Source organism: Cinclus cinclus, chromosome 11 (genome assembly GCF_963662255.1).
Source record: "Cinclus cinclus chromosome 11, bCinCin1.1, whole genome shotgun sequence".
NCBI lineage: Eukaryota > Metazoa > Chordata > Aves > Passeriformes > Cinclidae > Cinclus > Cinclus cinclus.
In genome coordinates, this window is record NC_085056.1 from 14410187 (window position 1) to 14482275 (window position 72089).

Below are 72089 nucleotides of genomic sequence, written 5' to 3' on the forward strand. Positions count from 1 at the left end.
TTTGCATGTCATTTAAATAAATACCATAAATTATTGCAAACTTTTTGTTTTTATTTACATAAAACAAAATACTCATTTCCATTACTGTTTGGATTACCTGACAAGAGTGAAATGCAGGGGTCTGAGAGGAAACCTGTTACTCTCCAAAGTATTACAGATTTCTCATGCGTGAGAGAACCAGGAAGCAGGACCCCATGTTCAGCTTTGCCTTATGTAGACAAGGAATGCTCTGTACATGAAACAGAGATATGGGATCAGATCTTCCAGCTGAGCCAAGCTGCAGCTCATATTGCTTTCACTTTCTTTCAGTGTCATCCACACATCACCTATTTGATTTCACCTCTGATAAATATTTGCCTTCCTTCTTGACTACTTAATTGCACTGCTTTGTCAGATTCCTTCTCAAACCTGCTTTCTCCTCTTACCCCATCATGGGTCAACAGCAGCCAATTCAGAACCCTTGACTGTCTGTGTGTTTAGACAAATCAGAAGAAAATAAATGACTGAAATATGGAAATCCAGGAAAAACTGAGTGGACGATAGCCTAAAATGTTAGGAAAGTGCACACAATTCTGCAGGATCATATGCAGCCTGATGGCTACTCAAAACTAAACACAGGTACCTGAAAAACCAAGTGACCTAACATCCTGCAAAAGGAGGAATTGAATGCATAGCATGAATTTTAATGTTCTGGCCAGATGAGAGTAAATGACCATTCGTGCTTCTGACCTATGAAATCTGCCTGCAGGTTTCCTCCACAATGCTTTTATTTATACCTAGTTGCTCTCTCCAGTCTAAATGGAAACCCAAGAGATATTTCTCACTCTTCTCACATAACCCTGGGCTGCTTTTCCTCATGTTGTTGAACATGTCAAACATCATAGATTGCAAGCCAGATGAACTCATTATACAGATGTTCTTTTCACAGAGGACTAGCCTGCAGTCTCAGTTTCTGAGGCTGTTTTTCACTTTATAAACCCACTTCCTATCTTGGATACAAAGGCATTTAGGCATTTACTTTCCTGGACTTTGCTTATTGGAGTCCTAAAATGTGCTTCACCACAAAGGAAATAAAATTGACTGGATGTAACTTCATGATTTCCAGATATCACTAGGGTGTGCTGTAGATCATGAAATTTCAGTAAAGCACCATTAACAGGGAAAAATCTAGCTGCTATAATAAATACTTTAAATTAATTACAAACACAGAAGCAGCTCTCCACTGACTTGAATTCCTCTTAAAACAACATACACACTCAAGAGAGGGAATGTAACATCTAAACAGTTTAAAACATTTTTGTACACAGGCTTGGTCAGCAGTCTAGCAGAAAACTAGAGTCAGGCAGATAATCACACACCTAAACTGCACATAGGTAACTAAAATTCAAGCATGCAGTCTGGTGGGAATTGAAAAATCAGGACTGAAACCAACGTCAATAACAAACCAGGTAACAAGTAATAACACTGTGGAAAGCTTTCTCTTAAAAAAAAAAAAACAAGAAAAAAAAAAAACAAGAGAAAAAGAGTCTATAAAAAGTCACCAAAACTCACAAAGGTAGTGCAGAGTGAGGGGATGAATTGTAGCTATTTATATAAATTAATTAATATACACAATGGTGCTGAAGTTTCCAGTGAGCGTAACAGTAGGGCTGAACCAAATTCATCACAGGAGACTGCCCCTCGGGTGTCAGCTCTTAATAAAAGAGGAGGAGGCTGCAGCTTCGAGAGGAAGGAAAGCATCAGCTCCCAGCTCTGGGCTTCCACCCACTTCCAGCCCCTGCAGGAGCTGGGAACTCTTGTTACAAACTACTCCCAGCAGCTGCTCAGCACCTGGGATGAAGCACCTTCTTACCTTCAGCCTAGGAAAGAAACACTCTAGCACCCCATCCTTCAGCACCCAGCAGCTCCCAGCACAGTCATGGAGTGGTGGGATAATGAACCCAGCACAGTGAGCCTGCTGAATCAGAAGAGTTTTTGAGCACACCTAACTTCAGTCATATATTTACACCAAAATCCCACAGACTCAAATGCAAATTTACAAAGAAGCACCTACTGAGACACAAACAAAAACTTAACTGGTTTACTGCTGATACCCCAACTGTCAAGGCATATCCAGAATGCCCTAGTCAGTGGTAACAGCAAACAGAATTACCAAATGATGATTCCAAGCTCCATGAACTTAGTTTGGTAGTCTTACACCATGAACCACATATTCATTGTTATAATAAATTGTATTACTATTTGCAGCATCTAGGGAACCCCAATCAGGGCTCTATTGTGCTATAGACTGTACAAGCACAGAAAAATAGGATGGCTTTTATAATGAGTACATCACAAGCTCCACTACCATAATTAACATTGATTAGCATTGATGCAAACAGCATGGGAAGACAAAGACTGAGCCAGTTTGGAAGCTGAGGTACTCTCTCACCCTTTAAGGTGGCTCCTTTGGTTCCCAGCTGCAGAACAGAGGGGAGGCTCTTTCACTGGGCAAGGCTGCAGTCCCCAGTGCTCTCAGGAGCACGTTCTAGGACATGGGATTCAAAGAGGCATCTTTGTCACTTACTAATTCACTTTCTATCACTGGCAAAAACAAATGGCAGCACCACCATCAATTCTGATAAAAAAGGATGGTTGGCAACATCTCATCTACCCCACATACTAGAAAAGACCCCAAAAGCCAAATTCACTTAAAAAAAATCTCGAAAGAGTGACCTTAATGGACATGGGATGTGTAGCTATAGTAATAAACTTCCTGCAAAAAAAGCCCCTGCTAGATCTGTAACTATAATATACATCTCCTCAGACCAGGTCCATGGCATTTTCCCAGACTTGCTTTGGAAACTAATACAATTTTTCTTTTTTAACTGTAGGAAGGAGTTGACACTTCTGTAATGCCAGCAAAAAATGGATAGTGTGAAATCAAAGGGTTGAAAATGTTGATTGTGTTAATGAAATTATCTTCATTAACCAAACAAGATTCCAGACCCAAAACCTTCCTATGAACTCTCTTCTCCCCCAAAATGTTCCTGCACTTCTTTTACTGAATAATCTAACAAAATTCAGACACCTGGAATTTTACTTCCACATTCAGCATCATGGAAAATATATTCACAGAAAATACATTTACATTAGAAATTTTGTTCAGCTCCCCACGCCATAACGTGACCTGCAGTCTGCTGTCTCTTCAGACTGACTGCTTTTTTCAAGAATTCTCATATGCATTAAAGTGAACATGTACATAAATATTTGCAAGACTAAACTGTAGCCACAATTTCAAATGCAATCAGGATATGTTGTGCTCAACTGTAGTTAGGGTCCAGTGTTTTGCTATTTTTTGCCGTTCTAGTGAAGTTTCTTAATTTGTTTTTCTTCTAAGCTACTTCCTATAATTTCAGTCATAGGGAAGTGAAACATAATTCTATAAAGCCTAAAAATAAACTCAGATCTGCTAAAAAATTCATCATTTCACTCTCAGGCTTCCACCAGCTGGGCTTGTCTGCTTTAGGTTTGATACCCCCAAGAGCTAAAAGCATGACTTACAAAGATGAGCAAGTTTACATGAGCATGATGAAAAGATACATTTTTTTAATCTTTACTTTGCCAAAATACTATCCAGGGCATTTATTACTTGAAGACATTTATTTTTGGCAATTTCTCACTCCCTTTTAGTATCGTACTTCTGTTATTTGCAAATTTGGAGAGGTAATACCCAGATCCATATTCTGCTTTACGTGTACTTCTTTCAAGCTTGCTCATTACATTCATTAAACTACTTAATTCTCAAGGATCTACTAGAGATACAGTGAAGACCCCCTGAACACCAGTTAAGAATAAACCTGTAATGAGAATAAATTACACACGCATATCAATTGCTGCAAGTCCTGTAAGGAGTGAGACCTTTCTACATAAACATCTGCTGCAAAATTAAATCTGATACATTAATAAAAGCCCTCCCCACCCAAACCAAACAATGGATGTGTAACAGTTACTCGATCAGTTAGAAGAATAAACCTTTTAAATAAATAAATTTGCGCTTCACCAATTTATGTCACTGTGGTACTTAAGGCAAAACCTTTTAAAGGAATAGATTTACTGTGCACACAGATCTCCACTGGGTATGTGTAATTATGCAAAGGAAAGGCATTACTTTTAAAGTGGATGAATGGCTGATACTTTTTGATTTACTGCTAGAAACAGAAAAATGGTAATGGCATGAAATAAGCATTTGCAAAACCGTTTTGGCAGACGGAAAATGTTTGATTTACCTAGGGCATCTATCAGGTTCTGTATTTTAGATCAAAGTAGATAAATGGAAAGGCAAATGGATATCTGGAAAAAAATCTACTGCTTTTCTGTCAGCCCTGCAAGTAAGTTAAATGTTTGAATGAGGAAAAAGCCCAAGGCTCTTTGGATGGAAGGAAATCATGATTCATCACTGCTCTGGCAACTACAGCTTTCTGTATTTACCTAAAAAGGTGACATGGAAGTCATTGTCACTTTCTCATTCTTGGCTTGACTCTGAGAGGTGATTTTAAAGGCAGCTGGCAGAACTCAGCATTTCCACCTGACACGCGGAGTAGACAATGCATACCCTGGGTCGTATTTTCATCTCAACTCCACATTGCTCACTCTCCTTTCTGGTTTGAATTCCCATTGGTGAAGAAATTACGTTCTAGTTAAGACACACAGATGCAAAATCAAAAGCCACTGCCTTCTCAGATCCTTCTGAAATCTGTGCCATAGAAAAGCACCCTGAAGGCAGGGTAAGGCTGACTGCACAATTACCTGGAACAAGTCAGGAGGCTGAAGAACCTGAAAGATCAACTTCTTCCTACGGCAGAATTCTTCCTAGAGGTTCCCAGCAAAAAGCATGACTTCTGATTGTGCCATGATCCTGTTCTGAACTCTTCCTACACTGAAATGCATCCCCAGGAGCTATGTGGTAGAAGCACTGTGTCCAACCCTCAAAGCACCATCAGCCCAGTGGTACATGTGCTGCACAGATGGCTTGAACATACAGAGTTAATCCAAAATGTTTGGGTCACATCCAATTTGTTGTGCTGTGGAAATCCACAGGAGGGCACACGCACAGGACCCCCAGCCACATCAGATGCAGTGTGAGTGTGCACACCACGTGCAGGGGCACTCCCAGGGAGTGTCAGCTTTGCTCTACAGGCACGGTAGGATTTGCTCATGTGCTGAGAAAAAACTGGGATTACTTGACATCTGGAAATCCTGACAAACACATAATCCTTGCACATAACAAAATGTCTGGTGTGGGAAGGACATGTCTGGAGAAATTCAGCATGTGTCCCTCTGCCTGCTCCATCAGGAAATGACAGAGAGTAGGGCATGCCCTCTCCAGCTCTCTCCACAGCATTATGAACACGAGCAGCAAATCCATCAGCTACTTCTGCACGCATTTATTCTGTGAATGGGCTGACCAGCTCTTGAAAGGCCAAAGAGCAATCAAAACTCCTATCTTTTGCCTAGACAGGTAAAAAAGCCAGCAGGGCTTATAATTATACAGGGAGTTGGCTGCTCCTTGGATGCAAAATAAGCAGATATCTGGTGCTGCTGACTTATATGGCCTGTATTTTTAACTGAGTAACTTACTCTTGACCACTGAAATACTGGAGCAGGTTACCCTGAGAGGTTGTGGTAACACCATCCTTGCATTCAAAACGTGTCTGGACAAGATCCTAAGCAACCTGTTCTCACTGAATGTGCTTTGAGCAGGTGGGTCAGACTAGATGCTCCTTCCAATGTCCACTGTCCTGTAATTCTGTGGTGAAGAACTTTCCCTTCAGTTTTGTAGATGCACTTCCCTTCTAAAAAGCAGCTGATTGATCCTACCTCTGCCTTAAGCCTTGGTTATCACTGTGGACAGAGTTCAATGATGCTGTGTCTGTGGAGCAGGCCAAATCCTCTGCAGTGATCAACCAAAAAATATTAAGTTTCACCAACAGGAGACCAAGATGCATGATGCTGGCTCTCTGTTTCATTCCAATACCTGTGACTGCTAAACAACCCCTATACAAAGGGTTTTACGTGCACAACTCCACAGATGAGCAGAAAGCCAACACATCTTCACACCAGCCTCAGTAACCAGCACCCAGACCTTTTGTGCCCACATGCCCTTCAATGTCCTCCCCTTTCTCCCCAAGCTTATCTTTAGTTATGTCTGTCTGAAGTAAGTTCATCTTTAGTTATGTCTGTCTGAAGTAAGAATCCCCCTATACAGACTTTCACATACATAAACTCCTAAAATCAAGACTTGTGACTGTAAGGCCACCAAAGGCAGGATGCTTGTACACCCATAAGTCAATGTACCTCTGCGAGCTGAGGATTTGTGCACATCCAGGGCTAGCTGGAAATTTTACACTTTGTCCATAGAAAAAGCTTCCATGCAAGGAATAAAATAAGTGTAAAAATATTGAGCCAGAAGTAAGGCCAGACCATATTTCTCCTCCTGTAATGAATCAGCACTATATGTATATATTAAATCCAATCCCTTGATGTGTCCAGTTTCAGTAATAAAAACTTAGTGAGCAGGGCAAAAGTTATTGGGTAGAGATCAATATTCTTGCTTGTTGTCCTTGATTGGCAATAATGTGACACTTTCTCCTTGACTGTAAGAGGTGCTTTTGTGATTTGGGAGCATAAAGAAATTCTGTACTTGACAGATTTATACAGTAGGAATACGCTAATGTCCTTTGACCCGCTTAAGAATAAATATGACCTACCAAATTGTCATTTTTATGGGTATTTACAACTGAGGCACTTTGTAAACCTTAGAACTAATATTTCCCAAAGGAAATCTGTGTTCTCGAATCTTGATAAATTACTGAAAAATACAAGCTACTAGCAGCCCTACAAATTTTCTCTTATTTCTCCTATATTTGGTTACATAGGAGTTGTCAAAGCAGACTGGACCAGTGATCTATTTCACTAGGTATGCTGCTGCAGCCATGGTTAGTAATTTAGAGGAATCCTCTAGAATTTTTGGCTATTTGATAAAGGTAGTGGAAAAAAAATTTCCTAGAACTTGAAGGTTTTCAGTGCATGACTGAAATATTAGTTATAGAATTCTTTAAACTCTCCAATTACTGTTAGAAGAATATTAGAAACTATAATTTTCATAGCACAAATGCCACCAGCTGCATTTGCTCTCATAAATGCTTCAGCTGATAAGCAAATAACACAAGGAGTAGAATAAACCAGTCCAATTCACCCAGATGCCAATGCTCACAGCCTTGTGGGTGCAGTGCAGATATTCCTTAAATTTAATAATTGTTGCTAACCAACATCCCTAGTTCCTTAACTCTGCAGGCCAAGTGACCAGAAGCCTTCACTTTATTTCTGTATCTCAGCTCCACTTCATCTCACTTCCCCACCCAACTTGTCACACGAATTTTTTCCACCACATTTATATTGTCCCTGCCCTCAAAGATTTCAGAAAAGACAAACTAATTTCCCACGGTGATGGGAACTAGTGAGCTGAGGACCTCTTCAGAATTCTGGAAGAATTCTGCCCTTCAGAATCTTCCTCCTCTGAAGAAGATGACAGCACATGACTGTCTCTACAGCTTGGTCTTAAGGAAAGAAAAGTTTCTGACACAAAACTGATTATTAATTGTGTAATCCATACCAGAGTTATGAAAGCTATTTCCTTTTCTCCTTATTTGCCATCTGAAAATTGGTAGAGGACTGCTCAGGGCAGTATCTAAGACACGAGACTTACAGAAGCTTCTTGTTTCACTTCTTGGTTACATCCCTGCATAACAATACAGAAGCTCTCAAAGGCTTTCAGCACACCAGATTTTGAGTAAAGCATCATGACGTGGCACTCAGCTCTACTTTTACTCCATTTCTAAGGGCAGCTGCTTTTCTGTTTTTCTTTGCGCATCTGTGGACAACAAAATCTTTTCTCTCACCCAAGAATGTCTTCATTAAGTCAGTTTCTGCCTTCAGCTTATTCTTGTGCATACTATAATTCTGTGTATATGCACAAGATAGGCTTGAGAAGCAGACTGAAAAAACAGGAAGCTGGAATAAACAATGAGGCAGGAACTGTGGGAAACTTAAGCATCTTCTCTTGCCCTTATTGTGCTGCCTTCCTTTTCATCTTTGTTTACTGCTGAATTTGGGATTCCTCCTACATTTGTATGAAACACAATTTCAATGTTCTGTTTTGTGATCTCTTTCTGAAGCAATATGACACAGCATATCTAACACAGTGACCAGGCAAAAAGTCAAACAATTTTGAGTATAACTACTACCCTGAACACTTGGTTTCACATCAGAATTGTCAAATTTAGATGTATATTCTTTTTACATTTAGCTTACATTTTTCCACTTAATGTTGTTCACTGAGTAATAAAAAGGTCCTGTATACCCACCAATTCAGCAGCTCCTACTCCCTACACCGACTATTCCATCTCCCTTTGCACACATGCTAGGACAGAGGGAGAAATTGCATTTTAATAGACAAAACACCCAGCAGCCCAGTAATACATGCACCAAACAGCATCTCTGTCCCATTTATGAATGTCTCATTCATTCATCATTCATTTTTAAAGAAGAGACATCCTTTTAAAAAAGAAATTATGAAACACTAACATTTGCTGGCTGACACTGAATTTACTTTATGAAACAATGAAAATTTGAGTGACAGGAAAGAGAGGAGTTAAATATAAATAGAAAGTAGTAGTTTCAGACCAAATCAGCAAAATCCCTTTTTAGCATCTTGAAAAAATACCTATTTAGGATGATCAATTTTTTTAATCAAGGTAATTACCCTCACACATATTTTCCTATCCTTAAGTGTTTAACAAGAAACATCTTAGGTTCTCCTTAGCTCTACTACTTCTAAAGCTTCTAACAGTAAGCAAAGTAACAGATTATGTTGTGAATTGCAATCCTTTTACCTCATGTGGAAGGCTTTCCTGTTTGCATTGCAGAAAGACTTTTTTCTACCTTTAATTATCTCTGTTTTTAAAGATTAGGGTGAAAAAGCATCTACTACTCTCAAGATTTCACTAGAGACCACCTGGCATTTTAGTTTGGCTGCACCAGGAGAGGTTTAGGTTGGATATGAGGAAAAACATCTTCACTGCAGGGGTGGTCAATTCTACTACACACCATGGCATTTCAGCCCACAAAAACAGTATCTCAGCCCAGTTCTCCACCCTTTCTAAAAAATACTTAAGGTCACAGAGATAAGCACTGTAAATGCACAAGAAAAAAGCCACAGTCAATTCTATTCCTGAACTCAACTTCCTCAGCACAGCAAACACTGCCTGGATTTCAGGGCAAAGTAAGTGAAGGTTTAATTTAAGGCACCTTTAAAGGTTTCTTTGAAGATGCATGCATCTAAATCTGCTCTTGAACCAAAGGGCTGTGAACTCCAAGCCTGGATTTCTCCACTGGCAGCACTTTCCATATTGCCATAAGTACCTTGCAAAGCCAGCTTTCACTAAGGAAGAAATGTCTCCCTAAGCACAAATACAGCTAAGACAATCTTGGAAACACAACCTAGGTGCAAATTCACAAAGTCTTAACTGAAGAGGCTGCAAACAACCTGAAAGCAGATCAAACACTCCCCCTCATTTCTGCCAGGAGAGCCATGCAATGCAGCAACTTGTCAAGGACTTCAAGATTCTACTAAAGCCAAATATTATGGTTTCATTTGCCCTTCCTGCTCTGCCAGGGCCTGTCTGCAAGTTCTCACATTGCTCAGTATCCCCCTGGTTAGAAGTGTGCTGGAATAGGTGTTGAAAACAACAACGGGACTCCAACTTGTGATCAGGGAGTTGGTGGAGTCAAAATAATGGATGAAACACCAGACCAGCAGCTGGATCAGCTGCTAAAAATGACACAAAGGAAAATCTTACATGTTTATAAATTCTCAGCATCAAAATAGAAAGATGGGTGTTCACTTAAGTCCACCTAAAAATACCTGCTTTATGGATGTTTGAATGAGAGTTTATGAAGATTGACACATTGATTTAGACCACTATTATTAGCACTGCTAATATTTTATTTATCTATAATTTCATGAAAGAGACTCCATTTCACTATGTGTCTTTCCTGGTCTAAAGGCGATACTGAATCTTCATATAAAATAATTTTCCTACACAAATGGACACTTACATTCTCTGCTGGTTCATAGGTTAACAGCAGGAACCACCTGTGAAGTTTGCATGAGCAATTACCATTATATTTTCACAACCTATTGTTATTTTTCTTTCTGCTCAGCACAGAACAGACACAAGTAAGAACAGTACCTATGCAAGAGCAAAACCTGAGAAAAAGAAGAGAACCAACAAGAAATGGAGGCCACTATCTGACATTTTAAAAGGGCAAATCGAAAGCAATCAACACCCAACAAAATGCTCAGTGTAAGATGAGGTGATAGCTTAGGATATACTTAGGGTGGTGTAATGAGGCTAACAAGTGCTGTGTGTTTTAATGTAAATTAACACAAGATAATCTCTTCACATATTTAAGTGATGCACTTCAAGTTAATTAATACATATTTAATAGAAGACTTCTTGAACAGCTGTTATTTACTTCTGGAGTTTCTACACATTAGCACTGGCTGCTTTGTTCTGCTCTGAAGTTGTTCATGCTCCAAAGTACTTTAACAACTTGGGCTGTATAAAAATTGAACAGTCTTCCCAAAAGAGTCAGCCTTTCTGATAACTTAATATTTTCACTTTAAATAATCAAACACTTGCTGAACAAAAGGTCAAATTCTACTTACAGCATCTGTGTGAAAAAGGCAAGCAGATGCTTAATGCTGCTAGACAAATATTTTTGGTACAAAGAATGATACAGAGTTGGTGATCAGTCACATTTTCAGGCTTGAAAATCAGCTTTCCTTTACTTCTGTTTCCTAAATTCTACACTTACCTTTCATATGTAACAATACAGACCCAAATTATGACCTGTTCCTTCCACAAGTGCTGGTGTTGCTTTCACAGTGGTATGCTACATGATATCCTGGCAGTGAAAGTGCTGTCTACAGTATTCACAGCATTGCTTTGAGTATTACACCAACTCATTGAGGCTTCACATAATGCTACGTGTATAACATTACTGCCTTTAGACCTTGCATACAGCACTGAGGAAGCTCTCACTTACCCCCTCCTTTTGTTCAGTTGAAAACCCATTTGAGTTTCAGGCACTTCTGAGTTTTCAGGATGTGATTAAGTAGAAACCAATACAAGAAATACATTGGCAAACACAAAATTCTCATACTTACAGTGGTGAATGTGACTTCTGACAACAGGCATCAGTTTTTTGAAAACTATCACCACTGAATGATCCTTATCAGTTTATCTTGTAGTTTTCAGATGACTAAAGATTTTTACTCTTTTGGCACTAGAGCACCAGTGCTCATTGCTTGCAGGTCAGCGTTCCAAGCTCACAAGCTCAAGTTTACTGAAAATAACTTCCAAAGCTGGTAACAATTGTATTAGTGCATACCTGCTGGGACAACCTTTACTAAATCTTCTGTGCAATGCTGCATGGAAACACACACAAAACAGTCCTAAATGCACAAAGATCAAACAAACATATGTATGTACTGATTTAAGCAGACTGGTATTACTAGTATCTAAGTGGATTAACCTTTATTTTAATTCATAAATACATAGGACATAAAATAAGATTCATTACTCAGGCTAAGAATTGTAAGACTAAACCACATCACTGCCTTACCTGGCAAAAGGGCTGTAGCTGTGTGGAACCCAAATTCATTAAACATCTTCATGATCCTTAAATAATTCTGCACTGCCTCTACCAATGGCTTGGAGTGAGAGCTGCAGATGCAAGGCCTGAGGAAGATGACTTCAATTCTCCCTTCCCCACCCCATGAGCATGGCTGCTACCAACTGGGTTAGGATCCGACTAGAATCAGTTTCCTGACCCCTGTAGGGCCACAGGGGTGCTCCTGCTGGCACAGGCATGGGGCTGGGACATAGCTGTTGGTTCTAAGGGAAGCAGCACCACACACAGATTTAAAGTGCTTATGTAAATGTGAACTTTGACAAAGCAGTGCCAGCCACCACAACCAGGCACCTGAAAGGATTCGTATGCATTGAAGCCGTGTCAGTGCATTTAGGATTAAAAAGGAGAAAAGCCATGGTTGCCACAGGGCCTAAAGAACCTCTTTACTAGCAGGTCAACCCACCAAAGATTTCATTGCTTTTGATGGGAGTCATGTAGGAAACAGACCAGACCAGAGAAAAGAAACCTGAGAAGACAATCTCATACTGTGACATTCTGGAATCAACTATACTGTGACGTTCTGGAATCACCATTACGTTAACAAAACTAAGTATCTTGAAAATCTTTTTGTCTTTGGGAGGAGGATGGATCTTCTTCAGAGAAGCATGGGTGCTCTGCCAGCTGTGATAAACTCCATGTTTGCTCTGATACCCACAATTTAACTTTCATTGCCATCAGCAGAAGCCTGATGCGTACATGCCAAGGAAAAAGAGATCCCAGAGGACAAACAGAGCTCCCAGTCCCAAGGAATGAAAACATTACACCCACATTTGGTGCAGCCATGACATAACAGGTATTCCTTGGGTTCTTTTAAGATTCCTCAGAGCTAAAGGACCAAATTCCAGGGGAATCTCTTACAACACACACAGTAAGACTGTAATATTTTTCCTCTACGTTTTACATGAAGAATAAAAATCTCTGTTTACCTGTGGCTTTGGTAGAAAGGTTTCTATTGTAATTATATCTTTCGTATTCCAAGAAAGTTTTTTACATCACTACTTACTAGTCTAGAGAGGTACAAAGATGCAGGCGCTTGCTGAAAAATAATAAATCTTTATTAAAATTTCCAGTTTTTGCAAAAGCATTTTGACTACATTCCAAATCTACTTAAAATGTAATTAAATATTTACATTTATTCTCTACTAAGTATTGTAAGTAAATCAATACCCCAATTATCTTAAATTTTTGTGGGTATTACAGAAATATAGCAATTGTATAAATACACAATTTTAATGAAAAAAATAATGATCTTGAACTTTAAAGGAGCCCTTCATTTGGAGAGATGAAACTGCTGTACATTCTTTCATTCATTATGTCTTACAGCCCCTGTGTGATGTAGGTGCTATTATCATCATTTTACAGATGGGAAACTGAAAGGCTAATTAACTTGTCCAATTTACAACACTTTTAGCTGTAAACTTACAGCAACATAGTGTACTTAAAGGCAAAACAGAATTCAGCTCATCTGTGGTGAACATTTTCTAAAAATTCTTAAACTCCCTAAGTGTTTAACTTACAGGAGAGAATATTTCACACAAGATTTCAGAGTTGGCTTTGCACTGATGGTAGCTTTGAGCACCACAGAAATGTGCTGCCCAGAAGCAAACATCAGAGCACCTGATTACTGTGAAGCATGTCACCAAGCTTCCCAGCTAGTTATGGAAATGATGTGCATTTTTATTTGGTGTTATTTGCCATTCAGTCATGCATTTGTGCTTTAATTCTGTAGGATGTACCACACTGCATTTCTACAAACACACACACACAAACAGTGTTTTCTGACAAACTCATTCCCTCAGTTTACTTATGTGTTCCATGAATTTCTTGACTCGGTCAGGATCAACAGCATTTGCCCAATATCCTTCTTTCTTGAAATACGAACCAATTATTAGAGCATCTGCATCCAAGTAATTCCTCACATTCTCCAGAGTCACTCCAGACCCAACCAGCACAGGAATCTTCACAGCCTGCTTAACCTCTGAAGAGAAGAAAACCAAAATCACAGTTAATTCCTGTCTTTGAAACTCTTTCCATAAAGACTCTAATTTGCTTAGTTTTTCAACACAAAAATAAAGGTATCATGAAATTGGTGATTGTGGTATTTATTACTTCTACTACAAAATGGAACAGGTTCTCTAGAAAAAACACCTTTAGCTCTAAATAGAAAAAAAAAATCTTACTTTTTATATTGTGTTGTCTGGAATGCTTCCTATATTTGCTTGTATGAGAAAGAGAGCAGGGATCATACAGGAACCACTGACAGCTCAGCTAGCTTTTCCAGAAAGCAAAAGCCAGAAAGAGAAGTGGTCTTTTATCAGTATGGGGAATGACAATGGAATAAAAAAGCTTCTTGTTTTTCCTATATACAGTGTTACTTAATCATCAGACCTTTTACCTTGTTCCAAGAGGAGAAAAAGACAAAAACAAGGCTCAAAATACAGTACTAGCTTTGGGAGGAGGAGGAAAAAAAGCCCAGCTCAAGAATTAAGCATCCTTCTCATCATTTTATGTCAAACTGACCATCCAAAGAGTGACTCATATGACTGGATGCTTCATCCCTTTGAGGAATGTTGTGAGCCATTATTTCTGACCTTTAAAAACATATAAATTGGCTTAATTAGTGATAGGCTGATGGCAAGGTAGTTATAGCTTGAGGTAACTAGGGAAAGCATACATGCAACAAATAAAAGTCTGCTTCAAAACACTGTTTAAATGAAGTTTCATCAGAAGCCTAACTTATTAATTATGCTTCAGGGAAGACTAATTATTTACCACCTTCCTACTTCACTGAAGAAAGGGGATCAATTAAAATGCTCTTGAATCTCTTTTTAGGTCACGTGCTCTACTATTTTTCCCATCTAGGAACAATAACTCCTTCTTAAAAAGATTTTAACACAAAAATACAACCATTCAACACAGCCCTTCCTGAAATTGTAAAACAAATCAGATGGATCATGCATATATGATTAAAACTTTAGCTATTTCTATGCTTATTTGATATTCTTAGTCATTCTGCTTACAGCAACAAAATAATTAATTTCTAGTTACTTATAGCATTATTACTGATACCCTGTTCAAAAAACCCCAGAATTTTATTTATATAATATCTACATACTCTTAGGAATACTCTAGCTGCTTTACATCAATACCAGGCCACGATTAAGGTGCATCTGACCACAGATTTGTGACAGTACTTGACTGAATCCCCAGAGCAACCAGGTTCCAAGTCAATATTTGTTCTTACAAGTGCATAAAGCACATTAGCAGGGAGTTGTTTCATAATTATTTCACATCAGCAGGAAAAATTAAGAGCCAAATAATTAAACAGAGCATCTTCATATGGGTCTGAGACAACAGCTCAGCCCTGCTGGGCAAATGGAAAAACCCAGTGAAACCTGAGACTGATCTGAAACTCCTGAACAACCCAAAGCCTTCCTAAGTGGGAAGTGCTGCTGCGATCTACACGTGACACACAGAATGCACACACATCTCCTGGGCTGGAGATTTATTCAGAATGGCAACGTGAAGAATAGCAAAGGAGTGCTCAGTGTGCAGTGAGATGTGTTACCTCATTAAGTATGCTACAGATGCTACTTTTAAGTCCTTTCCAAGCACATCAGGGCCTAAAGTTGATTAGTAGAAGGTGATTTGTCTATTGGCTGCGCTAATACAAATTCTAACCTGTAAAAGAAAATAAAGCAACAGCAGTGAGATGTGTTTTTGTGTGGCAATCTTCAGTCACTGTCAAAATATCTCTAAACACAGAGCTCTGCTTCAAATCTCTCAGTTTTCCTGGCATTCTTTTTCTGACTTTTCTTTTCTCACAGTGAGAAAAAGGAGACAATTTTGTGATGTTACAGTAAAAAGGTGCTGAAGTTGACAGAGATTTCTCTGTTCCAGTGGACTGTAACTAGAGGGCACTGTGCTCTTTCTTGTGGCAGCTGCACACAGGTCCTTAATAAAACCCAATGAAATCGTGCTTGGTTGTAAAGCACAATGAAAGCATTTGAACTATGCTATGCACAAGTTTCATGAAATAAAGGCCAAATGCTCCTAGCTTGAAAACAATGGCAAAGAGTGGTGTAAAAATAAGCACCACTGTGCCAATAACTTGCTCGACTACTCTTCTTTAACAGCTTTCTCATTGCAGTGATCACTGTACCATACACAACACTGTGTTTATGGTAATGCTCCACTCTTAACACATTTTAGGTCTTTAATTCAAAGGACTTTTTCTCTGTCATTAAATTTAGGGCTTAAACAGAGATAGTACTGCTCACTCACATCTCCTGTCTCCGAGGGTATCATACAGGTAGCAGTCCCTATTTTGGCCATCAAAAGATAAGAGGGTGAGTCATTCTTGAGGCCCCTTTTATGAACAGTAATTAAGGAGGTGACAGTCGCAGCCAGCTGTTGAATTTCATTATGTACCTGTTTTCCGCAGGTTACTCAACTGAGACACTTTGTTTTGTTCAAAGAGGTAACTGAGCAGTCATTATGCAAAGCTTTGGTCACTCAAAATACAAACTGAATGCAAAGCAGGTATTTCAGCAGTTATAGCCAAAGCAAAAACCTGATGGGTTCACACATCCAATCAAAGAACAGTCTACAAGGCAGCAAACTAGAACTTCTGTAACCTCTTAGATGAAAAGATGGTTTATTAATGAGCTGCAATTCAAAATGCTCAGTCATACAACATGAAGCCTGATTTTTCACACCTCGTACCCCATCGACCTCTGATGCCCTGGAGAGCCCAGGCAGCCCTGGAGCAGAGCCTGCCAGCCTAGAGAAGGCAGCGACACAAACTGCAAACAAAACCTGACTGAACACAGATCTCTGCCTTGACAGGGAAACACTTCCCATAGCCCATCACAAATCAATCAATTCTACACAAAGACACAAAGGCAAAACCACTTCTGTATTACTGCACAACAAAGCTGAAAAAGAGACATGACAAAAATCTCATCTGTCTCTCAGCTTTGCTTTCAAGAGCTGCTTTGCAGTGTGATGAAAGGTGCCCAATTGTATCACCGTAATACGGCACTGCCAGGGCTGCATGAATTCCTGAAATGCAAAATATCACTCACATCAACACCAACTTTGTAGACTGTAGATCCGATCCCTTTTAAGAATCTCCTGACAGAGATAGGCCTAATTTGTCATTTTTTTATACTGTGGAATATTGATTTTTAAGTTCTTCTCTTAACTGTTTTAAGACATCTTTCTCATGAGAGGGCCTGCTAACATCCAAAATGCTGTGATCTAAGTACAATAAACCCATGATCAGCACACTCTTGCTTTCATAACACAAATCCAAACACAGAACTAATGTGTACTTCATTACAGCTGCCAACTCTGATTCATTTTGTTCTTTGGACCCAGAAAGAGAAAGAGACAGACTGACAAGTTTGTTCACATGAAAGAAAAGTAGAAGCTATGGTTCTGTCTGATTTGGGTCCTGTGACAAAAAAGCCTCTGAGCCTACAGGTTGCATGTGCATACATGAAAGCAGAATTTAACCTAGGATTCTGCCTTAAGACATATCAAATATTTTTAAAAGGTTATTTAATCGGCTTTAATAACAGTGAAGACATTAAGTACAAACAGGGATGGATCTCTAGATTAACAAAATTTTGCAATCTCTAAAGCAGGCATAGCTTCCAGTATCACCTGTTCCATGTATAATTTCTAATTTACTGTACCAAAAGACCCAGCTAATTCAAGAGGCTCTGTGTTCACACAATTTTGTTTTTAACATTGGTGACTAAGGTATAGCAACTTGTAATCTGCATTTTAGCAAAAAATTTAATATTTATGAAATAACCATTTTGACAAATGCAACATTCATATTAAATGCTCTTAAGCATGGGTGATATACATAAGCCCTGAAAACTCTGAATGATGTAATGTTGTTTCAAAAGATACAAAAATACAACACAAAAGATACAAATACAGCTTGTTGAGGTCCAGGTTATCTCTGGCAGGCAAAGTATGTTTTTCATGCTGATCTGCTAACTTAAGTTGAATACAATACAGTGCACTGGAACTTCAAAACATGCCAAGTTACAGTGTGTGGGAATATAAAACCTAAAAAAGCACACATTCTATTTTATGTAGTGAGACATTCACGTTCAAGCCATTGATCTAAATTAAAATTAGTGATGAAAATTAAATGTCCCCATGATAGAACTTTAATTCCAGCATGGGAGCAATACTGTTTCATGAACACAGCCCAAACTTATGCCAATATAAAAATATCAAGAATCATAGCACTTTTGCAAAGGTCAGAACTCATAGGTCAAATGAGTCTCCCTTGACAAAAAGTCCACACTATTTTAAAATTATTTTGATGTTAATATTTCCTGTCTACCAATGAATTTGTATTATTTTGAAAGTCTTCCAAGCAGTACTTTCCCTGGCATTAATGATTGGAATGTTGCCTTATCAAAATGCCCCTTTTCTTGCAGGAATTCCATTTTAATTGTGGAAGACAGAAACACCAAACTCTTCAACGGAAAGATTTATGGTTAGCAAGTTAGCTGAATATGGCTAGTTTTAGTACGGGTAGTTTTCTAGGGTTATAAAGTGGACTTTTCTTATATTAGGGCTTTTTACAAATGAAACAGTATTTTCTTTCACCCTCAGCATCATTCTATAAAAGCTTGGAACAACCGTCATTTTAGAACAACTGTCATGTACAGAAACATACCACAGCCCATCTAAGCACCACCCCAAACACGTCCGTTGGGATCACACCCAACCCCACGGCGGGAGCTCCCCGTCTCTCCCGGTCTCTCCCGTGCCCTCCCTGCTGGCTCTCACCTCGCAGCTGCCGGGGGTCAGCAGGGTGGCCGGTGGCCGTGCCGGTCAGCACCACGCCATCGGCCAGGAACAGCTGGGCAGCGCCCGCGGTCTGGGCCACGCTGACATCGGCCGTCAGGGCGTGAGCGCTGCAGGGACACGCACAGCTCGTCACACGCACGGCCCGTCACACGCAGGGCCCGTCACACGCAGGGCCCGTCACACGCAGGGCCCGTCACACCCACGGCCTTGTCACACGCAGGGCCCGTCACACGCAGGGCCCGTCACACCCACGGCCTTGTCACACGCAGGGCCAGTCACACGCAGGGTCCGTCACACACAGGGCCCGTCACACGCAGGGCCCGTCACACCCACGGCCTTGTCACACACAGGGCCCTTCATGCGCAGGGCCCATCACACGCAGGGCCCGTCACGCGCAGGGCCTGTCACACCCACGGCCTTGTCACACGCAGGGCCCGTCACGCACAGGGCCCGTCACGCGCAGGGCCCTGCACGCGCAGGGTCCGTCACGCGCAGGGTCCGTCACACACAGGGCCCGTCACACACAGGGCCCTTCATGCGCAGGGCCCATCACACGCAGGGTCCGTCACACGCAGGGCCCGTCACACCCACGGCCTTGTCACACGCAGGGCCCGTCACACACAGGGCCTGTCACACGCACGCTCACATCCTGCTTCCCCATCCTCCCCCTGGCAGAGCCCCTGGGCTGCTTTACCAGCCTGGCGTTGGCAGGTGACACCGCTGTCCCAGCACGAGTGAAAAGCCAACCTTTTCCTTCGGGGCGCTCAACCCATCGGTTATTGCTCCAGAGAGTGAGTGCCAAGTGTGAACCACCAAGTGTCAATTGAGACAGCTGCTTACATGTCAAGCACCTGCATTTCAGAAATGCTGAGAGCACACAGGGCTCTCTGACTTCAAGTGGGAGTTGTGGATGTGTCCTCATTCATAAATCAGATGCTGTTGTCTATGACACAATCAACAACCTCCACAAGTCCAACTAACAGAAAGTATAGTTAATACCTATGATACAACCACAGGAATCATCTCACACAGCAGTTACAAACATCAATGACACCTGCATCCCAGCTGTTCAACAGCAGGCCTTGATGTATGGGTGACACACTTTGTCTGAAACCTATCACAATAGCAGCTACTGATTTATGTGGTCCCAGTCTTGGAAAGAATTCCAGCCATTGCTGGTTGAACATCCCACACTCTTGTTTCTGTATTTGAATAGAAAACAGCCATGGCAAACATGTTGCACTGCTGAGTGGCGATGGCACAAGCATGGTTTCTCCTCATTTAAAGAACAGGACCATAGCAGCTCTCAGTGGCAGCTATATTTTTATACATTAAAAAGCTCAACCAACAAGTCCTTCAGCATTTCCTTCTGAGCTTACCTTTCTGCCTGAAACAAAAACTTCTTTGCCTTTCTTAAAGGCCAACTCTTTGAAAAATGGGAAGTATAATCCAAATACCAATTCATAATTGTCAAGACTAAGAATAAAAATTGCATTATGCAATTTAATTTGCAGAAAGTCTAATGCAATGCATTTGCATTTATATACATACATATACATATTTATATAAATATACACATAAAAAAATCATCAGAAAGAAACTGCTCTGAAAGGACCTGAAAAGCTTCATCTGACCACCACTGCATTGTTTCCTTTCTCTTTTGAAATTACCTGCTTATTACATATTTAAGATCTTCCAAACTTGATTATTCTCATGATTGCTCACATACTACACACAAACATTTTAATTAGGTTATTTAGCATGTATAATACATAGCACTTGAGCAGTTTTTTCTGGAGGGAAAAAAAAACAAATCCAAAGAGTGACATCTAAATAGCTGAAAGTACCATGTGACAGGTAAGATAAAGTATAAGCAGAAAAGAAACTGGATTTATCTGTCAAAAGTTCCTTCTGTTTGATAATCATAGAACACAACCCTTACATAGACAGCACTGATTTAAGTAGCAGGAATCAGGATTATTGGCAGGAAGGAGAAGAAAGAGAAAATCTTTTTAAAATGCCAAAATATTATCACTTGGATGCTTTTTTATGGCAACTGCCTTCATAACTAAAAAATAACCTTGGATACCTAACTTTCAGAAACAAAACTTCTTTAAACATAATAGACATCCACATGCATACAAAGTCTCAATACCACATGCAAGGCTTTTATAGCTGGCATACTGAAAACCTGAAGATTAAACATCTACAAACTTCACAGATAAATCAACTTGCAACTTACAGCCGCAAATTTATTTTTAAATGTATCTCCTTATAGCACTGCAAGTTTGTGCTTAAATAATAAACTTCTGCCTACGTGATTAACTTTCCTGGAAGAAAATGGACATTTAAAAAATCAGAAAATGAAGAAAAATATAAGATCATTATTTCATCCATATTTTCATAAAATTTTGCTTGTATTTACCTATGTTTCTTTTTAATATCGGCAAAGATCTGAACGTTGTCTGCTCCGATCTGTTTTCTGTATCGTAGAAGGTCACCTGCACAGGCATTTATAATCCCTTCATCAGCCACGTGAGAAAACACAAATCCTTCAGCCCGGATAAAATCGAGGCCTGAAAACAGCCAAAAGCAACATTTTAGCTAAAACTGAGAGCTGGAAAAGAAAAAAACACTAAAACCAAATGAAAATCCACCTTAGTGCCCTTCCTACTTGATCCCAACACAAACTCTTTCATGTACTCTAGCACTAACCATCACTTTCCCACACATTTTCTGTTCTTTATCTTCGCCCCATTCTCTCTGGCTTCTTCCCATCTCACTGCTTTCAGCTCCCATCTCTCCCACTGACCCCACCAGTTTTCCCCCAGCCCCTGGTCCACTTCTCTCCCTCAGCCCCTTGGTTTGTTCCTGTGTGGCTCAGAGCAGGCAGCTGCACACCCTGCCCTGTCTCCTGCCATGATGTGCCAGACAGAGAATTAGGTGGCTCAAAACACAGCTCCATTATTCTAATGATGTGTTTGCTCTCCAAAAAGGGTCATTAACTTGCATCTCTTCCCTCTTTCCAGAACCTTTTATTGTATTACTGCTTTTCTGGTCAAAAGCATCAAGGCTATGGACACAGAGGAATAGCTCTATCATCTTTCTTTAGGAAATTAGGCAAGAAAACACAGCCTGGAACATGCTTTATGCAACCCAAGTGACTCCATCTGAACGTAGAGTGCGTTTCCTACACAGCACCACATCAACAAACTACTTTTAGAGCTGTGCCAAAGGTTTAAGTAGAGTCAAACATTTGCCACTCTACTCCAGCCATCAATTCTGCCATGCCTAGTAACATGGGTCCCACCATATTCATTCCGTTTTGTCACTAGGAAGGTTTTGTGGGATGGATAGTGAAGAGGAAGATTATGAATTGCAATTACTTCACATGGGCCAATCATTGACATTCAGCCTTGAAATATCTCTGTTGTAAGAATGAAGCCTTGGACCACAGAGCAATAAGCCCACAGCTGTGAGGTACAAGATTTAATACTGACCCACTTATTGCACTCCCCACTTTTCTCCTGTCATTCATAGCCTTGAACCTGTCACTTAAAACCTGCCTCTTTTACACATCTGTGTAAAAGCTCTGCACTCATCTTGTGCAGTTTTGCTGTTCTTCCAGTTTGCTTTGGAGGTGTCTTCCAAGCCCTTCTGAAGCTCTGCCACTGCTTCAGTTTTGGAGTCAGATGCACATTTAATTAGAGCTGACACCATACAAAGGAAAGCAATGCATGTAGAAATAGTCATCAGGAATGTCTACCCACCAGAGAACTGATCAGAAAACAGAGGCATTACCTTAGTACATTCCAACTATAAACATAGATGATCTTGAAAATTTATTTACCAAATGACAAGGTGTCTGTTTATTTTAAAATTCCGGTTTCATTCCAAAAGCCCTGAAGTTGCAGAAACAGAAGCTTACGCCTGATAGAGAAGAGCCTGTATTGCTTAGCAACACAGACTCCAGCTAACAAGAAACATCACAGATGGATGCCAAATGAAATGCAAGATGTCCTGTGCCTTGAGATTAGCGAGTGTAAAGCATGGAGTATTATCAGGATCCAAAGACAAGAGTGTGCCACAAGTACCACTGCAGGTGCTTGTAGACACTGGGTGACAAACAGTGCAAATAGCTAAACTGAGATTTCTACATCTGGGAGCAAATGCTGTAGTTTATCATGACATCACCCAAGCTTACAATACAATTCTGAGTTACATAAGAACAAATATTTCTCTAATCATAGGACTGTGGGTGAGCCTAGAAACATGTGACACTTTCACAGCAATCAAGGTTTAACTCGGGACAGGGCCCTCCATTGAGTAATTGCATTTATTAAAGTCACTGCTTGCACATTGTTTGTTGATGCTTGGTATGTGTTTCCTTGGTGCAGAAATATAAGACTTCCTGCTAAACATTGAATTTTACTTAGTTTAACAAGGCTGCACTCTCAATCTGGATTTTTGGAGGCCATGAAAGTACAATTTTTAACCAAGTGTAATAGGTGCAGGCACCATATCATTACCCTTCTGTTTTATGAAGCTATAATCAGATTCTGCTAATGAATTCATTTTTATGCTCATAAAATTGTGAGAATGATACTACTGCTTACTTTCACATTTGGCAAGTTGAAAAGTAATACCCATTGGAAAGTTAATAGGCAGTCCCATTTCTGACTTATATGGGAACTACACGTTTTGTAGTTTCACTGGAAAAAGAATAGGGAACATCCAATGAAAACTAATAAACAGAACTCTTAGAGAAGCATTGATTTTGTCTGCTGCTGACACTGGAGGCACGGTGTGTCTGTGCTGCAAAAATACTTCTCAGGACACTGTCTTGCAGCAGCCTCTCCTGTGCTCAGCATGGGTTGCAGGCACAGGAGGAAGGTCTCCAGCAGCACTCTCAGCAGGATTCACAGCACTCCCTGCCTTTCACAGCACCTCTGGGTGCCCCCTGCTGCAGTTCTCAGCTGAGCTGCCTCCCCTCACCACTGCATTAATATGGTGGCAGTTAAAAAGGACAGCAAAAACCATAGCATATAACTCTGCCTAGTTCTGTCGTACCCTAAACAGTATCATGGATGATAGCAGGTGAATTCCCACTCTGCTGGTGCAGGAGGGAAAGGAATGGGCTCAGACAGCAAAGCTGTGTGTACAAAAGACATGGAGAGATCTGGGATATCTCCTGACATGAAGGCTCATTTCAGCTATCAACTGTGTCATCATCATTGATGAAGACTGCTTCAGAACTGGAATTTCAGTAACTTGATTCTTAAAGGAAAAAGGGCAGCTTCAAGAAGAGATGCAGTTGGACTAGATGCAGTTGGACTAGATGACTGTTTAAAGACCCTTCCAACTGAACCACTTTTTTCTAAATTTATGAGCTAAGATGAACTTAAAAATTGAGCCCTGATTCATGATGAGTGACCCAGGCTCACGACCCTGCAGTCCTTGCTCCAGCTAGTTGATCTCCTAATTACACAGCAGACCTGTGGATTTCCCCCACCCTTTACAAAATAAAATCATTACCTTCTCCTAGAGACCAGTTATAAATTCCCTGTGTGGTTCTCTTAAGAACAGCTATTCCTAACAAAGACAGGGATCTCCACAGGGAAAATGAAATGACTGTACAGTAGGCAGAGGATACTATGGTTTTTATCTAGAACACCTTCAGCAAGCTATTTTTGTACTGAAAGCATACAGGACTTGCTTTGTTAATAGCTGCCTGTTAAAATTGTATTGACATTAAAGTCACTACTAAGATGCTATAGAAAAACTATTCAAAGATTTGCTACCTACAAAATAGAACCCACTTTACTATGGTTTTGCTTAAAGGAATTTTCTTTTAGCTTTCCTGTTCAGTGAACTTGAGACAATTATTTTTAGAGAAGTGCAATGAAATGCATTAAATACAGGCCCTTCCTGGCTGGTGTTCTCCAGTTACAGAGGAAATAGTGCAGAACAGTAGTAGAGCTGAGCAAAACTCCAAGGCCTCCAGGAATTCTACCCTTCATTAATAATTGCAAAGAAAAAATATACATTGCTCCCAGACCATATCCTTTATTTAGTGGTGATTTTTGCTCTTCAAAGGATTGTTTTTAAAAATAGGGTATATGCTATTTTTCTAAATACCTATGTACCTCAAGTGGTCCATATGCATCAAGCTCTAAAAATTAAAGCTGGATTCTGTTATCATTTTTATTTGAGGTTTTCACATAGGTTCCAATGCAGCAAAAAACACAAGGTTTTCTCAATTTGCCAAGTGGCTAGATACTTTGAAAATGGCAACATCTGATTTTAAAGACCACAAGACAAATCTCAGTTGCAAATACATCTATTAACAAGAATTTAAAGCTTTTAGAACATATTCAGCATAATAAAAACTTCCACTGCAGACAGGTTAACCTACATGATTTTACCTGAGGTATGGCTTCCAGTTAACACCAGCATCTTCTTCCTGGTTCTATAAAATTTGCACATGCCAAAATGTGCAGCTTTACCACAATGACAGTCAATCTGGGCAAAAACATGCATTAACCCTCAATTTACAAATTTGGGAAGTTCAGGCTTTCCATATTAAGCCAGCCTTCATCTTTACATCATGGAGGGTTACATATGAAAAACTAAAACTGCTTCAGCAAATAGTAGGAGTAGGAAGCTTAGGATTCATGCAATAAATATAGACTAATTTATATTTAATTTCCCTGAATGCAATTTAATTTTAAGTACTTTGGCTATCTGTACACTCCATTTTTGTCATTATATAAAAAGCTTCATTCTACTCATTCATTAAAAAAGGACAAAACTTAGTTTTAATGGATAACAGTAGCAGCAACAACATATAATTAGATGCTGAAACAGGATGTTTAACCACCATGGGTTAAATCGATCCTGACATATAATATAACTGAAGTAAATAAGAGTTACACCAAAGGTGGCTTTTAGACAGGAGCAGATTTAAACTAATCATTACATTTAGACAGGTTTCACCTAGAAATCTGTGGTGGCAGTATTTAGCAGCCTCCAACTGAAGCAGTGCACAAGTACCTTCCATTCTGATCAAGCAGTCTCCTTCCTCAGAAGCTAACTGCTGCTTTTGCAGGGTACAGCGAGCTTCCCATGGTATCTCTGTCAGCACAAGGTGCAGTTTGTGGGGAGTGAACACTACAGCAGCAGCAGGATTACCTGAGGAGCCCTTTCCTTTACCTGCAGCCAGAGCAATGGCTATTGCCTGCTGGTTGGCAGCACACAGCACCTGGACACCCAGGGGGATGTGGGGACAGCTCTGTCTCACAGCAGCACCCAGCACTGCCATGGCAGCTGTGACCTCTGGGCCTGGGCACACCGTGTATGGCACGTCGTGCATGTTCTCCACCATCAGGCCATCCTGGGGAAAGGATTACAAAAAAATATCATTGCACTGCACAAACATGGCTAGCTTGCCATTTCACGTTATGCATTAAGACACACAAGTGTAAAGGCTTTCCTTCAAAGGAAGGATTATCTGCAGCAAGTTGTGTTGATGCACACAACCACTTATAAAAGTGCTTTCATCAACAGTATGGTATTTGCAGTGAAATCATGAAGAGAAATAAATGTGATTTTAATTATACATTCATCAATTTGGGTTCCTTTGATCCATCCTAAAATGTGAACTATAGACAAATGAGTTAAATCTTATACCTCATTAAAAATAATGTAAAGTCAAACTTCAATTATCCAAGGGGAATACAGGATATTGAATGTGTTTGGATACCAGAGGACTCTGTGATAATCAGGGCAATTTTCAATTCAATTAATGTCAGAAAATAAGCGTTACTTTGGATAAATAAAGGAATTTTTTGTTGGACAGTTATTGTGCCAAATGCCATAATATGAACTATTGCTATTTCTCCCATTCTGTATTCAGAATTACTGGAAGGAAGATATGCCTGTTTATTGTCTATTATACCTCTCCATCCACATGGACATACTCTTAGCAAACAATGGAGTGATGATAAAATACTCTGCTGATACAATTTGTACATTACCTGATGCCACTCACTTTTCCAATCATTGCACAGGCTATAACAAAAAGTTTGCAACAACTGCAGACAATATATAATTTTGTCAAGGATTAATAAGAGTAAAAGTAGAGCCTTGAAACATATTCCATGCCTGGTATTTTGCATTAGCAGTGAGAAGATGAAAAGAAAACCAGATATTTCTCACCAGCTTAATTCCAAAAATGCAAAAAGTTTAATAGACAAACTAACTGTATATATAGCAAATAAATTCTGCTCCCTCTGAAGTTCTATCACACAATTCTGCTCTCTCTGGAGTTTTATCACACATCTTAATCCTTTAAAATGAGAGCTTTACCTTTCACAGATATTGTAACTGAACAAGAATTGAAGGAACATTTTTTGGGAAAAAAATACAATTAGAGATTAAACACAGCAGCTTGGTTATTAATAACATAGAGAATCAGGAAGGGGAAACAAAAAAAAAAGTTCCCTTTAAAAAAATTTTATATGTAACACTTCTCTAATCATTGTAGTGTAGAAGCTCTTCTGGCAGTAAAAGGTAAGACAATATATAAAATAGTGTCAGCATTTAATGGTTGAGTTACAGGCACAGGCATCACAAATGAATACCCAACAGAGGCTGGGGAAAAGTGAGAGGGAAATAATCCAGTGGAGCAACATGGTTTACTACCTGCAGACATTCAATGCACCAGGGCACAGCTACCTTCCCCAGATTACTCACAGGTGAGTATTTAAATACACAAAACACATGCTACCTAAATGCAAAGGGACACAGCCTGTTAATGGAAAAGGTGACCTGATGTGATGGCACTCCACATCAGACCTTTGCACTACGTGGTGCCATTCACCAACATATTTAGTTACATAATTCCAGCCCAGGTAAACCTGAATTAGGCAAAGGAAGACCAGGAATGGCAACCAAACAAAGCATCTGTGTTCGAATTTGTTTGTGCGTTCAATTCAATATTTAACATCCACACCTCTGTAATTGTGATGGGAGGCAGCCACATGACAAAGATGACAACCTGTCCTAAGAAAAAAACCAAAACCCCCCACAATTTTTGGTAATTTTTCTGGAATAAGGTTAGGACTGTTCCAACGAACCTGAACTGAAGAAATGGCCTTGGTATCTGAGGCACAGTTGCTGAATCTTTTGTGGTACCAACAGAAAGAGAAAACCTGTAGGTCTTACTCTCTCTATACATAGATATATTAAGTCAGTCTAAGCAAGAATGCAAAGTTGGTCAGTAGTTGCATGTGGCAAGAAGACTAATATAGAACTATAATACTTTAAAAGAACATATTCAAAAAAATGAAACGAACCATCAAATCAGGTAATTCCTTGAGGCCAAAAACCCTGGAAGCCATTGGCTCAGAAATGCTTTCCTTGGCACACTTCAGCCAAATCTGGGTATCAGGGAAACTCCAAGCTTATCATAAGGGCCAGGAACCAGGATCTGCAAAACTGAATTCCCAGGCTTTCAGGCAGACAAGAAGCAATCTCAACAGGAAGAAAGGCAACTGGGAATAGGGCTTCAAAATGCTCAGCTCCTAAAGAGCCATGCTAGTAGCAAAAAAAAGAAAAGCAAGAGAATGGGCTGGCAGAATTCCACAGCGAAACTGAGCTTTTCACAACTTGTACTACTTTGACAGTTCTGTATTTGCATAAAGCAAATTATTCCATTAGCTACATTAATGAATTAATTCATTTAATAAATTATAAAAACCCCTAGCCATAGTGTTACACATAAAAAGTGTCTCATTGGATTCCAACTCAAAATGCAGGCATATGGGAGTATGGCAACAGTTTTCTCTCCTGCAATAAATTTACTATATTCACTTTTCAGCAACTGCCTCTTCCTATGGCCTCAAGGTCCACAGTTACAGTGAATATTTTTGGTAGAACTTTAATAATGTGTTATTCTTTTGGTAACATCCGACTGTTCTTTTGCGTATTATGCTTTGTTTAATTAAAAAAAGAACAACATATGTTCTGCAATACAGAAAGCTGAATTGCAGATGCATTAAGTCAAAGCTTTCTTTCATATTTTATATAAAAACATAACACCACAGATTTGTGTTTACTGAATTGATATGTATATGAAACAAATTTCAGTACTATCAGACAGCTAATTAAAACTGGGGAAAGAAAGCAGTTATGCTAAAATAAAGTTCTTGGAACTTAAGCTTATGGTTTAGAAGCCTATGGAAACAGCTTCTGCATTACATCCTCCAAAGCAGGATTTATGTAGATAGTATGAGATAAAACTCTTGCAAGTACCTTCTGTGCTCCTTTTCCACTGAATATTAAGATAACTTAAGTGTTGCTTATATGCAATAGCCTTGTTATAAGTAATTTTCAAACAATATATTTTCTTTTTACTTTGAATGACTTCTGAAGTGCTACACATGTGAAGTGCCCTTTGTATCACAGTTAGCTACTGAAAAACAGGTCATTTAAATAGCTCTCCAACTAAATGGAAAATAATTTCCTTAGCTGCATTCCGCTTACAGAAATAACCCCTTAAAACACTTCAGCCGCACACATATCGCAGTGGAAAAGCCTCAAAACAGTGACAACACTACAAACCACAACTGATGTAACAATTGCACAGGTTTTTACTCTGCATATAACTAACTTAACTTCTCCCCAGGGGAACTTTATCCCCAGTGCTTCTCCCCGGAGAAAGGCTTTCTTTACCTGCAAACATGTACACCCCAGTACAAACCTCTACAAGCTCATCACCTCTACTCCTTCCTCCAGAGAGGGAGGAAGGCTTGCATCATCCCTATTATTATACAGGCTTAGGTGGGGACTGAAACAATCACAGCAATTACCCCCCAAATCTGTCATGTACTCCCTATAAAGGAAATCTGCCTTTGCAGAGCACTTAATTGCTGTTTGCAAGCACAGCTCTTAGCAATTTCTTTAAAATCTCACCCCCAGAGCAGGAGAACGCTGCCTTAACAGAAGTAAGCTGCTATCTCATTCTCCTGCACTTGCCATAGGAGGTAGCTGTGGGCAATCTGTCTGCTGTTTTATTTTTCCTGTAATACAGCTGAGATTTGAAATGTTAACCTCCCTAATCCAAGTGAAAGCTAGCAACATGTTTCTATGCAGAAATACTACTTTATTCTGTCTCCACTGTTATTAAATTCTAAGTGTTGTGAATTTCAGTTATCACTGTAGTTGTAAGGGCAATAGGCTTACCACTCTCTTGTTTTTTAAAAACAACAATGTAAAATATACACTAGTAACTGTTTTTAAGCTACTCCAGTAACTACAGTTTGGAACAGTAACTAACAGTCATGTGGGAACTTGTGCTATTTCCTATCTACAAAACAAATGTCAGCCAGGCTGAATGGCATGAATAAAAGTTAACCTGAATATATATATTTTGCCTCTTCCTTAAAGAAAAGCAGGTACAAATTGGAGGGATTATAATGCCTCATAGCCTCCTGCTTATAAAATCTTGTCTAGGGAATTTCATTGTTTAGTAACACACAAATACAAAGCATATACATTTTGAGCACAGATGGCTTCCTAACTGAGCACTCATTTGTTTTCATTACCATGCTCTAATATCACAAATCTTTCATATTTATTATGTAAAGCTGTGAATGTGCCAGACAAGTCACCTTACTCTGAATACAGCAGGATTTACTTCCAAGTGCAACACAGATGGAGTGAGCAAGACGGTATACTTTATTTTTAAAATGTTACCACCAATTTGAACAATTTGAGACAATATGTAAACATCTAAATAGCAACAAATGGTTACATATCTTCTTAAGGGCTGCTGCTGGTAGCATTTGGGAACACGGTCAGTACAAACATCCATGGGAAAGAAACCCTTTTCTAGCCCTCCTTCCACAAGAAAAATGGACAGCTTAGCAGTTCCTTTGAAGAAATATATTCCCATTCCAGAATAGTTTGGCCGTGGTGATCTCTATGTAAAAGCTGGGAAGCTCCTGAAGCATCTAGCATGAAAACTTGCATTTCTCTTAAAGTAGCACAAAACACTAAAGAATTGAATTGCAGAAAGCAACCCCATTGATATTTATGGAGGCTCTCCTGATTATCTCTGAGACGTACCTTCTTAATAACGGATTTGTTAGTTATATTCCTCCAACACTGTTCTATTCTATTCTCTAACACCTTCAGAATAAAGACTGGTGTGGAAGTATATTGATGTCCCTGTGACTTATATAGGAAAATGAGTTAATTATAACTCTAAGCCCTGAATTTGTCCAAATGTGTAGAGAAATGACTGCATTCACCTCATGTGTCTACCTGACAGGTAGGTTCAAAGATATAGTCAAGCTCAGAGACTGCAACACACTTGCAGAAAAGGTAAACCAGTTAGAGCTGGAACTGCAGGATTCAGTACAACTGTTGAAAAGACAAAGTCTAAAAGCCAAATTAAAACTTTGTGTTAGTACTGATTTTAAAGCTTATCCCAAGACTGCTCCAGCTTCGTACATGACAGCAGTGGAAGTAACTGCTTCTGTATCTTCCTTCACCTTCAGAAATATTTGGTGTCTTTTCTCTACTGTTGAAGGTTTCAATGTGTAATTATTATGTAAGGAAATGGGCATACAGGCACTGGAATGTGAGCAATGGATTTATGAGTTATAGGTTACTTGTGCAAGCACTTCCTCTGGCACAGGAAGGCAGAGATTAGCATTTGCCACTCTTCTGATGTAGATCGAATCATGTTCTACCTCATGGTGATACTGCAACAACAAAATATAAAGGCACAGTACAGAATACAGAGTTACTGCACACTATTCTTTCAGGAGGAATGAAGAAAACTTCTTTGCTCTGTTCAGCTTGCAGTCAGGGACTATTCTAACTGGGTGGACATCTCATACCTTTGTTCATCTGGTACTGAAGCCCACCAGGCTAGCATCATTTTACCCCAGTGATGTTTTATCCTTTCAATGATTCTATTCTCAGCATTCTTTCCTAATTTAGCCTTACCAGTGTTCTGCTCATAGCCCACCTTGTGTGACCTGTCTTGCATTTTGACCTTGGTCTTCTATTCTTTAAACTAAGTTCTTGTACTCAATTTTGTTCTGTCTGTATAATATCATTCTAATTTATAAATTAAAAATGTTTCACCCAGCTTGTTAATAAAGTTTTTTTTATGAAAACAGCAGCTTGCAGCAGTAACAGCTTGTTCATTGAAGACATTTTCAAACCTTGGACATTAGTACACCATCAGAAAATGTTCATAATGCTGTGGGCAGGTGAAAGAAAAAGCACATCAACACCCCAAGACAAGGTGTAATGAAATCTTTAAAACATACCTGACCTTTCAAAAGGACATATACCCTGTTAAAATCTACTGACCTATGAAGATTACTACACCACTTTAGGTCCAACAGCAATTCTGACAGCAGTCTCTTCTTGCCTCTGGCTGAGACTGGCCTTTTGGACCTGCTCTTCTGGACGTGCAAAGTAGGCATGTTTGCTGCCAGGGGCCTGGAGAGAGGCTTAGAGAGGGCAGAAAAGGGCTTGAGTCTTTCTTTTTTCCAGATCCTGAATTATCTGTGCTGTTCTGTTACAAACACAGATGTGGGGTAATCCTGCACCCTCCAGGTTCCTGAGGGATCCATGCAGTGTATCAGCTGTGCACATGGCCTTCCTTCACAACCTCAGGAAATCAGAGTCTTGTACAAAGCTAAAAATACAGGTGCTTGTCAGACTGGATTGATGAAGCATTCTACACCCAGAGACCTTGAATGCCAGCAATGGCCGATATTTCAGGCCACTTTTTTTTAACTCCTTAAATTGACTTGATTCATCCAACTCAAACAATTTCAATTGTACAATTTGAATCTAAGCTTTTTCAATTGTTTTGGGTTCAGGTGATACTTATCTCAGGGGTTTTTGTAATCTAGAAGACCTACTTCCTATGTTGAAACAGAAGACATGGATTTAAGCATCTCCCTAATCAATGAGCTTCAAGAAGCTTTTTATGAACTACAGGCTCAATTTAAAATTCTGATTATGCAGAAGTGGTTTTGTGTAATGGCCATCATGGGAAGAAAAAAAAACAAACTTACAACTCCAGCATCCTTGTAAGCTTCTGCCTCTTGACAAGCTTGATCAATGATCTGGGTCAATGGAAGAGAACTTCTTGGTGTCCCTGCAAGAATAATGCTGCTTACCCCAGGGCATGCACAAACCAAACCCATGGACAGTAATAGATTTGGGTAGGACATCCATGGGGATTGCATACAGGAACAGGGACATAAAGGGCAAACTTGCTCAAAGGCTGGGACATGCCTTAATGATGTTTCTTTCCTTATCTGAACTTGGCAGAGCTGCTGTAACTATTCAGTTCCTAAATATAATTCACAAACTTGAGGAATGTCTGCTACAATCCCCTGTTGCACTAGGTCTGCTCTTTGCTTGCTATTCATGTACTTGTAATTTATCCTGCATTAGTGATGGTCCAGACAATACAACCTATGGGCAAGACTGACATCTAGGTCAGCACAGAACATCTATGCTAAACAAGAGTGAGTTTAAAAACAGTAAACGCTATCCTTAATCTGCAAAGTTGATTGTATGTGATCTTAATAGCAGAAATACACACACAGAGATTTTGTTGGAGTTCAATGAATTTCCCTTAAGCTCAAAGTCTCTTCTGATATTTGGGCTCCTAAGGTCAGGCAGTGGGAGTCAGAAATAGGGACTGTGCTGAGCCCTGTGTCAGCTCTGTTAGCTGGCCCGATTTCACAGCACAGGGTGAGCTGGCCGTACCACCTGAGGGCTGCTTCTGGGAAAACGTGGGGCACCCTGAACTCTGGGCATCAGCCTACCAAGGGGAAGGTGGGCTGCCCTAATCAGCTCTGCCCACCCTGAGCCCCCGGGAAAGGGGGCCAGGCTGGAGGCCAGGAGGAGGCCAGGCTGGAGCAGCTCCTGCCTATTGTCGGAGCTTCCCAGTGCCTCCAAGGACAGGAGAGAGCCCTATCCAACCTCCATCCTATCCCAACGTCCAATTGTTCAACTCCCCAACCCTTGAGTCTTGAAACACAGAGCCCACCAAACCCCAAACCTTGTTTTCTCAGCCCAGGTACCTATGCGGAACCGTTTCCCGCCTTTTTTACCCCTAAAAAAGGGAACGCCCAAACTGACGGCGCTTTATGAGGGGCCCGTGGTTGCGGTGAAGGGACAGCCTGCCAAGGGGCCCGCAGCCGGGCTAAGGGGGACGCCGGCGACACGGACCGGGTCCTGGTCCCGCCCGCCGCTTACCTGGCAGCGCTCCCACGTGCACCATCCCGACCACCGCCGCCTTGAGCCGCCCGAACAGCCCGGGCCGCTGCATGGCCTGCGGGGAGGGAAGGAGGGCGTGAGCGGAGCCAGGCCGGGCAGGCCATGATGGCGGCCCACCTCCCGCCGGGGGCCGGAACAGGGACTGGCCCGGGGCCGAGCCCGGGACAGAATCCCAAACCCCTCAGCTCAGTTCGGTTCGGCCCGGCTCGGCCCACCCCGGCTCACCTCGGCGCGGACTCACGTGCCACAGCCGCTCCCGCCGTTTCCGCGTCCGGGCCCCGCCCCTCCGGCCCCGCTCCGCGCGGGATCCCGAAGGCCCCGCCCCTCCGGCCCCGCCCCTCCGGCTCCGCTCCGCGCGGGATCCCGCGCCCCGCCGGCCCCGCCCCGGCCCGCGCGCGGGGCCACGTGCGCGGTCGGGAGGCGGCCCCGCGCCGCCGCCGCGCGTTTAAATGTCCCGCCGGGCGCGGCCCGCGCCGCGCGCAGGGACGCGAGCGGCCGCGCCGTGAGGCAGCAGGCGCCTGGCGAACCCCGCCCGCGTCCCGCCCTGCCCTACCGGCCCGGCACCCGCCGCCCACCCGCTCCCAGTCGGCAAGGGCCGGCGCGGCGGTGAGTGAGCGGCAGCGGGGGGCGGCGGGGGGAGCTGGTGGGGCCGGTCTGGCCGCCCGTTGCGCGGGCGGGGGGAGGGTGGTCTGCGTCCCGCGCGGCGCTCGGCTCGCCCCGGGCGGCCACGGCGGTACCGTGCGCTGAGCCCGCCCTGCGCGGGGCCCTGCAGGCCGAACGCCCCGCCGGACACCCCTGGGAGGCTCCCGCGGCCGGCGCTCGCTCAGCTTCTCTTCTCTCCGCAGCGACTGCGCGGACGAGAAGGGCCCTGCCGAGGGGGACGCGGGTGCGGAGTACGCCATGCGAGCCCGCAAGAGGAAAGCTGATGTGGCCACGGTGAGTGCGGGCCCGGGCCGGTGCTCGAGGGCCAGCGCCCGTCCCGCCGCCGGGCTGGGCCCCCTCGCCCTCGCCGCCTTTTGTTGGGGGTGCGGGGCCCACGCGGCGGGGCCGGGCGGGGCTGGGCTCCTGAGGGACCCGGCGGTGTCACGGCGGCCGGCAGCTGCTGTCCCGCGGTTTGTGCTCCGGAAATCATATGTCGCTTTTTGCAGTTCTTACAGGATCCCGATGAAGAAATTGCCAAAATGGAGATGACTAGAAAAAAGCCGTGTGAAAAACAGGTAATTGAATTGGCTTCTTGTGTAAACATTGTAATCTTGCTGAACCCTGCTCTTGCTTTGCTATACCTCATTATTTATGCTAACGTGGTGAAACTGGTATGTTGCATAGCAGTGGGCAAGAGGGACTCTTGGCCCTGCTTAATGATGGAGTGTGCAAAACAATTCAGTTCATATATGGGGTTTTGAAGCCTTTGCAAGATATACAAGGCCAGTATTGGTTGGAAACATTATGTTAATACTGATGCGAATTCAGTTGTCCTGGGGTTGCAAGGACCTGTCAATCCTTTAGACCTACCTTGCATTTACTTCTCTACTGAATTGCTGAAGTACAGTCGTGTGCTTATGTACCTTGTACATGTGCTCCCACAGCTTGATGGCCAAGGCACAAGACACTTAAGCATGCAGACAGAATCATCTCTTGAGGTGGTTCTTTTTGCAGTCTTGTCTCTACTTTTCTATTATCTGGGAGAGAAGAAAGCTTTCCCTTTTCTTCCAGCATCAGCTCTAGTCCCATTGACAAGTGTAATTATCAGACAAAGGGGCTCCTGATTAGAACTTGGTAGTGTATGCTAAATGCTCATGATGTAGTAAAATAAGCTTTGTTTCTCTGCAGAACAAAGGAGTATTTTTGTAAAATTACTCTTATCTGTGAGTAGGGTCCGTCCTGCTGTGGTACTTGATAGTGACCATTGCCAGCTTTCTCAGCAAGGCATGTAGAATGAGCTGACTTAAAGTCAAAGCCAGTTTTACTTGCGTCCTCTAGTTCCCATTGTGTCCTTTCCATGTTCTTGCAAAAGCAGATGCTTTTGGTTCTCTGTTGGATGTCATGTTGATGTGTGGTGCTGAAAGCGTGATGCTGTTGCACCTTGAGTAGCCTGTGTTTTGGAATAGGTTCATTCCCCTACTTTTTTTTCCCCTGAACACACACATACACACCTGCTCAGTCACTGTCACTGAGACTTCAGCCTGTCCCTGCACAAGCAGGGTGATGCTGAAGTTGTGGAAGTCAAGGTCAGGGTGTGCAGCCTGTCCTCATTTGCTAGGCAAGGCTGTGCATAATGTAGCACATCTAACCCAAAGTGGCAGCTGGAAGTTCTAAGACTGAAGTGCTACCATAACAGATGGGCATCATTGTTTGGAATGGCCTCTGCTTGTTGCAACTGCGTACACTAGTTATCAGTCAACATATTAAGCAGGGCTCAAATGGTGAGCATTTAATGAGGGGATCTCTCCTTCCCTTCTGTCTTTCTTTTGCACAGTATATTAAACTAATTTCTCACTTCTGACAAGGAAGAGCTGCCTGTCCTTCACTGCAGCTTTCTCCTTCACCAGAAGATTCATTCTGTTTAACATGAGCAAGGCCTTCTTGTGAATGTTTATTGCATAATAGCAAGGTATTTGTTAGAAAATCTCAACAGGGACCCCATTTTACTGTCTTCTAGAAAGAAAGTGGAAGGAAACTTGAAGTATCTTTTGCATATGTTGACCTTCAAATTTGAAAGCAGTTAAAGACTTCCAATTTTGTCTTCTTGTTTGTGCTCTTGGCCTGGTAGCCATTCAGGGTTACTTCAGGAATGACAGGTAAATGAAAACTAAGATAACTTAGGTAGTAGGTATCAGAAATCTTTACTTGAGAATTTTTCAAGGTAATAATAGGATGCTGGTGGAATTTGACCCTTTCATTCTATAAACAATAAGTAATATTAGGCCTATATATCTTTCCCTACTGAGAGAAGGTATTTTTGTTGTGACAAAGTAGCCAGATTGTTCCAGATCTGGTTTAAAAAGCTAACATTTGGCTTCACAGCAGCAGCTCTTCAGTCTATGGTGTGACACAAGCTATTCTCTGATATAAATTGCCATGGACCACTAATGAGAATATGTTTACTGTTCCAGCAGCAGTATAGCAGGCTGGAACGATAGCCAGGGCAACAGTTATTCTGTGGAGGCACGACAGTTCTAAAATGCAAGCAGCTATAAATCCACTGCAGCCTATACCACATGACTTCTACATTAAATAAATTGTTTACTGATCCTAGTTTATCCACAAGGCAAAATATCAGAGTCACATCCCACTTTATGACATCTTCATAGTCAATTCATTAGTTTGCTTCTGTGGAACATAAGGCCCCAGTTCTTAATTAGGATGCCGTTACCCTTTATGTGATGAAAGGGTAGCTATATCATCAGGTCTGTGACAGCAGAGTATTGCATAAATTCTGTGTTTGATTTTAGAGAACTGGCACTGCTGTAATTCTGCTAGCAATTCTCATACTAATTCTGGCTGCTTTGTGGGGATGAATATACTTCCAAGACTCCATGTAAAACAAATTTCATCTAACTAGATTAGAATAATCTGTGTAATTGTGATACAAGTTGCACGGTCACCTCTATATGAAGTGAAGAATTGAATCTAGAAGTAAGTTGCTTTAGCTGAAACTAGCTAATGTTTTCATATGTAAAGGTGGAGTAAACTTTCAGGAAGGAGTTTTGATCAGTTCCTCACTAGACGTTTTCCAGAATCTGATTTTAGCATTGTCAATGTATTCTACCTAAGTATCTTGCAAATATCCTCCAAAAATTTCTTTGAATAATCTAGATTAACTTTTGAAGGTTTGATTGAAAAAGCAAACAAAATAAAGCCCACAAAAAATGGAATTTAAATTATACCCAGGTTGAGAATCAGACTTGGCTCTAATCTGGATCAGGACATTTAGACTCTTATTTATTTAGGAGTAGAAGTTCTTCTGCTATCCCAAGAGGATTAGAAAGACTTAGTAGTGTGAGTTGCTCTTTTCTGTCCTGTTTACTAAATCTGGAATTCCCTTCTGGTGGCAAAGAAAAAATCAGTACTTCAAAGCAATGTATCCTGTGAGTAAAAACCAGCTGAAATTAAAGGTCTTAGCATTTCTGATGGGCAAACTAAGGCTGTGGACGTGGAAGTGATACCATTGTCTCTGCTATAGGGTGCTGCTTTTAGGGTGACAAACAGGCCTGTTCTGCCATTGATTTCAATGCTGAAGAACCTCTGATGCTGCTGTTTGAATGCAGTTCTGGGTCATTCTATTCCTCCTGCTGCACTCCTTGTTTGTCAGTGGAAGCTCATTCTGGTGGCTCCCAGCTCACACTGAGATGCACAAGTCTTTCAGCAGTTTGTATTTTTAGGTGTTTATTCTTCACTGAAGGCCCTGCCTTGCCTATAAATAATAATCCCAGTGGTCACTACTTGCTCTGTTTTGTGTCTGATCTATATCCTGAAGGTTCAAAAAGATGAATTTCTATAAATATTTGATGTATGAGTGAATGGTGATATGCTGCAGGAAACTGAGGCCTGCTAATGTTTAAGCTTTAAAAAGACCCCACCTCTGAACTCCTCGATTTTCTGTTTGGAGCTGTATGGACTTGGGTGCTCTAATGGGCTTATCACTCACCTTCTACCCTCTTGGTACCCTTTCTCCTAATGAGCCTTCTCATGTGCTTCATTCAGTTTCTCCAGTCTGTGTCTTGTTCTTAGGTCTGAGATGGAGATCTGCATCTGATTAGTTGCTCCTGTACCTGGAGCATTACGCTGGGTGTCAGCAAGCTTTTTTGATGGTCTCCACATAGATTTGAAGAGGCCATTTTCCCCACTAATTTTTTTTGCTTGTGTGCTGTTTTAGCTCCTGTTTGTCTCAGGAGTAAGCTCGGGACTGTACTATTTCCTCTGTTAGGCTGCACAGATTCAGGGTAACATCTGCTGCTTTCTGACAGGTCACCACTTTTGGATTGGCTCTGTGCAAGCCCAAAGGAAGTTCTTCATGGTTTCCTTATACCCTCCCCACCTTAAACTGTTCCTTTTTTCAGTGGTGGCTCCTATTTCCTTACAGTTGCAGTGTGAGGTAATGCAGTTTCTTGATAGTGTTTCTTACTTTTGATTGAGTGTCTTGCTAAATCTGCTTTAAAGACTCAAGAGCCTGATTGATATGTTCATTCTCGCAACCAAAATATGTGCCAGAGTTATGGTGCTCCCTCACCTACACTAATTAATTCCTGTCTCCTTCCCCAGTAGGCTGCTTACTTTTTAGCCCTGCACATTCGTTTTGTTCTTGTCTCTAGCTAAGCTGTGTACTTGCAGTGTTACTCCCATCTTTTCCCCAGTGTTGTAAGTGGCATTATGTTGTCAAAAACTTTGTTTTCCCTTCACTTCAAAACACCTAAGAAGCCCTTGAACTTTGATTTCTATTTCCTTATAGAAAATTTAGGGTGGTGAAATATCTTTAGTATTGAATGTGATGTGTCTGCCTTGAGAGCTTTGTGAGCAAATCTCTTGTCCTTCAGTTGGTGTAGTAGGCACCTTTAAATAGATACTGTATAATCTGCTGCTTTGCTGTTTGCTGATTAACTGATAAGACAGCACTTGTCCAAAGGCTGTTGGCAGCTGGGCTTGCTGTGCAGTTTGGAGGACAAAGTGTGACTAAAGTCTAGTTTTGAGGGAGGACAAAAATCAACTTCAAGCAATGCCAATGTGACATTTTCATTTGAACTTTCAGTTTGTAAGGTGTCTGTTTGTAAGGAGTCTTCATTTTTAAGATGAAGATACTTGTTTTGCCTCTTCCCCACCTGAATTAGATCCTAGCATGGCTGGGTATGTAGCTATGCTGTATTTGCATGTAGAACTCCCAAGAAGAAAAACAGACTGATCTGTGTCAGTAACTCAAAGTGCTAAGCAGTCTTAGCTGTGAGAGAACTGTGAAATGTGGTTTTTGTTTTATCAAGTCAGTGGTTTCTGTTTGTGGGACTGGTGCAGGAAGGAGCCATTTTGCTGGAAAGTGATGTCATATGTAAGAAAGATGGCAAAAATCAGCTGTGGAAGCTTTTTTGCAAGAGGCAAGTTTTCACATAGTGTTTTACTTGATAGTGCCTAATGATTCTTTTGAACTTGTTTTTAATTAATTTTTTTTAGCACATTAGTTAAACAAATGCCACATTTTAATTTGCTTAAGCATGATGACACAGTGCTGGCTTTGTATTCTAGTGCAAATGAAGTATTATTTTCCTGGGGCATTGTGTGAGGTGTACAAGATCCTGTTTAAGAGTTAGATAATGATGGAAGAGTAAACCTGGTCTTAAGTTCTGGTCCAAATAAAACTTGAAATGACATGACAGGTGAAATTTTGGATATCTGATGTTTGCAGACCATGGCAGAACTGACATACAAAATTATTAGCTTGATAATTTAGTAGCAATTGCTTAACATGTACTTGGCTGTATTCTGAAAATTGGGTCACACATGGTTTGGTTTTCTATCTTAACTCTGCTAAATGAATGAGTATAACATTGCACAAACTATTTTGTTGTGTTTGCTGTTTGAGATGCTTTGCATGAAAGTATGGCTTTGGGTGTATTATCTGTGTATTCCTTACCAAAATCCTGACCTCATATTTGGGTTTTTGAGTTCCATCTGTTTGTTCTTTACCTGAGGACAAGTATATTTCGGGTAAAAACAAAATTCAGCATGAGAGTAGGAGGTTCTGATTTGGGTATCCTTCCATGAAACAGTTGTGGTCCTTCAAAAGGAGAACAGGGTGAATGTTCTTCAGCTTTACTTCCAAACTTTCTCTAGTGTGCTTATAAGCAACACCTCCTCTACTCAGCACAGGTGAGGCCACATCTGTAGTATTGTGTCCAGCTGTGGGCTCCCCAGCAAAAAAAAAAAAAAAAGACTTGAGCATACAATGAAGAGTCCATAAAGGTCCATTATGGTAATTCAGGAACCAGAGCATCTTTCCTATAAGGAAAGACTGAGGAAGCTGGGGTTGTTTAACCTGGTGAAAAGGTGGTCTGTGGTGATTTGTGTCAATTATTTATAACTATTTGAAGGGAAGATGTAAAGAAGGTGGAGCTAATCTCTTCCTTGTGTGATGAGACAGGAGGAGATGGACACAAACTGAAGCAGAAGATGTTCTCTCTGAGTATTGTGGAATACTTTACTTTTAGGGCAGCCAAGCATGGCACAAGTTGTCCAAAATACTTGTGGAGTCTCCATCCTTGAAGATACTCTAAATTCTGGACATGGTCCTGCGCAACTGGCTGTTGGTGGCCCTGTGTCAACAGGGAGGTTGACAAAAAGACCTAGAGGTGCATTCCAGCCTCTACCATTCTGTGTAGCTTAAAGAGATAAGACATTGGCAAGAAATTGTGACAAAAGTTATAAGTGTTTTCTGTCTAAACCTAAAACATTTCCTTAAAGCACAGTGTAACATCTCCTGTTTGGTTTAACAGATGTCCTGGAATAACATTCACGAGCATGCCCACATGCTGATTCCCACTCCAGATAAAGATGATGATCCTGTTCATGTTGACTACTCGCGCTTTATTCATCTGAGCGTGGTTCCCACCAGAGCTACCCCACTGCCAGCTCTAGGGTGAGTGTGCTGGGCTGCTGCTGCTCTGCCTTCCTCTTGTCTCATGATTCAAGACTAAACACTGATCTCTCTTAGCTGGGCAAACAGGGATGATGTATGGAAAAACATGATAAACAAAGAAGAGACCTACATGAGAGATAAATTGTACATGCAAAGGCACCCCCAGCTGCAGCCTAAAATGAGAGCCATCCTTCTAGACTGGCTAATGGAGGTAAGCTTTTCTGTGCTTGTGAGTGTTTCAAGTGTGCTTTTGTTGAAGTGTACTAATAACTGTCACAAGTGCACTTCAGGAGCACGTTTAGCTCCAGATCCTTGTCTTCATATTAAATTTTGTCAATGAATGGCACCAAACTTAAAGAATATATTATGTATTTTACTGATGATTTGCAAACTGACAACATGTTCTGTTATTCATTTAGATTGATAGGGGATAATAATCAATTTGTAGCTAACACAGGGTAAGCTTTTAAGGTCACACTGCAGATGAAGGCTGAGCAAATAATTACAGAAGTCACTGTTACATGGAAGGTGGGTGGCTCTGAGATTGGATCCATCTTGCAGCCTTTTAAATCTGTTTGTGTCATGCAGAATGTGCTTCAACTCCTCTTGTGTCTGAGTCTTTTTTGCTATTTGGATGACTTGGTGGCATAATCCCTGTTCTTAATTTTAAAGTGCTTGTGAGAATTTTCTCTTTTGAAGTGTTGGAATGATGAATCTTGGCAAAAAAAGAGGAACTGATGTTCTGACATTGTTGGAAGTGTGCTTGTATTTCCTAGATGGGTTTTCACTCTGATCTGGCTTTTTTTTCTTGAAGGTTACTGTAATGACAGTCAACTTGTGTCAAAGGAAACTGTTTAACTCTTGCACTTAGTTAACATGTTACTTCACAACAGCAGTGAAGTTGAAAGCCAATATAAATTTTGTCAGTCTCATGCCTTTTTTTTAATACATATGTAGCATCTAGTTTTGACTTTTTAACACTGTTCTTGACCTTTGTAATTTCTGTTGTCTCTCCAGGTTTGTGAAGCCTACAAACTTCATAGAGAAACTTTTTATTTAGCACAAGATTTCTTTGATCGCTTTATGGCAACACAACAGGATGTTGTAAAAACACTATTGCAGCTTATTGGTGTCACTTCTCTATTCATAGCAGCAAAGCTTGAGGTAAGTATCTCCAGGTGTACTTAACATAAAAATGTGAATGGACCCACAGCACACTTATTGGATGCTGGACACATTGTGGAAAGCTTTACAGAGTTAATTGCTATTGTTTTTTCAGCTAGGAGATAAAAAAGATTTTTTTTTTTTCTTTCCTTGTCAATGTTCCTGTTTTTTCAGAAGTGAGAACTTGTACTGTGATGTTAGCTAGTTTTCTCATTAGAGAACTTGGTGTTAGAATAAACTAACTAAAGTTTTAGTTGCAGTTGCTAAATGAATTTTTGGTTGGCTGCTGTATACAGAAACCACTTGTTGCAATTTCATTGCAATAGAGTGCCTACTGCCTGATGGTCTGAGCTATTATTTACTGGAACAATTTGAACTAAATGAGCTAGATGATTTGAACAATGAACTAAAATGCACAGTGCTTTTTTAGTCGTTTGAGAGCTGCTGTTCAGTCTGGTTGTAAGCAAGTTATAAAAGGCCTTTTCTTTAGTATGTTTAAAAAAAAATCTTGATGTCAGTTATGATACAGTCACAGTGGTGCTGTAGTCAAACAATGTAGGTTTGTACTGATCCATCCAAAGGGAAAGTTGAAGGCTATGATGAGCAAGAAACCTGTGGAAAACGAGGGAAACCCAGGATTTAGATGTCCCTTTTCTGTTTTGGAAGGCTGAGACAGTGGTTGTTCTGTTTATTTCTTTACTTTTTTGTTAAAGTAGCACATGAAACTAGTTGCAACCTATTCCACAGATTAAATACTTGATCTTCTATCTTTCAGGAAATTTATCCACCAAAGTTGCACCAGTTTGCTTATGTTACAGATGGAGCCTGTACAGAAGATGAAATAATCAGTATGGAATTGATCATTATGAAGGTAATATGTAAAAGTGGAATTAGTTTGTAAAAATGAATAGCATAATCAGACTAACAGCAGAGCTCCTCAGTTAATCTTAGGTGCTGCTAAGAGGCAGTCTCTCTTACTGATTAGAAAGCAGTAGTTTCTCTAGGTAACAAGTAATCTAAAGCATCCACCTGTATCTATTAACAAAATTATTTGTTCCCTGACTGTATCAGCAGGAAGAGCTACAGGAGAGTATTTGATTTGCATGTTTTAAAGATGCCTTAACCAATTGGAATTTGAGCTTCTGACTGCTAAACAGTCTTGCATGGTTAAAGTTAGGAGCTTAAGTTAAATTTCCACTGAAGTCTTGGGTTTGTCTGGTCTTTCAGGCTCTTAATTGGAACTTAAATCCACTGACGGTTGTATCATGGCTAAACATTTACCTGCAAGTTGCATATTTAAATGATCTTTATGAGATGATGTTGCCACAATATCCACAGCAGATATTTGTACAAATAACAGAGGTAAGACTGATTTCCTTCAAATATGGTTTCACCTGGAGAAGTGTTTATGTGTCAGGCTTACTCAACATCTGTTATCTTGTAGCTCTTGGATCTCTGTGTGCTGGATATAGGCTGCTTGGAATACACCTATGGAATACTTGCAGCTTCTGCTTTGTATCACTTCTCTTCATCTGAGTTGATGCAGAAAGTTTCAGGTATTGGCATTTGTAAACTTAAATCTTGTGTGTTGACAAGTGTTACGTCTTCATTCAGGCAGATGAGCATGTGTCTTGTGTTGCAGGTTATGAGTTCTGTGAGATAGAGGACTGTGTGAAATGGATGGTCCCATTTGCCATGGCTCTAAGGGAAGTAGGAAGCTCCAAACTCAAACACTTTAGTGGGATAGCTCCTGAAGATTTGCACAATATACAGACGCACATGAACAGCTTTGATTTGCTGGTACGTATGTGCAGAATGAGGACAAAAACCTGCCTGTGAAATCTCTGAAGCCTTGTTTCTTTGGTTAGGATATTCAGTCAACTTAAGTGAAGCATTACAGGTTGAGACTGAGTGTATTTAGATGATAAAAGGCATAAAGTTGTAGTCCAGATCAAAAATTCTTGAGACAAAGACTTGTCTTGGGACTGACTTGTTTAGTATTTAGTTAAAAAATAGTGCCTTCAGTCTCTCATCTCAAACAGTATATAATTACCCTAGAAATCAGAGTAATTTCTCTACCTTTGGGATACTTCAAATACCATGTGTTAGATCTTTCTCTCTAGGAAATATCCACTAATATAGTCTTGTCTGATCCAGAGAAAAATAAAGATTGATTACTTGAGACTGATCTAGTGGGACTGTTATGTGACAATGGTCACTTACAAGCAGTGGAGAAAGTGGTTTTTAGTGTGAGAACCTTGCGCAGGATCAAAGTCTTGTTCAACAAATTGTTGTTTAAGCTATTTGGGTTATTTTTACCCTTTAAGTTATTGAATTGTAGGTAGAAGTTAAAGTTCTTTCTGCTCGGTTGTCTCTGAATTTTGTTTTTTTGAAGGTACAGGAATGCTTCTATGTTATGAATACCTAATGCTAATTATCACATTCCAAAAACTAATACTGATCTCTTGGAGTTCTGCCACAAGTAACTACTGTGTACTGTGTGATATATCAGTTATTGTTTAGGAGGATTAGATATTGGTATGCATTTCCAGAATAAATCTATCAGATTATAAAACACTGAATTCTATTGATGCATAGACACACCAAAGTAAAGTTTGTTTTTTTTTCTCTTTCATGTGCTTTCAGGACAGAGCTCAAGCAAAACAAGCCATATTGGCTGAGCAAAATAGGACTTCACCTTTCCCCACTGGTGTCCTTACACCACCACAAAGTAGTAAGAAACTGTCTTCTGGGCTGCAATCAATATGACTTTGGGAATTGTTGATGGACAATTTTGCTGAAGTGCCTGTTCTGCTGGTTTTAGCTCCTGCTCCATTACAGAACTGCTGCCAGTGAAGTTCATAAGCTTTCATGGAATCTGGAAAGGAAACCTTACTTTCATGTGACGGAAGTTTTTCTATCTGAAATAGTTTTATTGAATGTTAAAATATTTTAAAGAAATGGATCAAGTACACCAGCCACTTGAAAGAACACTGAAGTGTGCTCCAGATGCTGCTACGGAGGGTGATGCTTGATCAACTGCTCAGAAAAAGGGCTTGAAGCTTGGATTACTGTGCCTGTTTGTCCTTTGGGTAATCTGCAGATTTCTGTCCCTCATTGACAAACGGGCAAAAAGTGCTGTGGAAGACAACATTTCAAAGCCTCTTTTTGGAATGGTTGGCTTACAACTTGATGCCTTTTAAAAAACTCTTTTTTGTAAAAGCTGCTATGTCTCTGTATTCATTTTTAATAAAAATGCTGTCTAAGACAGCTGGTTTTATGTATATTTCTATATTTCTTTTAACTATGATCAATTAAGATTTTTTCAGACTGTGACCATTAATAAGTTGTGGGAGTTGGGGATGAATAGTGTAGTAACTATTGCTTTATTTATTTACCACTATTGGCTAATCCATGGAAACATCTTTATTTGGATACTAAGGTAAAATTGTCATGTTGGGCCACTTGGGTTTCTTCTAGCCAGGTACAGGAGGCTGGGGAGGGGATAATAAACATGACAAATACATGGGGAATCCTTCCTTAACATTCTGTAATGATCAGCTTACTGGGAAATTCTTGAATTGGGTTATCTGGATTGTTACCCTTGAGTGATGCTCAGTGAGAGGTGATCAGTAGGAAAAGTCTACCTCTTAAATAATCATTTAAGCACTGGGGATTTGGCCACAGTATTTGACAAATAATCATGTGTGCTGAGTAAAATTCTGGAGAGGTATGTGCCTTTTGCAGGAAGTCTTTGACCTTTGCGGTGTCTGAGAATCATAGAGCTCCTAGTGGGACATTTTCTGGAAACATGGTTCTGGAGAAGAGGGGAACACAAATAAATGGTGCCTTGTTTTTGCATGTTTTTTGGTGCTTGCTTTGAAGGACTGTTCAATAACACTGAAAACTTTTGTGAGATTACCAGGGTTCTTGTCCTGTTGCAAATAACTTACATGCTACAACACTTAATATTGCAGGAAGCTCCTATTTGGTTGTTGGTTAGATTTTTTTTTTTTTAAATAATAGTTCCCAGCAAGACTGCTTTTTATTATTTTTAAAGTTATTCTGCTTTTATTTCTCTTCCCTGACCCAGTATTCTGATAAATGTTAAAGCTTTAATGTAATAAAAATGCCAATGGTAATCAATGGTAAGCAAGTTCTTTGGTGCTGCTGACTTTTTTCCTTGCAGTGAATGGTTGTAAGTTCTGTGTTAACTAAATAAGTACAAATGTGAGCTGAACATGTTTGCTGGTGCCAATTTAGAGAGGTTTTAATTTCTCAGAAAATTGCATGCCCTAGACAAAGAGGATGTAATATTTACTGAGTATTGAAGGATTTGCCAAGACATATTTTGGTGCTTTGTCCTTAAATGTGGAACAGGGAATGGGGATGAATGAGGGAAACTAATCCTTCTGAAAGGTAATCTCTAGACTTAATTCCTAAATAACCAACCATGCGTCAGTGCTAGGCCTTTTGGAGTTTGATTTCACATATTAGTCCCTTTTAGATGTTTCATGACAAAACTGCAATTCCATTTTTCAGCTTCTAACTGTCCTCTTAAGAATGAGGATTGCATTTAACTGTTCAGAAAAATATCCTATAGTAATATTATAGATAAGATAGTCTTATCTTTTCATTTAAGCTAAATATTTGGTTAAATATCTTATTAAATATATGGCAAATACCTATGTAAGAGGGAACATAGATGTTCCATGTGTTTCTGGGCTGTGTGGGAAACCAGGATCTGAGAGATAAATAACCTATGAATTAAACTTGTTCACAACAGGCCTCTCTCCAAATGTGATCTCTGCTTTAGATGGTAATCCTGTTAATTTTACAGTTCTTTCTTTTGTGAAAGGTCAACCTTTTATAATAATTATTCTGATGGATGGCAGTGTGTTCAGAGTGTGGAGATCATGGCTTTGCAGCTCCCCAGCTAGGAATGCAGTCACATCCCAGAGATGCAGCACGTCCCAGCTGGGGGTGCTTACCTTGAGAGCTATTTTCTTGCTTTCTCATATATCTCATCTTTTCTAAGAATCTGTTTCCAGTTGTCTATTGCAACATGTGTGTACTGTGTCTGTCTGCTGCTGCCTTTCTAGGGTCACTTGAAAAAAAATGGCATTGGTTGCCACAAGCCAAAAAGAAATTTAGAGAGGAAGAGTGCAGGTAATTTTAAGGAATATAGTTGTCCCTATTAGAAAAAGATCCAGCCACCTCCAAGAGGGAGTTTGCTCCTACTTTCTTTTCTTGTGGATCCTGTTCTCCTAAATTCTGCTCCTGGCCCAGTCTAGTGGGAGGAAGTAAGGGGACAGCTGACAGGCTAGATAAGAGAAAAAGGTTTGGGGTGTTTGTGCTGAAGTTTTTGCAACAAAGATAGGCTAATACCAAATACTATCTTCCTGGAGGCTCTGTCCCCAGATGTGGTACCCCAAGAGGTGGGTGAACAACCCCAGGGTGATGCAGTAGGGGCAGCACTGGGCAACCCTGAGAAAGCAATTTAGCTGTGCAGTGCTACACACTCCTCAACTGGAAAGTGTCTCTCTTTAATAGCTCCAGACCAGCATAAAGCATGCTGCAAAGGAAATTGAATTTGCAGTAACCCAGGTGGTGCATGATTATCTTCTCCTCCTGGAAGGTTTGTCATAACAATGAATCAAACCCTCACCTTGGTCTGAAAGCTGGGGGCATCAGGAAAACTGAACTGAAATAAATCCAGTGCTAATTTTGCATTACTGCTACTGTGAAATTGGAAGTTGGGGGTTGCTGTGGGTGTATTGAAGGAAACAGCCCCAGATGAGCTGGGGTGGAGAGGAATAGTGCTGGTGAGCAGAAAGGATGGAGGCATGGCAGTCCCCACTGAGTCAGCCAGATGCTCAGCTCTTGTAAATGCTGTAGGTACCTAACAGAAATAGTTATTGGTATAAACAATTTGCAGAAATAGTTCTGCATAGCTTCTCTGCTCTAAAGCAGGAGGGTGGTCTTTCTCTGGTTCTATTTCTAGGTCTCAGGTCAGCATCTCCTCTTGGTTCTCAGGAGTTACAACACAAGGGGTTTATTACATCCCTGCTTGCACAAGGTGGAGGCAAGAACCAGCCTTCATGGCCTGCCTCAGGGTTCTCTCTATTTCTGGGTGCTATTTGCTGTGCCCACACAGTACAGCAGCAGCAGCCTGGATCCAGGAGGGTGGGTGGGTGGAACTCTCCCTTCAGCCAGGCTTAGGTCAGACCTCACTACTGATGTACAAGACTTACAGCAGCATCTGCTTTTGGGGGCAGAAGTGTCAGGGAACCTGAACTTCATCTTGGGAGTTGCCATAGCCTTCAATGGGCTTTTACCAGACTTTGAGTAATACCTGCAAAGTAAAGCCTTATGGAACAGCTGGGGGTCAGTGTGCAGTGCAGCAGGGGGCTGGCAAATGTGCAGGTTGACATTGGGTGTACCCACTTCACCTTGTTTACTGGCATGAACCTTCTGTTACGGGGATTTGGGGAGCAGCTGTCTCTAGGTATTTATCAACGTGCATTTAAAACACCAGATTATTCATACCCCATCTTCCACAAGCCTCTACCATCAAAAAAAGACACTAGCATAGGCTGTGAAATAACACAGGTTAGCTTTGTCTAGCCTTGGATCTGTTGGGGATTAAGAGCACCTCTCCCTTGATGGCAAGGCTGGGGACAGCTTGGCCTGGACTCTTTCAGTCTCTGTTCAGGTTTGCCATTTAAATAAGGGATGTAGCTCTATCGCGTGCTGCCTGTGGCAGGAAGCAGCAGGGCTCTTCCCCTTCTGGCTGTCCTGCCCTTGCCCCAGCTGTGGGATGGCCAGTCAAGGTGGAGACACTGAGAGGTCTGGGGGCTCGATTTTTTTTTTTTTTTTTTGTCTGTGACATGGCAGAATAATATGGAGAAATATGAGCAGAGTTTAATGTCCATTTTTTTGTTTGTATAGCAATTTGTGAAACTTCTCTGCTTTGAGGTTAAAACTACAGCAAAGCACCCACCTGGCTTGAGTTGATGAACAGTAAGTATTTTGATGATGATCATGTTCTCTTTCAGCCACACTATCTGCAAACCAGCTTAAAGTACAACGTGTGTTTCTCTCAAATTTTGAGTAGCCTACTATTGCCACAATTTACACATAATCAAACATTTAAGACTGCAGAATATTGCAATATTATATGAGCTATTTCCTTTCAATCTCTTGAAATAATAAGTTTATGCTAAGCACAAAGGGTAGGTTTGTATATGAAGATCTTTATTTCTGTTAAAGGTGAGTTTCACAGTAGAAAAAGAAAGGAAGTATTCTTTGTAGGCTGAATAAAACCAGGGTTTTCAAAACTCCACAGACTGGTGTGTTTGAAGGAAAATTAAATAAGATGGCTATCAAGGAATGAAGGAAAACCTTTCTGATCCCAGGAGCTTTGGTCTTACACATGCTGCCATTTCAGGGGTGCAGACTGTTTACTGGAAGTGCAAATCTACTTGAAAACTGGCTATGTTTTCAAGCCAAACATATTCTCATGTAACTCATATAGTAAGAAAGAAAATGTTTTTATAATGCACTAATTTTTTGATTTTCAGCATGATGGAAATAATATTGAAGGAGAAAAAAAATATTAAATCCTAAATGTTTGTCTCAGCATATGTGTTTGCCTGAGATATGAGGAAAAGTTATGTGTGGAGCTTCTCCCACCTGGTGCCTGTTCTGTCAGATGTTCTCCAGCCCCTGCTCCTGGGGTGGAGGAGAGCAAGAACTGTCTTTACTTGAGGGAAAATATTTCCTTTATCAGCATGTGCGCCTGTGCTCTGTGTCTCAAATGTTAAGTTCTGCCTTGGGTTGGCTAAAGAAGTAAGGGTTTTCTTGTTTTCTTGAATTCCCATGACTACCAAAAGAAGAGAAGTTACTTTGTTTATGCACAGTGGCTGGGGAGGGGAAATGCTTCTGTAAATCTAAATGCACTTAATGTCTTTCTGGCAATATTACAGCTGGTCACTCTTCATTTAAAAATCAGTAATTTGGTCATATTTTATACTATACATTTTATACTATAAAGGCAACATCAAAGTATCAAATGTTTGGGTCTCTCACAAATTGTATACAGTAGCATTCCTTGAAAATGAAATTATAATGGGGTTAATCAAGAGCTGAACAAAAATTTTCCTGACAGAGAAAAGCAACAAGCCTAAACATTTTCTGGAAAATCATGCAGTTAACAGCCACCCCACAGATGTGATTTTCCCATAGCTGGGTCTATTTTCTTCCTTTGGGGGGTGGATTATTTTCTTTTCAGTAGGGTCAGGAGCCCAAAGTCACTTATGTACAGATGTGAGTTTCCAGAAGGAAGCTGTTGGTGACACAAGCATGTGAAGTCCACTGAAGCTGAAGGGGTGAGACTGGCTGGTCTGCATGAGCAGGGAGCAGGCACTGCTCTGGGTCTAGGAGAGTTGCTTTTTTCTTAAATAGGGATGGCAAAGGCCTCACATACAGCTAAAAGTAAGTGGCTGGGCTGGAAAGAAGAGAGTAAAAATGTAATGAAACTGTGTAGGAATGTGTTTGGGCTTCTCCCAAGGCAAAAGAAGAAGTAGGGACAGCTGTGATTTGCTCAGGTTATCGTGTTCAGACTCCAGTTACACAAACTTACCCATGGTGTGCTCTGCATGCAACCAGGATAAATGGTTTGAGCTTTCTTGGATTGGATCCCAGAGCAGCAACATCAGATGGAGAAGAGTAATATGGTGCTTTATTTTACAGTTCTGTGCAAGGTGTTTGGATTTTTTTGAGGGGGGACACTGTGTCATGACACGAGCCTCTGCAGCTCAGCACCTCAGCCCAATTTTTCTATGTGTCAAGACTTATTGACCGTGACAAAAGTTAAAAGATAACAGTTATCTTTTCACCCCATTATCCATCTTCCAGTTCTTACCAGATGCCAATGTAGTTTTTGGACTGTACAGCTCACAGTGAGGTTTGGTTGTTACACTTGGGTTTGAGATCAGTCTGATAATAAACAAGTTGCTTTCTCACCTCAAGCCAGACCTGCCAAATGCTGCTGTCTGATGTGGGTAAAGCTGATGTTTCTGGGCTCACAGGAGGCACCCCTCTTACCTCTGCCAGAATGATGATGATGATGTTATTTGAGCACAGGAGAGGGCAAGTGAAAGCCTTTTTACATCTCTGATTGGGAAGTCTGGTTGTCAGCCTTGTGAGAGCAGAGAAAAATGTTTTTGTTTTGGCCAAAATCTTGCAGAATGAAGAGTGCTCTGAGGAAAGGTTAGCTGATCCTGTGTGGTGTTATTAGTATTCTGGGCTTCAGTCAGGAGATTAATAATAGCCACAGACAGTGTCTCTTCATATTAAAGTGTCTTCACATGAGTAGTTTGGGTGAGTGCAAAAGGACTGCAAGGCACAAGCAAGCTGTCTTGTCTCGCCCCAACTGACAATGAGTCAACACTTTAATATAAAGAACAGACAGTTGGTAACAGTCATTAACATAACAAAGTGCCCTATAGATCACTCCAAATTCATCTGACTGTTTTTAAGCAAATGTTTTCCCCTGAGAAGTGGCAACGGAACAATTTGTTGAATGTTTTGCTGCCTGGGCCACCCTGTTCTGCTGGGAGTGGGAGAGGAGCTGCTTGTGGGATGACTGCTCTAGAAACCCCTTAATAGGGGGTGGTATTTGCTTGCAGTGACTGAGTTGGTTTTTTAACCTGATTTCCTACCGACTCTGACCTCATGGGGGTTTTTTGTGGCTCCTCTCCCCACTTCCCTGTCTTTTGGCTTCCTCCATTGGACAACTTAAAGAAGATCTGAGTTCTGTTAATGCAGGTAAGAAGAAAAAGGAGTCAGACAAGCTGCTGATCCCCTGTGAAGGAGTGACACCCGCTCAGCCCCTGTGCCCTGTGCTTGGCCACACCCTGGATGAGTGACGGTGAAGGATCTGTGCTGGCAGGATCAAAGGGGGAAAGAGAAGATGGAACTGGGGCTGTGATGCACACCTGGCATTGAAGTGGGATGAGTAGAGCCTAAGAGTAGCCCCAAGGAGGAAGGAAATGCCGTACACAAAGGCGGGTCTGTTACTGGTCCTCGTGAAGTTTACTTGACTTCCTTGCACACCGTGGTGCTGGGAGGATGCAGGGAATGCACTGGTGCAAGCCACCAGGAAGCCATCCTGCATCTGCCCAGAGCAACCCGCTGCTGCTGCTGTAACTTCAATGTACTCTTGGACTATGGTAGAACTCCAGGTTTTTCCTGCCATTTCCAAGGACTGTCCGCCACCGGCAAAAGGTCTGGAAGCGCCGGCAGAGGATTTGCATCCTGCTGCTACCCATTGGACTTTCTCCCCAGCTGCCTGCCTAAAGAGAAACCACCATTCCAGGGATTGCAGTCAGGGAAAGGGTTCACTCCGAAGATGGGAGCAGGGGGAGCCTGGGACACTGTGCTGCTGAGCGGCACCACGGGTGAAGTTACTACAGCAACCCAAGCAGGGGCTGGTTTAGAGGCATCGCTTCCCCACTGCAACTGTGTACCTGCCTTTGCTGATTGGCAGCTCGTGGGACGGCTGGGTTTTTTGGGATGGCTGTGTGAGCTTTGAGACGCGCTGCTCACCTGCACGAGAGACAAGTCCCAGATTCTCCGCAGCTGTGGTGTCGGAGGAGAACCGGGAGGACCCTCCCCAGCCTGGCCACCTCGGCTGGGCTCTCGTTTCTGGGGCTGCGTGAATGTCCCTTTGTGCAGGATGCCCGGCTGGCCCGGGGGCCGTGCTCCTCCAGGGCTGCCGAGAGAGGGCTGCAGGATGCCCGGCTGGCCCGGGGGCCGTGCTCCTCCAGGGCTGCAGGATGCCGGGGGCCGTGGGGATGCCGCAGCAGCTCAGCTGCCCCACGCTCATCCCCTTAATTGGGGCTGGAGGAACGCGGCACGGCCGCGATTCTCACGGCGCGGGGAGGCTCCCGCCCGGCCAAATCATTACCGGCAATTAAGTACAGAATGTGTGCATTACTGACATGTTATTGTTGGGGCTCTAAAGGAAATATAATTACTAAAACTCTCCTCCCCCCCCATCAAGAGGCAGTCCTTTGTGCTCCCTGCCGGCACCGTCTCTCTCCTCCCGCAGCCCCCCGCTCCCTTCAGCAGCCTCGGACAGCGCTAACATTTGGATTAACGTAAAATCGCTTTCTGAGATCTGTTAACATTTATAATGTTGCTGTACTCTGCCTGATCATTGCATTTTTTTTTCTGTCAGTTTGACCTCGGTGAGGGGTTCCTTTTTTTTTTTTTTTTCTTTTTCAAGTGATACCAAACAGACCCATTATGCTGCAAAAAAATCTCCTATTTGTTTAATGATTTCCCATTGGTATCTTTGTTGCTATGAACCAAAGCGTTAAATAGAAGCCAGCACGTTAATGCCGTGTTGTTCTACGTAATAAATTTGAATATCCCCCAATGAATATTTCTAACAGAAATTTTCTGAATAAAATGTATATGTGCTAGGGTATTACTAATTATTTAAAAACAGTTTTTGACATTTAATGCTGACATCTAAAATATTTCGTCTTATTTTTGTTTGCTTCTGCAAACAGAAATGATGGCATTTGTCCTGAGGAAGGCTGGGTGGACAAATAATGCTTTTACTCACAATGAAATGAAAAGCAATAAAGAAAATGTGTTAAATGTCAACAGTAAAGCATATCTTCTCTCCATGTATTATGAGGAGAATATACCCCAAAATATGCATACACACAAAAAAATCCCTCAAGTGACTTAATATGTTTGAATATTAATGGTTTGAGTGTTAATCCATTGCAATGGCTCAGTTTTTTTCAGAACTGGCTATTTAAATACATTATTACCTCCATAAATTCTCTATGGTCACTGTGGTAGCCACAGCATGAAAAATAATCATCATAAATCTGAATTTACAAAATATCTCCAAAAATTGCGCGATTTTGCTGAGAGAAACAGAAGATGAAGTGTGCATTATTTAGCTCGATAGATTTTGTCCTTGCAGGAGTTGCTTGTCTGAAAAACCAGCAGATGGAGTCTGTCGGAGGACATGAGGGCCTGGCAGCAGCCTGAGAAACCAGCTCGGTTTTGTAAGCCAGGGAGGACTGGCAGCCTTTACCAAGGGAGATGTGGTCTGGAAGCCTCTGCTGAAGTTGTGGATGCTGCAGCAGCTGCCCCTGCAGAGAGCAGCTCTGCTGGGGCCCAGGTGAGCCAGGGTCCCGTGTCTCTGCTGAAAGGGATTTGGCCAGGAGTGCTCAGAGGGCTCGAGCCATCACTGCCTCTTTCTGCTGTGGTGCAAAACCCAGCGTGCTCTGGTGTCTCTCTCAGAGTCAGCAGCTCTGCAGGGCAGCCCTGGAGCACATCCTGGGGTGCAGTGAGCCATGCTGGGCACTGTGGGAGCAGTGCTGGGTGGGCTGAGGGCACAAGGGGGGTCCTGCCTCAGCTCCCCCCAGGAGATGAGCTTGCTGCTCAGCACTGTGACACTGTCCAAAGGCAGCTGTGAAACTGTGATGTGTCAGAGCATCTCGGGTGCTCAGAAGTAGGAAAGGCTGGGACAGAACCTGCCCCAGGTTTGTGAATTTCTGTTGGCTGGGAAACCCTTTATCTCTCCTTGGAGATTTTAAACTCTGTTATTGTTAAAATAACCGTGAGGAAAACCACAAAATACTTCCACACCTCTGCATCCCTGAGTGCCTCTTGTTACACAGTTTGTTCCTGAATGTCCTGGGGTTGTTATTTGTGGTCAGCAGCTGCTGGGATGCTCCCTGAATAGAGCTGGCCATTCCAGAGCAGTGTGGAAAAACAGAGGGAGAGGAGAAGGTGCTGTGGTTTCTCATTGCTCCCCCTGATATTTGGCTAAGACAGAAGCAGGGTTGGGATCAGGGTATTTGCAGAAAGCAGTGGCCAGCAGGATCTGCAGGAGAATCACGGGCATCACTTGTGTCCCAGCACGGTGGCATTTGGGGCTTACCTGGTAATAGCAGTATTTTTTAAGAGAATGGGGGAAGACTGCTCCACCTCTGGCTTTCTCCATTGCCAAGGTATCTATTCCTCATCATTCTCAGCTTGTGCCCCCTGAAGACTGCTCTCACCCCCACATCAAGATCCTTGTGCAGGTGACTGGGGATGTTACCTGCTTTTGGGTTTCTTTGGCTGCACTGTCATGCAGCTAATAGTGTTCAACAAAGGTGAACCTTGGTGAACCAAAACTTGCAAAGCTGGAGAAATACTGATCCATTGTAGAGGAGACAAATCCCTCTGCAGACATCCCTGTGAGGGCTTCCTGGCACTTTCTTTGAGATAAGAAAAACTACTTGCTTAGAATGACTCGTGTTAGAAAAACTAAGCTCTTCTTCTTATCTTTTTAGAATATTATTGGTTAGGTTTGAGTCTTTATAATTGGTTGTCCCAAACAAAGAAAGATAATGTAGTTGGCCAAAATGTGTTAACCCTGTTTTCCATTGGTTTACTTGTGATCCCCCAAACCCTATAAAAGTACATGTGTGATGCCCCATCTTTGGATTTCTAGCCTGACCCCTTCAGGAATTATAATAAAGCCTGTGAAAAAAGTCTGAGCTGCTCTCCTGGTCTTTTTCTGCTGGCTGGAAAGTACAGGTTTCTGTGAGAAGCTGAGTGCCTGAAAAGCCAGCGCTCACAAACCTTGGAACTTTCCCCTGCCCAACAACAACAGGGCAGGGGACACAACAAAAAGTTACAGTCCATATTAATCCATGATAAGCTTTGCTGTTGCTCTTCTCTTTCATCTGAGCTCTTACAACTGGAGTAACCTGTGCACACTGTCTCAGACAGATGATATATTCAGGTTTTTCAGCCACACATGTGGTACATGCACAAGGAAAGAAACCAAAGGTCTACTGAGTCCTTCCCAAGCCCTGAAAAGGGGGACATTGCAGCAGCTGGTGAAGGAATGTGCCTGGGCAACAAGTACAGCATGGACACCCCCTTTCACAGGGACAGAGTTCAGACAGACCTGTGTATGCAAGGACTGATCCTTGCCTAGCTTGGAGGCACCTTTGTAGGTTTAGAAATGTAGCAGTGGGATTAGCTTTGCTGCTAAACCCTCAAAAAGCTGAGCACCCTATGAGTTACAGTCTGTCCTTTCATATCTGCTGCTGAGTTTGACACATGTAGCTGCAGCTGGCCCTACCTCAACAGGTTTATTTGATAAATCTGATTGATGAGGGTTTTTCTAATTCCTCTCAATCTATTTAAATTAAAGAAAAAAGGAGAGAGAGAAGCTGAAAAGTGCTGTAATTGCAAGGGAGCACAAGAGAAACCTACAGCCAGCAGGCATGCTTCAAAGGGAATGGGGCCAGTCAGAGCACTTTCAATTGCTGGCTAGTGAGGATTTCCACTGTGCCCACAAGGTAGCTGTGGTTTAATTTTGATCCACACCAAAAGAGCTTAATTGGAAGATCCTGGGGGATTGATGCATGTGGCTCTTCAATTTGATGAGCAGAGGCTGTTTCCAGAGCAGAGGCCAGAGGTGGTCCCTGGTGTGGTGGGGTGGCTGTCCTGGCCACCAGGAGCTCCCTGCCAGGCTCCTGTGTGCAGGTGGGCACAGCCCTGCCTCCTCTCCTGCCCTCGGGGCTCTGCTGTGTTTACTCAGTAGGAGGAAAGGTTTGCTCCTCAGGGAGTGAGGGACCTGCTTGGTGCACATAAAGCCCTGATGCTAGAGAGCAGCCTGTCTGTGCCAGGGGTGTGGGGAGCCCACTCACCTCAGGTCCTGGGGCACCTGATGTGTGCTCTGAGCTCCCTGGGCAGCAGGATGAGCATGGCTCTCCTAGGCACTTGCACCTGGGTCACTGCTCTGTGTCCACCCAGGCACTGCTGTGGCCCTGTCTGGGCTCCTGGGTGTGCTGCCTGCACCATCCCATCCCATCCCATCCCATCCCATCCCATCCCATCCCATCCCATCCCATCCCATCCCATCCCATCCCATCCCATCCCATCCCATCCCATCCCATCCCATCCCATCCCATCCCATCCCATCCCATCCCATCCCATCCCATCCCTCCCCTCTGTGCTTGAGGAGTAGGGCACAGAGAGCAGCAGCCTTGCCTGGCTTTCCCACCACCTTCCCCAGCATGCTCCCTGGTGTCACTGGCAAATTAAGCAACTAATTTTCATTAGTGTCACTGCACCTCGCACCTAACTCTAAACTACCAATTAAAGTTATCGATTCTGATCAGCAGAGGTACTAAATTCCCACTGGAACTGAAAGAGCAGCTACTAAATGTACAGAGACAATCTGTTTAATGCAGCCACAGATTAAAGCAACTCATCCATCATCTTTGTACCTTTGCAAACGCTAATCCTGGGGATGTGTGTCTGGACACACTCCTGTTTGTGTGTTCGGGGTTCTTCTCATTTCATCTGACTGGGACAGGTTTGGGCTGTGACTCTCCAGCTGCTGCCCCTAGCAGCTCCTTGGAAACAGGTTGATATTTTTTGGTTCAACTAATTCATTCCACAGGATGATTAATTATTGTGTAAAGATAATTTTGTGTTTATTGGTTTGGGACATGAGAATTTATCCCTCTATTTCCTGATCCTGCCAACACAGGCAGTAGCAAGGGGCTACTCTTCACTGGTTTCTGTAGTGGATTCTCATGTTGCATTTCTCACTGCTCACTGAATTTGGTCCTTAGCTTGCCTTCCACGAGGCATCAGTCCATATATCTGCACTCTGGAGAAGGTATTTAATATTTTTATGCTCTAATTGCATCTGACTGAAGGTTGCATCCAAACAGTCATTGATTATTAGGGTAATTTTGCCCTGGAATATGCAAAATACATCTATTCATCCTCTGTTGTTTGGTCTGAGCTGATTCTGGAGGCATGACCATCAGCTTTCCTGTGCAGCAGGAGTGACCTGTGTCTGCCCAATGCATAGCAGTAGTTTAAGTAGCTAATAGTGTGTTCGAGCTAAGAGTGAGGGAGAATATGAAAGAATATTATAATTGTGCATAACAGAAATTTCTATAATTAAAAATTGAATTCTCTGGCATTGGAGCAGAAATAGCAATTTTCTACCCAGTGAAGCTCCAAATTATTTTAAAGGGAATTAGATGTATTCTCCTGGACTGTGATCACTCTGAAAGATTTTTTGATGCTAAACTGTCTTTGAATATTGGAAAGAGCAAACTGTGTTTTCCTCACCTGCTGCTAGCTTGGAAGTGAAATCATCACAGTCAGAAGTGTCATGGCTTTTGGATTCATTGTGCAGTTCTGTTCTCTCTGAAGAACTGTCACATGATTATAGCATGGGAAGTACCTTCAGTTGTGTATTTTCACACAGTTTTTTGCTGTGTTTGAGACAAGATGAATATTGGCTTTGTATGCAGCTGCATCCCAAGAAGCTACTTTTATGAATCAGTAGTTAGAAGGTGCAGGGAGTTCCATGTACAGGCCAGGGAGCTCTGTGTGAGCAGAGACCTGCAGAGCAGGCTGAGGTACTGGAGTGTCCAGGAGCTTTGTGGCCCAGGGACTCCCAGATGTGCCATCCCACAGTCCCTGCAATGCAGCAAAAAACTGAACAACCCCTTTATTTTTCTTCTGGGTGTTTTGGGTTTTTCTTCCCCATGGGTTTGGTTTTTCCCCCTCCATGTCTTCGGAATTTTCTCATGTTATAATCAACCATCCCAGCACAACTCCCAGTACAATTCTGGATTTTTTTTGGCTCTCCCAAACTTGATTTTCTGCATACCAGAAAGCTGCCCAGATGGGCTCTGGAGATACTGGTAATGAAATATTTGGGATGTGTTTGAGCACTGTCACTAGGTTGCCCTCTAGTTTTATTTCCACTGTAGTTCACTCAAGGCTGTTGCCATTTAGCCCAGGTTTGTCCGAGCAGTGTTTTCCAGCCTGGGAGCCTCATGTGGTCTCACAAGAATCAGCCCTAGGGTAAGCTGTGTTTGTGTGACTCATTTTACTGAATGTTTGTCAAGTGAGTGTTGGCTCACATGAGAAAATCCCCTGCAGGCTGGCTCTAGGGGTGCTGGTTTTGGAAAGGTGGTGGAAGGATGGGCTCCTCTGGCTCAGCTTGGCTGTGGTGTGTTGGGTGTAAATCACAGGAAAGCCATGGGTGTTTGCCTCCATTAGCTCTGATATAAATATTGCTGCTCTGCCCTCGGTGTTGACAGCCAGTGTTTCCTTCTCAGCAGCCCACTGCCAGGCTCTGACAGCCTGTCCCAGTGCAGGGAATGCCTGACCTGGCCTCTCACCCAGTGCTGTGGACAAGAGGGTTCAGTCTGTGCTTAATGTACTGGGTGGGCACCCAGGAGAGCCTCTGCAATTCCCAGTTCTGCCACTAACTTCTACTGTGACCTAGGATAAATCAATTAATCTCTCTTTCTGCAGCAACTCTCCCTTGGGGAGAGAGGTGGGAGCAGCAACAACAGGCTCCTTTGTATTGTCTGCTTTAGGACTGTATTTTTAATAAAGTGTGGCAGTTATCTATTTAAAGAGTTGCCTTCTGAAAACAGGTCTGTTTTTACTTGCCACTGAAGGCTTAAACCCACACCTGACCAGGGCTTTTACCTCTGTTGGAGTACCAGGGCTTTGCTGTGATGCAGCAGGTTATAACAGTCATTGCTGCAGGGTCCTGTTGGTGCTGCTGATCCTGCCACCTCTCCCCTCACTCCTTCTCTCAGGAAAAGCCTCCAGCTGTCCTCTGATGACTGTGTTAAAGCAAGAGCCAGCCAAATGCTGCCCTACCTACCGGCATGGGGAGGTGAGACGAGGGAGCATATTTTACTTGCAGAGCTGACATAATTGTTTAAAGCAAACAGACAGCTCAACATTTTTTGCTAACTTACAAAATCTGGCATCTTGGGAGAACGTGTTTGGACTCAGCAAGGCCATTTTCACAGGCAAAGCATTGTCATTAATCTGCGTGTTTGGCATTGCTGCTGGAGAGCCTCCTTTTTGCTGTGAACGAGACGTATATTCATGCACTGAAAGTTGCCTGGTTTTGTTTCCATGCTGGCCATGTGGGTTTGCTGGGCTGGGATGTCCGTGAGCAGGCACTTAGCTCTCCCAGCTGCACCAGCACAAAAGCTCTGGTCACTGCTGCTGGATTGTCAAGCAAAGTGTGAGCTGTGATTGTATTGAGTCCAATGCAATCATATCACCTGCCAGTCTGGGGAAAAATAGGGTCTAAATAAGATGACGAATGAATGATGTGGTCAGAATTAAAAGGATAAACAGCATCTTTCCCTTAATGAGCTCTGTTTAACATGTGAGAAGCCCCACACATGCTTTATCTGTATTCTGACCAGCGAGGAGCCTTGCCCAGACTTCATACAACAATTCATCACGGCCGATTTGTGCAGGGCATATTTGAGATGTAAGATGTGTGACTCAACCTCTTTTATTCCCTCATTAATTTTCTATTCTGCCTGAAATGGGTTCTTAGAGTGCTCATCACCAGGGTTTAAGCTGGTGAAAATGGGGCGTTGGGATTTCTGCTCTTATTTTTGTCACTGAGGTTGGATAAAAGGGCAGATGTACAAACACCTGGGCTGGGCAGGCTGGGTAGGCTGGGTGTCCTGTGCCACCAGCACCTGCTTCCACCTGCAACTGTTCCCTTGCATGGGCAAGTCTGAGAAATAGGCTGATAATTGCTACTATTGTTGACAGTCTGTCCAAGAAAATTGGTGACTGAACAAAAAGAGTTTGAAGTTTTTAGCTCATGTTGATATTTCTGAAGACTTCACCTGAAAGTGTTTGAAAACCTGGGATTTTTGGTGAAGTTTGCGTGTACATCTGTGTACCTCATGCAGATTTACTCTCCTGCTCTGGCTGTTGTCTCCCTTTCAGAACTCCTGCAGGTGCTTCTCACTATGTCTTCGTGTTGCATGCTTTATGTCTTGTTGCTGTGATGTGTATTAACTTCTCAGACTCCCTAGGGCCTCAGAAGATGAATGGCTTTATCTATAGGATTCCAGCAATAATCCATTTGTGTATGAAACATGCTCCCCAGTATTAGTGCATTGCAGAGGGCTGGAATTATCTGATAGCTGCAGAGGAGGCTGCGGGCAGCAAGTGTGATCTGAGCTGCACCTCGGGCTCTCCCGATAACTCCTGACAAGTCACTTAAATCCTCTCTAGTGCACTGGATCCAGAGGCAGACATGGCTCAGCTCCACAGATACCTGGGGTGCTGCGTGGCTTCCTGAGCTAATTAACACCTGTGAAACACCTCAGCCTCCAGCAAAGGGCAGCTGGTGAGTGCTACACTCACAGCAGTGAATTCAGGCACCTTCCTGCGAGATAGGTGGTGATTTCAGAGGCCTTGGTGACACTAAGCGTGCTCTGTGGGGGTGCTAGAGAAGAGTCAGCCTCCTGCAAATGTCCAGCTCTGATGGAATTGGGCTTTTCCAGTCATTTCAGGTAGTGCCCTTAGCAGCATGGCAGTTGACTCCAGTGTGCAGAGGTATTGTCCACTGGCCTCTGATTTAATTTCAGTCTAGGCAAAAGAATGTTGCCTGTGCCAATCAAGGAGCACAAAGCACACAGTAAGCACAGTTCAAAAGCTGCATTACCCTTATCTATTAGTAATGATCAATTAGCATGAAGGTCAGTGGGCAGCCTGGAAATGAGTCAGACAAGAAGGGCAGAAGGAGGACTTGAATGGAGAGGAAATTTTTGATTCATATTTGGAGTTTAAAGTCATAACTCTGTAACAGTGGGGGCGGAGGGTAGCGTTAAGTAGTCCTGCTGTCACACTGACTCAACCAGAGTGTAAATCATGCTGGGAGAGTGCTGTGGCTTCTTCCTGGTGCTAAAGCACTATATTGTATCGCAGAAGGTATCGCAAGCTGCAAGAAGTCCTCCTTGCCCTCCAGCCCACCCTAAAAGTCCTTAGCCAGTTTAAACCTCCTGGCAAGGCACGGCACCTCGGGTTAAAAGTTCTGGTGCCTGGCTTGCACCAGTATCATTGAAAGTGAAGGGTTGTGCAGGACAGTGGTCACCTGGGCATCATCCAGTTAGGAGGTACCATTCAGGGCACTGGTGATTGTTGTGGGGGAGAAGACAGGATGGCTTGTAAGCCTGACAGAGATCCAGAGGCATTTGGACAATACTCACGGGCACATGGTGCAACTTTGGGGATGGTGCTGAGCAGGGCCAGCAGCTGCACTTGATGATCCTTGGGGGTCCCTTCCAACTCAGCTCATTCTGTGATCCTGGTGCCTTAGGGACCTGGCCTCATCCAATTCTCCCAGGCCAGGCAAAAGGCATCTTCCTCATAAGATACATCAAAGCTGTTCCTGAGTATAAGTGCTGATGTCTGAAGCATCTTCTCCACATTAAAACAGACAGGTGAACAGTGGTGCTTGCCACAGATTTCAGACAGTATGATACAATATTTCCTGTTTTCTCATGTTTATGTGTTCCAGGTTTGCTCTGTTGCTGTGGGGCAGGTTGGTGGATGGGTGAGAATCAATCTGTCACTTTCCAGTGTGTGAAGTTTATTTCTGCTTATTTCTCTCACACATATGTACACATGTATGAGTGCCAAACACTCAACAAAACACTGCACCTCCTTTCATGCTGGGTGAGTGCAGGGACACACGAGCACTGTGTGCACCAGCCTCTGCCCCTGAAATACCATATGATCTGGCCCACAGGCTTAAAATATCCTGGTGAAGTGATGTTTTAAAGCAGGAGAGCACTGCACACAGGGTCTCTTCTGTTTTCTGCAGGCTAATTAACCCCCTTAAAGAGAGAGAGGGTAGTGAAATAGGTGCTCCTGATACCAAGCAACTGCACTGACTGTTGAAGATGATGAAATGTAAGTACAAAACAGAATAGGTAGGGGTAGGTTAAACCCAGTGTTCCTGCCTCTGACAGTTTACTTTGATGAATGCACTCATTCACTCAGCTTCACCATTTGGATCCTGCATAATCAGAGATAACAGGCGGATGGTTTGCATGAATAACTAAGTTTGTCATGTTTAATTTTCTTTAAAAAAAGAAACAGCAGTTGCTTTACCCTCATCCTTCAGGCCCAATACATATTTATAAATTGTCAGGAAATGAAAAGCCTTTTAACAGCGTGCAACAAGCATGCAAAGCTACCAGGAGAAATAAGTGGGAGAGCAGTGTGTGCAGGGAGTAGCACAGCCCACCTGCGGTTTGTGTGGGCTCACCTCGTGTCACCTGGGAAGGTGCTGTGGGCAGAGGAAGCTGAGCAGGCTGTCTGAATTGTTAGGAAGCGTGGCACTGATATTTGTTTTGTGTTCTGCAGACAGTGTCTTCTGACAGCTTGACATTGTGCAACAAGAAACACTAAAACTGAAAAATAAACCTGTGTTTGGCAGTTAGCTGGTAATTCAGTGACTGACTGTGCTGCTTAATATTTGATAGGGTGCTCTCTTTATAGTGCCTATCCCACCACTGACAATTCATTACAAACTGTAAAAGGTCCAGCTAGAGTCTGCACGGAGCAGAATGGTGGAGGAACATCTTGTCTAGAGCACTGCTCCCAGCAGCCACACCATCCTCTGCAAAGCCAGTCCCAGCTGCCCTGGGAGCTGTGCGTGGTGGAAATGTGAAGGTGAAAGCACTGACTCACTGCTGTGATGGTTTTGGTCCAGGACCAGCCCTTCCCAGACTGTGCCAGGCATAGGTGTGGGCATCATGGCCACTCTTGAACACTGCTAATGTTACAATTAAAAAATATCCAGTCTCTTTATTAAGCAAATTATTTCTGCAGAGAATAGTGTGATATATTAAAATGTCTGTGTAGAAAGCTCCCAAGGGAGAAATTCAGGAGAAGAAAGATTGGATCACTAAAACGGAGGGAGAAACCAGGATCCGCTAATGTGATGCTGGAAGAAGATGGCCAAATCTAGTTAGAGGGTCTTCTAACCAGTGTGGCTTTTTTCATAATTATCCTATCAAGATGATCTTTGCAATAGGCGACCTCTGACTTGGGTACCAATATATATGTCACCAGACACAAATCCCTCAAGAGCTAACTCAATGATATTTCAAGTAAGAACTACTAGGCAGAAGTACAATCTGATTACTGGCATGTTTGCAGCCTGGGAGGCACGGGAGATCTATGAATGCTGAATCCATGGAGAAGCACCAGGGCAGGAGCACACCAGGCCCCTCACAGTGTCCCTGCTGGCTGCTCACCCCTGGCTCTCCACAAGTCCCACTGATGGCACGTGGCTTGTTACCACAGTTCCCCAAAGAAGTAAAACCTTGAGTTAATTAGGGATCCCCCTGCTGAATTATAATTTGATTTTAGCAACAATTAAAACAATCTCAGACTTGCTTCAAGCTGCAATCAGTTTATCTGAAAGCCCCAGATCACTGACAGGGTGGGTGCCAGGGTAGTTTCTTGTCCCCAGGGAGCCTGAGTCCCTACTGTGGGCTCCACCACCTCTGCTGAGCGGTAGTGTTAATGTGTTACAGGGCAGCATTGGATCTAATGGTAAAACCAATAAATCTTACCAAAAATACCACCGAGGTGAAAAGTATGAAGTGTTTGCCAATAGTGGTTGTCTGGGGAATAGAGAATAATAAATTAACAAATTCAAAACCACATGGGCCTGTAAAATGTTGTTTCCCTGCTGAAATTATATTACAGAAAAATCTTTAAAACATCAGTTCCCTTCACTTTTATAGACCCCACTTCACCAGGCACTTCTGCCTGAGCTCAGTTTTCAGCGTGTGAGCTGCTGTGCTGGTGCTGTGGGAAGAGTGCAGGCTGAGAGCGCTGGCATGTGGGAATGTTTGGCTGGATCAGCCTGTGGCCAACATTCGTGGGAATCTGGCCAAGGCTGGGCGTGAGGAGCCTGATTCTCATTTACCTCGAGGTGGCTGTACAGGGCTCCCTGGGCTAGCAGGGCTTGTGCAGAGAGCCTAAGTGTGTGCAAACACTAAACCATGGAATGAATTGAAAATCCCCTGAAGTTAGCCCAAAACAGTCCCACGGAGACATCGTGGTGCTGGTAGAGCACAGGCACATGCTGGCTGCACCCTTTCCCTTGCCAGCAGAGATGCTGTGCTGGCAGGCACCTCACAGCCATGCTGGGCATTTTTTTGCTGTTGCTGCCCTCCCACCCTGGCCACAGCCCCGTTCACTGCCCCAGGAGCCCTATCCCTCCCCTCATCCCTGAGCATCTCATCTGCTGTCTAGACTGGAGAGCCTGGTCTCAAACAGAGACATTAACGTTTCCATTAATAGGGATCTCTGTGTTGCTACATAGTCTGAATTGGCCTCTATTACTTATTAATGAAGATCCAAAAGTGCATGTACTTAAGACCTTGCTTAGCTAAGGGGAGTCTTCTAGGGCCAATTTGAGTCCTATTTAATGACTAATGGCTATTGAGACATAATGTCCACTAAGCAGACATCACATCCTATTTAGTATTTAATGTTTAAATATTTAATTAATTAAACACTGCCAAATATTTAATTAAACACCATCAGAGCCATCCTGACACTTTCACTATGCATAATGCAAAGGAAATCAGGGCTTTCCTTACCAGCCCCACAAGTAATGCAGACTCAGCCTTACTCAGAAATAGCTGGGGTCTGCATATCCAAAATACCTGCACAGAGAGGGTGGGTTATTAAAAGCCTCCTTTTTTTCTTTTTATTTCTCCCTCCAAAGGAGCTGAACTGAATGTTTTGTTAGTAAATCAGGCTCTGAAGTGACATGTAGGTAGAGCGGTGGCACCATGTGCTGCACTGCAACAGGAATGCTATGCTTGTATATTGACTTTTAATTATTTAAAAGTAAATGATTGCTACTTAGCATGGCATACCTGCCAGCGGTTTACACTAGTTTTGCTTAAATATTTACTCTGCTATTCAATAAAAAATGAGTCTACTGAAGCAAAAAATGAGAACATACCACATCACATGACCCCTCTCCTACCTGTGGCATGCCAACTTCAGAAAGATTTCTTCACAAAGAGATGCTAGATTTTGATAGTTTTCCTGGACTAACCCAAAATATATGTTTAAATTAACCAGATAGATATCCAGGTACAACCAGGTCATAATTACTGGCTTTTGACTTTCAGTTTCGTATTTACTTGTGGAAACCTGGCATTTCAAAATATGAAGATCTTCAAACCCCAGTTTGAAAATCTGGACAGCGAGCATCATTTAGGGCTGAATTGCTATTTGAATATTTTATTACCAAGCTCCATCCTCTGATGCGTGCTGAAGCTGCTAGGTCATGTTTCATCACTCCCAGCCTGTGTGGGGTTGTCTCACTTTAATGTTCCCACATGGGATCTCTCGCTAACAAGGAATGTGGCTACCAGTTGGAAAAACCATTAAAGTCACATCATTTTTATGCTTGGATTCAAGCCATTTATTAATGAAATGAGGATACATATTTTGGGTTTCCTTTAGAGGATCTTACACTGTCTTATTGGCTGCTTCAGACAAATTATCTTTCACTGTAAAGAGCTGATGCTTCAGTTGCTCAAATTGGGTTTTACTTATACAAACAGGAAAAAAAAAATTGGACTCAATGCTGTAAAAAGCCTCTATTGTTAGGGGACCTTTATCTCTCAAGTTCAGTGATGCTTTGCTTTGTCCATTTGCATTTAGTGAACAATCAGTTGCCTGAACAGCCAGGAGTTTGCCTACATCTATAGGCTGCTGGGATGTTTTGAATTCTCATGTTCTTCTGCCCACTCAAGCAATAACCTCAAACTACATTCATTCCTTTCACTTCTCTGCTCCTTACAGTCTTTTAAACAAAAGTATATTGCCACCCAAAGAGTGGAGGGGGAGGAAAAACACCTTTGTGCTAAGGCTAGCCCAAAAATAAATGCTGAAAGTGGGTAGGATGGAGAACTCATCCACTTCACTTACTGTAACAGGCGCTTGATGGTCTTGCTTGATGTAGGTCATATCTTTTAATTACCTTTTACTTTACTCTCACGTGGATACCTCGGCAGCTCATCTAAAGCAGGCAGCACTCTGAGTAGCACAGGTGCAGAGGTGGCAGGGAGCTGGCCCCTGTGGGCAGAGAGGGGACAGGTGGGGACAGCGACCGGGTCTTTGGGGGCTGGTCGCCCATGCTGGGTGGGGAGACAAGCAGGGACGGGATGGAGAAGGCACTGGCCTGGTGAGAAAGCCGCTCTCTTCAGAGGGAGCTTCCCTGGCTCAGCCGGGGCTGGGAGCGCTCTGCCGGCGCGGCGTGTTCCTGCTGCACTTGTCACATTCACCAGGGGACTCGGTCCCAGCTGCAGCCCAGGCCTTTCTGCGCTCATTTATTATTCAGCGCGTCTTGACTGCTTAATTGCGGAGACGTGTAGCAGTCTCTATCAGCGCGCGAGCTCTTTTGGGGGGAAAACCAGTGCGGACAGCAATTCCACGTCTGTATTCTCAGTTTACAAAAAAACTCCTTCTGCCATCTGCCACCGCCCCGCAGGTCCCCAGACACGGTTGGCAGCCGCTGAATTTTGACGGTGCCCTGTCTGGGTTTACACCGCTGATCGTGCCTTGTAGATGTAGTCAAACACAACCCCACTGGTGTCAGCCAGCAGCGGGGCCCGCCTGCTCACCCTGCCACAGCCCCGGCACCCTGACACAGCCCCGGCACCCTGACACAGCCCGGGCACCCTGACACAGCCCGGGCACCCTGCCACAGCCCCGGCACCCTGACACAGCCCCGGCACCCTGCCACAGCCCCGGCACCCTGCCACAGCCCCGGCACCCTGACACAGCCCCGGCATCCTGCCACAGCCCCGGCACCCTGACACAGCCCCGGCATCCTGACACAGCCCGGGCACCCTGCCACAGCCCCGGCACCCTGACACAGCCCCGGCATCCTGCCACAGCCCCGGCACCCTGACACAGCCCGGGCACCCTGACACAGCCCGGGCACCCTGCCACAGCCCCGGCACCCTGACACAGCCCCGGCACCCTGCCACAGCCCCGGCACCCTGCCACAGCCCCGGCACCCTGACACAGCCCCGGCATCCTGACACAGCCCCGGCACCCTGACACAGCCCGGGCACCCTGACACAGCCCGGGCACCCTGCCACAGCCCCGGCACCCTGACACAGCCCCGGCACCCTGCCACAGCCCCGGCACCCTGCCACAGCCCCGGCACCCTGACACAGCCCCGGCATCCTGACACAGCCCCGGCACCCTGACACAGCCCCGGCATCCTGCCACAGCCCCGGCACCCTGCCACAGCCCCGGCACCCTGACACAGCCCCGGCACCCTGACACAGCCCGGGCACCCTGACACAGCCCCGGCACCCTGACACAGCCCGGGCACCCTGCCACAGCCCCGGCACCCTGACACAGCCCCGGCACCCTGTCCCCACGGCAGGGCTGCCCGAGGACACGGCTCCCAGAGGAGGGTGGACAGTGAAGATCTGCTTGGTCTTAATTTTGCCCCGGCGAGCAGATGAACCAGAAAAAGAGAAAAAGAGGAACCTGTTTCCACCTGTGGCACGCAGGGTGGGCGAAGGCCCGTGTGAGCCCCAACACTGCCGTGTCCTCAGCAGCCCCACTGCCCCGAGAGCCTGCCAGGCTGCCCCCCACCCGCCCCGAGGGGCTGTTCCCGGGACCCACAGGTATTCCTGTTATGACGTTTTAAAGGGTCTCGACAACATTAAGTTCCTTCTGGTTCCGGCAGCCCCGCAGCAGCTGTGCCGAGTGCGGCAGCGGGAGCTGGAGACCGGGTAGCGCTTCTTAGGGCTGAGCCCTCCGCAGCCCCAGGTACCGTCTGCGGATGCTCCGGTAGGACCCGGGAATGCTGTTCCTCCTTCCCAGGTACCGCCGGGGGATGCTCCCGCAGCGCCGAGCCCTTCCAGAGCCCCGCCGGGGCGGGCCGGTCCCGCTGCTCCGTGCATCCCCTCCGGCGCGGCGGGGCCGGGCTGTCCCGGCAGAGCCCCCGCCCGCCGCCGGCCCCGCCGCCGCATTCCAAAGGGTCTGCTGCCACCTCGTGGGCCGCGCCGCGCCGAGCCCCGCACGGCCCCGCACGGCCCCGCAGAACCTCCCGCCGCGCCCGCTCCGCATCCTCCCCTCGGTACCGCATCCTCCCCGGGGTACCGCATCCTCCCCTCAATACCGCATCCCCTCCACGGTACTGCACCATCCCCTCTGTACCGCATCCTCCCCTCGGTACCGCCCCGTCCCCTCGGTACCGCATCCTCCCGCCGCGTCCGCGTTCCCCCACGGCACCCGCAGACTCCTGTCTATCCTCCCGCCGCTCCATCCCTCCCACCCCAAAAGAACAACTTTCTCGTGCAGGAAATTTCTGGCGGAGCAGCCCGGCCCTGAGAGCCTCATGCAGGGCCACCGCACAGACGCGGGAACTCTTGGACCCTTAGAGGATTTTGTTCTCCACGTGAATAAAGTTTGTTGAGGAAGAATTTCACTGAGGCACAACCACTGTGTCCCGTAAAACTGCTGGTGCAGGAATGGATTAATATTCTCCCCCTTACAGTGGCTAAACTAAGACAGCTCACTGTGTCCTGTGTCAAAATACAAAGCTCTAAAGTGCTCTACTAATTTGGGGTTAATCTTCCCTTTTCCCTCCCAGGTAAATGAAACAGTACTGAAAACACAATGGTTTTGGCTGTATTAGTTTATGGTCGGCGACCTTGTGCTTACGTAAGGACTTGAATCAATATGTAGATGAAAAAGGCCGGTTTTTTTCCTCCACAGTTTTAAAATGTACATATTACAAGTCATTGTTTCACATAAGATTTTTATCAGGCATGTTGTTTCCACTGCACATCCTGACTTAATGCAATGCGGGCTTCAAAAATTAGTCATAATATAGCACATCAGCCAGGAAGAGACAAACATTTCCATAAACTGCATGTTCCATCAGCGTTTCATTGCAACCTATAGGCAGATGGTTTTGTCCAAATTCAGTGGAATCACATGTGTTCCAGATGGCTCCGTGTTCACAGATAATGTATTCCCATACAACTCTGACCAGGACACGGGTCAGACTCAGTCTTGAAGCAAAGGTATATTAGTAACAAATGTGCCACTCTTCCTCCCGCCCCATTTCTGAGCGAGCACACTACAAACTGTTGTTATCCTAAATATAGGCTCTAGGGTAGTTGAAGATCCAGCGGCTTTCATGTGGTTTTGTTGGTTCCTGGCTCCGTGCGCACAGGGAAGATCATGTGCTGCAGGGGCCGTGGTCCCCCCGGGCTGCCACAGCCCCTCCAGCACCAAGGACAGGAGATCTTGGTGGGATCTCAGCCAATGTCCTACTCTTGAGAAGCCCACCTGGTCACGGGTTCCTCTTTGCTCTGGGGCAGTGCTTTCCACGCATGCTGCTCAGCTCCTGGGAGGTGCCTCGGGGCGCTCCCCACTCTCCGGCTCTGTCTCCCCACTTCACAGCGCCCTGTGAGCTGCTCCGGTCAGCGCGCAGCGCTGCACTCTCTGTTCCCCAAGGAAGCTGGGCTGGTGCCCTGGCAGGGCCAGAAGGATGGATGTCCGGGTGCTGCAGAGAGGGAATTCGGGGGCCGGCAGCTGCGGCCCCCGTGCCCGGACCCCCGGTGCTGTGCTGTGCGGGTCAGCTCCGCTCCTCGCCACGGAAATGATTGTCAGTTGATCCTTCACTACTTCAGCAATGCTGATCAGCTTTTGAACTGCTGCAAATGAGGCCAATCAGCATTACTTTCGTTCCATTACTTCAAGAGCTTACTCATAAATTTCCTCTTATCCTGCCTCCCCTTTGGTCTGGAATTAGCCACAGCATTTGCTATGAGCTGCTGTACCCTGTTCTCCTCCAGTGGAGCCGTTTGATCTTTCTAGGCTTAGTAATCAACTGGCAAACATGTCTTATCTTGTTTGACTTAAACCAATACACCTTCTTGCCCAGTTTTCTCCACATGGCACCTGCGGTGCTGCTGGGGAAGCATGGAAGCTGCAGGACCTAACTGACCTCACTATAACTCAGGAAAAAATGAATTGGCAACGAGTCCATAAAATAATTGACAACATCTTTCATTTAGCTGTGTGAATTTTATTACTTGGATGTTAAAATTGGGGAGGATGAATTTCACTGCAGATGAAAGGGTGGTTCCCCCCAGTTACTACCAAGCAGACCACAGCTCAGTGCACAGCAGGGATGGGTTTGACAGAAACACACTTCTGGGGTGAAGGGCAGCATATTCCTGAAAATGTACAACTGGAATATAAAATATTTTCATTTACACACCATTTCATTGGTGCTGGGGTGAGCTGAAATGAGGTGATGGATGGTTCCAACTACATTGCTGCCAAAAGTGTAACAAAGAAGACTTGGATGGTTGGTCCAGGGAGCTCCAAAGCTCTCCCAGACCACAGC

At 43.2% G+C, this 72089-nt stretch overlaps 2 protein-coding genes across 2 annotated transcripts; one reads left to right on the plus strand and one right to left on the minus strand.

The window, feature by feature from the left end:
• Positions 1–13002: 13002 nt before the first annotated feature.
• On the minus strand, positions 13003–34238 carry LOC134048397 (uncharacterized protein F13E9.13, mitochondrial-like). The gene is made up of 7 exons (XM_062500136.1): positions 34189–34238; positions 33943–34018; positions 32748–32830; positions 25855–26035; positions 21068–21218; positions 18622–18749; positions 13003–13777 (listed from the first exon to the last, which is right to left on the minus strand). Exons 2-7 carry the CDS (start codon positions 34013–34015, stop codon positions 13587–13589), a joined length of 807 nt encoding a protein of 268 aa, XP_062356120.1. The 5' UTR covers positions 34016–34018; positions 34189–34238; the 3' UTR covers positions 13003–13586.
• A 610-nt stretch (positions 34239–34848) lies between these two features.
• CCNE1 (cyclin E1) lies at positions 34849–45834 on the plus strand. Its single transcript, XM_062500034.1, has 10 exons — positions 34849–34899; positions 35112–35180; positions 41442–41584; positions 41660–41795; positions 42602–42748; positions 43524–43619; positions 43976–44110; positions 44193–44304; positions 44391–44548; positions 45395–45834. The coding sequence occupies exons 1-10, from the start codon at positions 34864–34866 to the stop codon at positions 45515–45517; spliced, it is 1155 nt and encodes a 384-aa protein (XP_062356018.1). The 5' UTR covers positions 34849–34863; the 3' UTR covers positions 45518–45834.
• The last annotated feature ends 26255 nt before the right edge of the window (positions 45835–72089 follow it).

Excerpts from the sequence above, each read along its gene's own strand:
- LOC134048397 (XM_062500136.1), bottom strand. The coding sequence starts at position 34,015 with ATGCAGCGGCCCGGGCTGTTCGGGCGGCTCAAGGCGGCGGTGGTCGGG. Across the intron at positions 26,036-32,747 it reads CTTACAAGGATGCTGGAGTT|GATGGCCTGATGGTGGAGAA; the intron begins GTAAGTTTGTTT and ends TCCTTTCCCCAG. Across the intron at positions 13,778-18,621 it reads TGACCCCCGGCAGCTGCGAG|AGGTTAAGCAGGCTGTGAAG; the intron begins GTGAGAGCCAGC and ends TCTTCTCTTCAG.
- CCNE1 (XM_062500034.1), top strand. The coding sequence starts at position 34,864 with ATGCGAGCCCGCAAGAGGAAAGCTGATGTGGCCACG. Across the intron at positions 41,585-41,659 it reads ACCCCACTGCCAGCTCTAGG|CTGGGCAAACAGGGATGATG; the intron begins GTGAGTGTGCTG and ends GATCTCTCTTAG. Across the intron at positions 42,749-43,523 it reads TCATAGCAGCAAAGCTTGAG|GAAATTTATCCACCAAAGTT; the intron begins GTAAGTATCTCC and ends TCTATCTTTCAG.